General features: G+C 35.9%; 1 protein-coding gene, 1 long non-coding RNA gene and 2 pseudogenes across 3 annotated transcripts; 2 read left to right on the plus strand and 2 right to left on the minus strand.

Annotated features, from left to right (window-relative positions):
* Nucleotides 1-15,974: 15,974 nt before the first annotated feature.
* LOC143617814 (protein PLASTID MOVEMENT IMPAIRED 1 pseudogene) lies at nucleotides 15,975-18,761 on the minus strand (annotated as a pseudogene).
* A 9,280-nt stretch (nucleotides 18,762-28,041) lies between these two features.
* Nucleotides 28,042-29,966, plus strand: LOC143617823 (uncharacterized). The gene is made up of 2 exons (XM_077090260.1): nucleotides 28,042-28,959; nucleotides 29,017-29,966. The coding sequence occupies exons 1-2, from the start codon at nucleotides 28,573-28,575 to the stop codon at nucleotides 29,221-29,223; spliced, it is 594 nt and encodes a 197-aa protein (XP_076946375.1). The 5' UTR covers nucleotides 28,042-28,572; the 3' UTR covers nucleotides 29,224-29,966.
* Nucleotides 29,967-33,379: 3,413 nt separating this feature from the next.
* On the plus strand, nucleotides 33,380-38,250 carry LOC143617508 (uncharacterized). The gene is made up of 2 exons (XR_013150849.1): nucleotides 33,380-35,867; nucleotides 38,056-38,250. It is a non-coding gene; the product is annotated as an uncharacterized LOC143617508 (long non-coding RNA).
* A 4,709-nt stretch (nucleotides 38,251-42,959) lies between these two features.
* LOC143617744 (uncharacterized) lies at nucleotides 42,960-50,506 on the minus strand (annotated as a pseudogene). The gene is made up of 7 exons (XR_013150879.1): nucleotides 50,493-50,506; nucleotides 45,292-45,433; nucleotides 45,131-45,200; nucleotides 44,788-44,809; nucleotides 44,349-44,545; nucleotides 44,167-44,266; nucleotides 42,960-44,078 (listed from the first exon to the last, which is right to left on the minus strand). The product of XR_013150879.1 is annotated as an uncharacterized LOC143617744 (transcript).
* Nucleotides 50,507-72,089: the final 21,583 nt, after the last annotated feature.

Consider the following 72,089-nt stretch of genomic DNA (forward strand, 5'->3'; position numbering starts at 1 on the left):
GGGTAATCGATTTTCTGCCTATCATTCGGAAAGATATATATGGAAACATGCACAACTCTTAAGGAGTTTCCACGTAAAATCGAGGAGATTTAGTTAGTATCACTTCTACTTTTACGCACCATAAAAAGCTACCATGACATACAATGACTGTTCTAAAGTCTTTTAGGCCTAATAACTTCACTAGTTAAGCACACAGAATCAGTATATCTATCACTTTCCAATGTTGGATCAATTTTCTGTTAAACATAGTAAAGGAACTTCTTACGAAGTAGTAGACTTGAAAAATAATTTTATCTCCCAAAAAAATTTTTAACTTCTATCGCCTCGATCAAGTCGAAGTTTTCTGGTAAACGGCTATCCTGAAGATCCAATGGATCAGCTGGACCGACCACATACAAGTATGTGTCCCTCTAACTAAGTATGAACGACTAATTTTCAGCGAAAGAATTAAAAACACTTCATAAACCGCCCCGGTCACTTTCAGTCATCTGGTTAATGGCTATCCTTATATTCTACAAGTAGAAATGAGGACCAAACATATCCGAAGATATGTCCTTCAAACTGAGGCAACCGTCATAATTCTAAGCGATAGTGACGTTTTTTTTTTAAATAAAGACGAAAAACACGGTTACTCGGGATTGATCATCCCATTCAGCTCAACAAGGTTTTGAAAACGAGTTTTGTCAAACGCTTTAGTAAACAAGTCAGCGAAATTATCTAACGTATTAAACTTTTCGAGCACAATCAATTTCTTCTCAGCACAATCCCGTATAAAATGATGACGGATGTCAATGTGTTTAGTTTTGCAATGCTTTACGGGATTGTTAGTTACTGAGATAGCAGCAGTGTTATCTATGCAAATAGGAGTATGAGTGAAATTCAGACCATAATCGCGCAATTGCTGTTGTATCCAAAGAACCTGGGAGCAGCAGTTCGATGCTGCCATGTATTCTGCTTCACAGGTTGAAATGGCGACTGAGGTCTACTTCTTGCAGTGCCATGACACTAATCTGCCTCCAAGAAACTGACATCCACCTGTTGTTGACTTCCGATTCTGATTGCATCCTCCATAATCAGAATCTGTGTAGGCGACCAACTCCAAGTCTCCTCCTCTCGTGTACCACAACCCCAGCTTAGGCTTGCCTTTGAGATACCGCAATATCCTCTTCACACCCTTCAAGTGAGATTCCTTTGGGTTTGCCTGAAAGCGTGCACAAAGATAAACTGCAAACATAATATCAGGTCTAGAAGCAGTTAAGTACATTAAAGAACCTATGATTGCCCAATATTGGATGGGGTCCACGTCTGCATCACTGTCTGAATCAGCACCCAATTTTTGGTTGACGCAAACTGGAGTATCAAATGGAGTGCTGTCCTCCATCTTGAAGCGTTTGAGAACGTCATGGACATACTTAGTCTGATGAATGAACATCCCATCTTTCTTCTGATCAACCTGCAGTCCTAAAAAGAAAGTTTGTTCACCCATAGCACTCATTTCAAACCTCTTTTTCATGACGGCTTCAAATTCCTGTCACATGGCGACTTTTGATGCAGCGAAGATGATGTCGTCCACGTAGACTTGTACCAGAAGAAAGTCGCTTCCTTTTCTCTTAAAGAACAGTGTGCTATCGATCTTTCCCTTTTCAAATTGATTCTCAAGCAAGTAATCGGATAGAGTTGCGTACCAAGCACGAGGGGCCTGATGTAGCCCATACAGTGCTTTACTTATCTTGTACACGTGATCAGGAAAGTCTGGGTCAGGAAAACCCGGAGGTTGCTCAACGTACACAACCTCATCGACTTTACCGTTAAGAAACGCACTCTTCACGTCTAACTGGAAAACCTTCATCTCCTTGTGTGCAGCAAATGCCAAAAACAGTCGAATCGCTTCCAATCTCGCCACAGGAGCAAACACTTCATTGTAGTCGATCCCCTCTTACTGATTAAAACCCTTTACAACCAGCCTCGCCTTGTTCCTGATAATTATCCCTTTTTCATCTCTCTTGCATTTGAAAACCCATTTTGTGCCAATCGCATGCACATTTTTCGGTTTTGCAACCAGATTCCATACCTCCATCTTCTTGAACTGGGCTAACTCTTCTTGCATGGCTTCGACCCACGAACTGTCCTTGAGAGCCATTTGATAGTTCTTTGGTTCAATCTGGTTGATGAAGCAGGTGTACAAGCATTCGTTTATGATGCCTGTATCTTTAATGCTTGTGTAAACACAGGTGTGCTCATTCAAGCTTTGTCTTGTTTGTACACCGTCGGACAGATCACCTATCACGTTCTCCAAAGGGTGATTTTTGTGAACCCTCGTAGTCGGAACCGAACTGACTTGCAGATTGTCTTCCAGGTTCGAAGGTAGCTCATCAATGGGTGATTGTTGTTGAGAGTGAAACGTATTGAAGAATTCCTCTTCTGTAGAGGCACCAGGGGTATCGACAGCATTTGACGAGGAAGGTTGACATTTATCGTACAGCGGTCTTTACACAACATTTTCTTCCTCATCATAAAGCATCTTCGTAGCTATTCTCTCATCAACTTCTGCACAATCCAAGTAAGGCATGTTAAAAGATTTAAAAAGCCTATCATAGTCGAAAGCCCCAGCGGGTCCCGTGCTTGGTTTTGGTGATTTGTAACTTGTGATATCAGTGTTACACACCACCTCAACCTTGCTAGTCGATGTATTAAAGACTCGTCTGTTGGGAGTCCCAACAACATATCCGACCAAAATACCTTCGTCGGCTATTTCACCAAATTTTGAGTTCGTCTTTAATATCGAACACGGGGACCCGAATGGTTCGAGACCACTCAAGTTAGGCTTTCTCCCATGCATAAGTTCATAACATGTTTTATTCAATCTTTTAACAGTTAAAACTCTATTAAGGATATAACAGGCTGTAGCAACAGCTTCAGCCCAGAACACCACAGGAAGTTTCGAATCAGCCAGCATGGTTCTGGCTCCTTCAATTAGCGTTCTGTTCTTTCTCTCAGCCACCCCATTTTGTTGCGGAGTATACGGAACGCTGTACTGGTGGTCTATCCCTTTCTGTAAGCAGAAAATCTCCATCTGATAGTTTTTGAACTCTGTCCCATTGTCACTCCTGATGTGTTTAACCTTTTTCCCCATAATATTCTCAACCTTGGTAATCAAATTTATTACCATCTGTACCGTTTCATCCTTTGTCTTCAGGAAATATACCCAAGAATATCGAGAGAAATCATCAGTGATCACCAAACAGTATGATGTTCCACCTAGGCTTTTTACATTCACGGGACCGAAGAGATCCATGTGAAGTAGGTCTAGGGTACTGACTATTGAATTAACCTTCTTGGTGTGATGGGATTTCTTGTGTTGCTTTCCCTTTTTGCACGATAAGCATTGGTCTTCAAAGTTGAAATTTTTCAAGGGAACACCCAGCACCAGCCCATTCTTGACAATGTAATTCATTTTCCGAAGATGAATATGCCCCATTCTTCGATGCCATAACTCGGACTCCGATTCAGTTGCTTTTGACAGAAGACAAAATTCTTCTGTTGCCATCTCAGTCGACCTCATATCCATAACATACGTATTCTTTTCCCTTGGAGCCTTCATTACTATCCAATCCTCTGGTATCTTGAAACTAGGATACAGTACGATCGCTTCATTCTTGGTAAAGTGCACAGTGTAGTCTTTGTCACAGATCTGCGATACACTCAGCAGATTATGCTTCAGTTCTTCAACGAAATTCACTTTCTCTAACGTCATTTTACCATTAGTCACCGTCCCAATTCCAGTAATCCTTCCACCACTCTCTCCAGCAAAACTTACTCTTCCTCCCTGAACAGGTTTCCATTCGTGTAACAAATTCTTGTTACCCGTCATGTGCCGGGAACAGCCGCTATCCACAACCCATAGATTGTTTGCAGCCCTGTTCAACTGTTCCTGCACGATTAAAGCAGAGGATTAAAATCTGGGGACCCAAGACCTATTGGTCTTGGGTCGATACATCCCGTACTTTGGCTGTCCAAAGTTAGTATTAGAATGATTTCTGTAAGTCCTAAAAGGATACCTTTTTGTAGATTGACTATGAGGCCATCCAAACCATCGTGAATTAAATGATTTATTACTAAAGATTTGGTTGTTAACAGGGAAAAAGTGAGATCGATTTCTTTGAAAACCTGGATTAGTCGAATGTCTGAACTTTGATGAGTTTTCATTTTTACCATTATAGTACTTACTGTTAGTTCTATTCTCAGTTTTCGAAGACCTCATACCTCTGAATCTCTGCTTTAGAGGGCAACCAGCAATCAGGTGTCCTAATTGATTGCATCTGAAACAACTCATGTGTTCAACTTTCGTATCAACAGTTGTTTTAGATGTTGAGGCTGCATTACTGCCCGTTTGTCTAACAAATGGTGGGACATATGGGTTTAGTGGAGAATTCTTTTCATTTGGTTTATGTTCCTCTCCACGTTTTGGTAACACTGCCTCTTGTTTTGTCTCACTCGACTCGGATGACTTGTCCGAATTTGATGAGACAAAACTAGGAACAGAAATCTTAACACTCGAAACAGGTTTACTCGTTTCGCCTTTACTAACTTCTGGATCTTTAATCGTCACCTTAACAGGAACTGTCTGGCCAATTTCAACATCAACAGATTTCTAATTACTAGGATCATAAGTATAGTTATGATTATAAGGTGGTGGAACTTCATTATATCCAATTCCTCCCCTTTTAACTGGGGAACGTTGATCACTTACAAGGTGATCAAGTATAGCAGAGGAATTTCTAAATTGCTCAAGCTTTCTGTTTAGTTCCACCACTTTCACCTGGTGATCAGCTATCTGTTTATCCCTTTCAGCTATTAGTTTGGTTTTCTCTTCTAACACTTCATAGCTAAGATCAATTACTTGTATTTTTTCAGCTAGACTGGCTTTAAGACTTCTGATATCTTTTTCACTAGCTTTTGTTTTTACCTTGTAACTGTTTTCTCTAGTTTTAGTGTAATGATGATCTTCTTTTAATGTTTTAAATTGAGCATCCAAACTAACAAACTGATCAGTTATTGTTGTCAATTGTTCAGACAGATTTTCACATTTCGTGCAAGGGAGTCTAGTAGTTACCTCGGAGAGCTGATCTGTCACCTCTGCCATGTAAGCTTGATTTTCTCCAGTCACTTTCTCACTTCCTGAAGTTTCGATGTTCGCCAAATTGGCCTGTTCGAACACTTCCTCAACATGCAGATTCCAATTGTATTCCCCTTTCTGTCTGGATATCATCACCCTATTCTCACTACTTCCACCACTCTGTTGTGTAGACCTGTTCTGACTGCGTTCTACACGTTCATTTGTGCACTCTTTAGCAAAGTGTCCATTCTGTTGACAGTTATAACATCGCACCTTTGACTTATCAAAGCCTGGTCTTTCACCAACAAACTTTCTAACAGTCTTCTTCATAAACCTTTTAACCCTTCTTACAATCATCGCCATCTGCCACTGCAGATCCATCTCTTCCAGATCATCAGCATCGATCTGTTCATAGTCTTCGTCTAAAGTTGCAGGATCAACAATCTTGCCTTTAATGTAATTTTCATACGAAGCAATGAAAGATGCATAGAGAGCAAACTGCTGTTCAGCAGATTTAACACTCATGGGCATCTGAGAGTAGTTGTTGTTCGGAACACTTGAAGAGAAACTACCCTTGGTTGCTTGAGGTTAGAAGCATTTGTTCCACCAGCTACAAAACACACATCACCATCCATGTTGAGAGTTACATGACCTTCATGTGTTGAGTTAGCGCCCGAGTCTCCCTTAGAGTAGTAAGCAGATGATTCAGACTTCGAACTTGAACTTGATTTAACTTTCGCACCATACATTCCCGGATCCTGAACCCGATCAGTTGGTGTCTCTTTTCGAACCATGTTAAGTTCAAAAGTTCGTAGTTTGTTGACTGCTGTTTCCAAGTCATAGTCGGCAAACTCTTTATCTTCTCTCATCAAGACAGTGTACATCTCCCATTTCGGTGGGAGAGCATCAAGGAGTTTTTCCACGATCTCCTCTTCTTTGTAAGCAATGGAATAATTGCTGAGTTCGGTCATCAGGTGATAATATCTCGTGATGATATCATCAAGTGATTCATTCTTCAAATACTTGAACACCGAGAATTGGGTTTTGAGTAGTTTAATCTTGGATGCACGAATCCCCACATTGCCTTCAAATCGGTTTTCAAGTGCTTCCCATAGTTCTCTAGCAGTTTTATATTTCTTGAAGGTGTGAAGAATCTCTTGTGGAAGAGCCATTGTTATCGCAGCATGAGCTTTGCTTTCAGCCTCATACATCTTCTTTTCTTCCTCTTCCATCTTATTGTATTTCTTAATCTGTTCACGACCCTCATACAAAGCAGTTGGTGGAATGTATCCATCTTGAATGCACACCCACATCTTAGCGTCTTGATATTTAACATACTGCTCAAACCGATCTTTCCACGCCACAAAATCGGTTCCCTTAAGCATCTTCGGTGCCTTAGTAGCTGAACCCGCTTCCACTTCCATCTTTACCAGTTCCGTAATATTTATAGAAGTCATCTTTCACGAAACGAAAACACAATAGAACCCCGAAAAATAAAAATTTTATTCTTAACAGTACTGTAGGCGAAGTTAAAGTTAACTTCGCTTAAGTCTTATCTTCGCTTGAATTTGTAACTTCGCTCTCTTTTTAGATTCGCCTGAATCGGCGAAGTTGTAGATAACTTCGCTTAAGTTAAGCGAACTTGTGAGGTAGGCGAAGTTTTGGATAACTTCTCTTAACCATATATCTACGCCTAAACCCTACAAACAGTAGCGGTAACTTCGCCTGATGAACACGATGATTTTTCAGGTTTGATTTTGACATTTTGCAAGGTATGCGAAGGTGTAATGGGTTGTTTTTGATGGTGGGAGGTGAGTAGGACACAAAAACTAGGTAAACTCGTCCCGCGAATAGTCGAACGGAACGATTTCTACACCCGCGTGATAATCCCGAACCACACAATCACGAGCAAAAGCTCTGATACCAATTGTAGGTTTCCAGCCGGATCTACACGGAATATCTCGTTCTACGTAGGTGCGGAATCCCTAAGTAAGACGATACGAGCGTAGAAGACGATACACGTTAACACGATCAAACACACGTTACAATAAACAAAGACACGTTCTATTGCAACTGGAAACACGTGATTCTCTGATCACCGATTACACAAACTGAATAATTCGTAAACTGAAAACTTGTACAATAATCATAAACCTAGCTGTAACCTAACGTTTATATCAGACGACAACTTCGCCTAACATGTTTAGGCGAAGTTGTCCCTAACTTCACTTGTTCTACAAGTTCGCCCATATCAGGCGAACTTGAGTACCAACTTCGCTTAATACAAAACACAAATCCAACTAACTCGATTACAGACACTATATACTGAACTACTGACATCATGTACCAACAAGTTTATGCTTAGAAAGAATAAGAGAGCAATCGCGGACGACGGAATTGATGGTAAAATAATTTCCATTGGCGACTTCAACAGAGAACGGTCAGGAAAGCTTAGTTCGAGGCATCGCAAGTTTCGACTCAAATTTCAAAGAAATAAAACTTCTATCGGCACCGGTATCAAATAAAATAGAAGCCAAATGATAGTTCACCAAAAACATACCGTTCACAACATCGTTTGCCACTTGAGCTTGATTTGCATTCATCATAAACGCCCGCCCTTGATTACCATGGTTGACTTGATGTGCTTGTTGTGGAGGTGGAGGTGGTGCTTGGATTGTTTGGATGGGTTGGATGAGTGGTGCATTGAGTTGGGGAATTTGGGGTTGGTAAGTTTGAACTTGGTAAGCTTGTGTTTGGTAGTATGGTATGGTTACGGTTTGAGCTTGGTTGGCAAAAGCTAAACGTGGGCAATTTTGGCGGAAATGGTTGGGATCACCACAATTAAAGCAAGCTCGGGGTTGTTGGGGTTGGTTTGATGGGTATGGTGCATAGCGGTTTTGGGCATTTTGGGGAAATTTTCTTGGTTGGGTTGGTGGGTTAGGTTGGTTGGGTTGGTTTCGTTGGGTGGATCGGCATGTGTTGGAGAAGTGACCAAATCGGTTACAAATTGTACAATGGCGACACGGCGAGTTCATTGGGTGGTGAAGTTGGCAAGTGTTACATAGTGGGGAGTTACCAATATAAGGTTTTCGGTTTTGGGGAAAAGTTTGGGCTTGTTGTGGTGGTTGAGGTTGGGTGGTGGCAAAGTTTCGGTAATTAGTCTTGGGTTTCTTCTTGTGGTTGTTGTTGTGTCGGGAGGAGTTGGAGTAGTTTATAGCTTGTGGTGCGGGTTCAATCTTGACTTGGGGAGCGGGCTCGGTTTTGGCTTTCTCGATTGTTTTCTTGAGGGTTAGGGTACCCTCCTTCACGTGATTTTTCGATAGCCAACCGGATAACGTGATGGCTTCCTCAAGGTTCGCGGGTTTGCTACTCATGACTGAGTCCCGGATTTTCATCGGTAAACCCCCAATATATTTGTCAATTTCACGTTCGGTTGGGGTGACCAAGTGAGGTACAAGAACGCTTAGCTCGTGGAAACGAAGCGAGTAAGCGGCGTTATCACCACCTTCTTGTTTTAGGTCCCAAAATTCTACCTCAAGCTTTTGGAGCTCGTGTTTAGGACAGAATTTCTTCTTCATCAGCGCCTTGAGCTCGGCCCATGGAAGAGCCATGGCCACATCCGTACCTTGGAGGTGCATGACACTACCCCACCATGTTAGGGCGGTTCCCCTAAACATGCTTGAAGCGAAGTTTGTCTTTTTCGCTTCGGGGCATTCGTTGTGTAAAAACACATTCTCCACAGATTCGAACCACTGCAACAACGTAGTCGCACAGTTGGTTCCATAGAATTCGGACGGGTTGGCACTAGTAAATTGTTTAAGCAGGTAGGATGCCGGTTTGGGCTCAATAGGTGCAACAACGGGTGCGGGTTGGTTTGCTTGTATTTGGGTTATTAGTTCAGGAATCACAACGGCCATTTGCTTGGCGATGATGGCGGCCATACGTCGAGTGGAGTTCTTGCGCGGTTGGCGTCTTAGCGGAGGCATGCTAAAAAATTATAAAGAAAATGGGATAAGTTTTTGGGTAAAAAGGAAATGAATATAAAGGTGTATAAAATAAAATAAGATTTCGATTTTTGATTTGTGAATCCTAGTGTTAGTATGGAGAAGATGTTAGTGTTAGATAAAATATAAAACTTTGTTTATAAATAACAAAACCGAAAACAATAGTAAATGGTTTTTTTTTTTTTTAGAATTTAAAGCTTTAAAATTTGAGATTTTGAGATTTATAGAGTTGGAAAAATCGTGCATGAACCACCATGACTTGATATTCTAACACTAAAAAGTTTTATAAAACAACATATTGGAGTCTAAACATGTGTACGAACCACCGAAACTTTTTCATGTTTTCGACTCAAATAACGATAATAACAAAATAAATCGAGATACAACGTCATGTCAAAACACTAGTCCACGAAATCACCGCAGTTCTATTGTTTTAACACCGAAAATTAGGATGGCGACCGGAACGCTCGCATTCGACTACTAAAAGCATTGACATTTATAACACGATTTATGGCCTAGAAAACGAGCATTATAACTCAACCATCCCAGGTAAGTAAATCACCTTCGATTCTTAGAATCTTTTTGTCAAATGGTCATTTTATAATTTCTCGTTTCCTTTGATGGCTACAAACCCGAAATAAACGCAACCTTTAAGGGATTTGAAACAACGGGATCCAAGTTAATCTTGTAATCCATAAAACACAATGAAAATCTACTTTTTGCGTTTTAAGGTAAGGATACCTTGGAAATACTATGAAAGTGTGTGTATATGATCATTTAGGATATTGGTGAATTTTAAACAAGTTAATAAATAAACATGCGATATGAACAATTAGATAGAGTAAACACGTATGAACACACGTATATGACCCTAAGCATAACAATTATAGGTCGTTACGTCTAACCACCTATCTTAATTGTCATGGCTCTGATACCAATCTGTCACACCCCGACTAAAGGCGGCGGAACATGTCGGGGTGCAACGATTGCTCATAAGCGCATGACACTATTTAAAGTGACAATATTTAACAAACTCATTTCATTTCACATCATCGAAAATGTCACATAACCAAATATTCAAAACTCAAATACAACAAAATATAACAAAATATAGCAAATCAAATATTGTTCAGTTTTGCTAATATCCTAACGGTATTTGTGACGTTTTCTTCACCGAACTCCATAATCAACCTAGATGCAAACCTGTAACATTTCATAAAATAAAGTTTATCAACACAAAGGTTGGTGAGCAATTCAGAAGTTTGAACAATAGATATATAGTATGAAAAGCCACAAAACTAGTATACAAAACCATAAATAATAGCTATAAACTTGGATAAATAGTTATCGGTAACAAGTTAGCGACACCCAACTATAAGGGGTTGCCAAATAGTTTAGGATTTTATGGTTATCGTTAATTGCATTACGTTAACGACACCTTGCCATGAGGGGTTGCCAAATGGTCTAGGATTTATAGTTCCACAATCCAAAAGCGATAAACACATAGTCAAATAAGCATAGAACACTAAATCGAGCAATTATTCAAGTAAGGTATACAACAACGTTTGTGGTTTAAGACCCAAGTATAAAACATTTAGTTTAGACAAGTTGAAATGTCACCCCCAAAATAAAAGATAGAAAACGGGGTATGAAGTTACTCACATTCAAGTAATAAACTTGAAAGATTGATTATCTGGAGATTTGCCGGAACGACGAGTTTAACATATGAAGCCTAAATAAAAGAAAGTCTTAGATTTAGAAAGGTTGTCTTGAAGATCTTTAAATAAAATAATTGTTGCAAAAACTAATCAATTAAAGTTCAAGGTTTAAAATGTAACTATTTAAGAATTTATAATAATAACCCTTTTAAAAAATGTAAGTTTGCTCAAAACCGGGTTAAAGTATCTAACCTTAATATTTACTTAACCAATGTTAAGTAATAAGGTGGGGAAAATGCTAAAATGCAAGTTCCATTAGGCTAAAGATACTAAAACGGGTTTTTAACGAGTGTTCGGGTTGTCGGTTCGGGTCTTGACAAATGGTCAAACCCAAAGTCAACTTTCCAAAATATTAATTGTTATAACTCATTAAAACATACTAACACTTAACCAAGTATGTAGATCTATTGTTTAGAACTAACAACGCACGTTAAGCGAGTGTTCGGTTTTGTCGGTCCAAGCTATGTTATGAGATCAAGTTGGATCCAACTATTCCAAGTACTTAAGAAAATAATTAAAATCAGTTTGTAAACTATTTTTTAAAGAAATATACAAGTCTTGATAACTAAAAACACACTTGTGTGTCTTAAGCGAGTAAAAGTCGGTATAGTTCGGTCTCCATCTCACAAATAGTTCATAGATGGTTTCTACATGCCCAAGTATCATAGAACTTGTATATTGGTTTATAAATGAAGAAAACTTAAATTTTACAACAAAAAAAGTTAACTACAAGTCTTTTAAGCAAAAGTTTCGGTTTAGTTCGGTTTCCATCTCCCAACGAGTTCATAGATGGATTCCATATGCTTAATATCAAAGAACTTGTAAAAATGATTTTTGAAACTCAAATCTAGCAATAAACATGTTTAAACAACTATTTTAACAAAACTAGTAAACAAAAGTTCGGTTTCCGGTTTGGACTAGTTTCGGTTAAACCGAGGTTAGTCTTATACAAACCCACACCATGGAACTTGTAAATAAGATGAACAAACTAAAGGGTTAGAAGTTAGTCATAAGTGATATGTATAATAAGTTATGTGTGTGTAAATATATATCAAGAACACGAAGTCCTCCATGAAGCCTTGCCTTATGACATTTGAAACTTAACCAACCAAAGTCGGTGAAGTAACAAATAAAGGAAACAAGGGGTGTGTATTATATATATGTTGTACCACCATATTCAAGAGTTAGTAATGTTAGATGAACAAGTTAGAATGAAAGACTATAGTTAGTTTGACTTGAGAAGTCAAAACTTCAAGAATACATAAGAAATAACAACCTTGAATCTATGGAGTTTGAGAGAGTTTTTGGAGATATAGCAAGAGTAAAATGAAGAAAATGGGTGTGTATATATAGGGAAGGAGTGAAGGGTTGGGTATAAAGATTCTTTTATGGTTTGCATAAAAATGGATATGTTTAAATGGTCAAACAATGCATAATAAAAAAATATATTTTATATATTTTATATATTTTAAATGACAAGATCCAATATTTTATATATTTGAAATGTTCAGGTTACAAACGGGTCGGGTTTACATAACAAAAGTGACCCGAAATTGACGAATGTCACAAAATACACAATGATAAGCGAAAATACACAATGGTATGCGAAAAGACACAATGGTGTGCGAAAAGACACAATGACGAAAAAAGACACAATCATCATCATCATCATCATCGTACTCAGTATATCCCACCAATAGCAATGCTATGGTAGGGTCTGAGGAGGGTAAGATGTAGACAACCTTACCTCTACCCCATAGGGATAGAGAGGCTGCTTCCGATGAGACCCCCGGCTCGATAGTAGTTTTGCATCAAGCCTTGGACATAAGGCACATAGCACTCAATCATCGGGACACCGACTGATTGATGCATGTGCCCTTGTCTTTCGGCTATCAACGCCACCACATGATGCCTGATTAACTTTCCCCCACTTTTAACGTTATTTTCACGAGATTAGTAAAATAACGTCAAAATTAGTGCAATTTTACTTTTGCCCACCCGAGAGTTCACACATATATACATTATATGCGTGCACCGCCAGCAGGGCAGAAAAAAGACACAATGATAAGCGAAAAGACACAATGGTGTGCGAAAAGACACAATGACGAAAAAATACAAAATAATAAGTGAAAAGACACAATGGTGTGCGAAAAGACAAAATGACGAAAAAAGACACAATGGTGTGCGAAAAGACACAATGACGTGATTTTTGTTTTAAATTTTATATGACAGAAATTATACTCATATTAAAGATAAAAAAACGCTTGTTATTATGATGATTTTTTTTTTTTAATATCATACGAAAAAGTTATGGACATTCTAAAATGATGGGGGTATTAACATGTGCATTGCATGTGGAGAGAGACAATGTGTACAATTACCTCTATACATTTTTTTCTTTTGGTCTCCATTTAACACATGTCAATTATTTATGGCTTCTCACACTTCTCATTTTTATTACCCTTTATATAATAACTTAAACCTGATATTTAATTACTTAAATGGACCCAACTAAGGGATAATAAAATTATGTGGGGCCTTTTCCTTTCTTTACTCGCACATATATGCAATTTATAAATCTAGCAAAATTCACCGACAGTGTCAGCGTGATGTAGTGGGGTACGCACACACGTTATCGGTGTTAGTATGATAGTAATTTCAAAACGGTATGTGCTTAACATTGCGTCAGACGTGTGACCAATGTGGTAAGTGTGTTACACAACACCTATATGAGAGCAATCCGATACGCATAAACAATGTCATCCGTGTAACAGATGCCTGAACGTGCGTAAATGGTTGCTTAAGGCAAGAAGTAAAGATGAAATGTACGGTAATTTCAAATAAACTTATTTTTATCCCAACCTTTTCTGACCTAACATCGTTTTAACCCGAAGCTCATTTTGGTCTTACCCCTTTCGACCTGAACCCATCCCGGCCTGACCCGAACCAAATTAACTCTTTTTTGTATCGACATATTTAGGCCCTAATCGGTTTGACCCGAACCGTTGTCGGTACTAATTGGTAGTCACGTAACATGTTAATTTTTTTTAATTAATAAATTATAGCAATACCATACTCAAATTAAAAAAAAAATAAGAAGCTTGTTTTTATGGCGTGACTTTTTTTTCAAAAAAAATGTTAACATATGAAAAAATTACAACTGTTTAAAAGTCATGGGGTAGTTTGTTTAGAATACGAGGTAACGTGTAACTATTATATAAATTAACAAAAACTGATTAAAGTTGAAAGAGTAAAGTTGTAACTATTTAAAAAAATTGAAGTTAAGTGTACATGATGTGCCTAAAGACAAAAGTGTCTCTAGAATTTTATAATTTTATGCATTGTGTGTTTTATCTTGTGTTTGTATTATATACAGTATAGATATATACAACTAAATATAAACACTTCCATTTATATTTTGTATTTATGTTTTGGCCTTCCAGACAAGTTCAGAGAGTACAAGCTTGTGGTCTACTAGTTTGGAACGATTACCTTGGTGTTTTCATAATTTGATTAAATTACACATGGATTGTAACTACGTTGAGGATGTTAAGAACGTTATTCCATCCAATGAGTTGCAAAATCTGAAAAACTTGGAGAGCATTAATGTACACCAATGTTCTAATGTAGAAGAGGTATTTGAGGTAGAAGCAATGGAAGGGACAACTAGTGATTCACAAGCTGTTGTTGAAATAGTAAACTTAAAAGAAGTGCAATTAAATTATCTTGAGAGTCTCAAGTGTATATGGAAGGGCAATCATCATGGAACAGTATTGAAGTTTCCAAACCTAACAACACTCTCTATTGAAAGTTGTAGAAGGTTAAAACATGTATTTACTAGTTCCATGGTTGGTAGTCTGTTGCAACTCCAAGGCCTACACATACGTGACTGCCTAGAGTTGGAGGTAATTGTTAATGTAGAAGAAGATGAATCTGAATGTGATGCCGAAGTGAAAGAGGTTGTGTTACCTTGTCTAAAGTCCTTGAAACTTAAAACACTCGAGGGATTTTGCTTAGGGAAGGATTACTATTCATGGCCATCATTAGATACTTTGGAAATCAAGGAATGTCCAGTCCTCAAATAACAGTTTTCACCAATGGGCATTTGGATACTCCAACACTAAACATAATTGATACAAACTTTGGAAGGTGTTACTTGGAGGAAGACCTCAACTCCTTTATAAAAATAAAAAAAAACAAGAGGTAAACTATAGGCTACTTCCTACTTTCAATATTAGTATTAAAATAGCATATCCATCATTCTGAATTTTATTTATTTATATTTTTAATTTTTACAGGGATTTAGTTTTTAGTCTGAATAACAACATCCTTCAACATCTCTATTTTTAAGGTAAACATGAACTCAATTTTATAATTTGTTTTGATATTGTAGTTTAACTTCTGAATAAATGTATATGTATTTTTAAGTTTACTGGGTTGCTGAGGTACTGTTGGGCTTGCTACTGATGGTGTGGGTTGCCAAATTTTTTTATCTTATGGTTTTTGGTTTTATTTGTCTGGATATTCTAGTAGTATGTGTTCTTTTCATAGACTTTATTACTTTTATTCAAAGGATTTGTCTCTGTTTCATTTATATTACGAGTTATGATTATAATTGAATTGTTTTTGGAGTGAATTAATGAATTTGAAGTCTTTTGGTAAAAAAAATCCATCTTCACAGACCAGATGCTATAACCTACCATTATAATGTCACGAGCAAGTTCATTTCATTAATAAACAAATTAACGCAACCAACAAATTTCATTCGCTTAATTATTCGTGAATCGTCCGTTGCTCGATAAAAGCTTAACAGGCGAACATGGACAAGGCATTGTTCGATTCGTTTACAGTCCTACCAAAAACATACAGTTGTTAATGTAATAACATAGATCAGAAAATGGATATATAAGTTGGAAAAAGTGTCAACTTCAATGAAATAATAATGGAATAAACAAACATCATTACAAAGCTACAAATTATAGTTTTAAGTACAAAGAAACTTTAAACAGTATATAATTTATCAAGTCTGAAAAACTTATTAATATCTTGAGTCTTCTGTCTGATCCTTTTTTTCTTACGCAGCTTAATAAGCAACTATATATATATATATATTTACTCAAGCAAAAACTTACAAACTTTTCTTCTTCTTCATGCTGTGAACTTAACATCCGGATTTCGTATCGATTTGAGCCACATGTCGGCCATCACACGCGACGATATACTCCACAGCAGATCCGGACCCTTAACCAAAACCCGCTTCCCTTTCTTCCCTGCCTTCCCCAGCCCGTAAGCCACCAACCATTGCATCGCGGTTAGCCTCTGCTTCTCGGTGTCCCACTCGTTCTTTTTCCCTCCGCTTCTTAGCTTCAGCCCGCCCACGTTTAAACTGTCCGCTTTGAACTTCTTTTCTTGATTCGGTTCCCCTTCAACAGACGTTGCGTGGATCAGTGCAATAAGCGGACCACCAACCGCTTCGTATTGTCTTAAAGGGTCCCGCATTTGGATCACAACCGCTATGGTGATGTGTTCTTCTCCATTATCAGCACCAACCGCGTTATCTTTCATCCAATCTTCTAACGGAACAGCATTCGCAAACGGGCTACTATCATTACTCGGTTGAACATCAAACGGAGCGGTTTCTTGAGTTAAATCAGCTTGAACTTTCAATGCTTCAACCGCCATCTCTTCAATCTTCTGCAACGAGTATGCGAGTATTTCATCCCCAGTAACCGGATCCTCGTTCGTATTCCAAATACCCGACGAAATCCTATCACTCCTTCCGGTAATCATACCCGTGGCCATCGACTTAACCACGGTTATAGCCCGAGCCGCACTAGAACTGGCTCCTTCTTTGTTCCTGCCACTAATAATCGCAGATGCAATGCCTTCAAAAGCTATTTGTTCTGCGGTTTTGCCTACAAGTTCTTCCATGGGCATCAATGATAATATCTCTGAGCTAAGTTTCTCAAACCCGAGTGCCGCCATTTGCTGAAACAGTTCAGTAACCGTTAACAATTCGTTCGATTCTAAAACCATCGGTCTCGATATCTGCATTGTGAGTTTCGGAGTGTCCTTTTTCGCAACCAGATTATCAAACGGGTTCATTGATACTAAATACCCTCCGTTTCGTGTTTGAATCACGCAGCCTAATCCCTTCCCGAGATCCGGGATGTAAACCTTTGATTCGTCTCCGTCTTCACCATCAACAGACGAACCGGTATTCACATCCCGACTGTTAAAGGCGGGTTCTTTCCCGTCTTTGTTCTCTAACATCTGCAAAAACTCCCTTGTCACTTTATCCTCATCTTCATCAAGTCTTTGTGATTCATTCTCTTCATCATTTTCATCATTCTTTTCCTCCCTCATCAAAGATTCAAGCGCTTTAATCTGCTGCGCGATGGAATCGAGCTCGGACAATCTTGTCAAATGAACTTGATCATGCACCACTTCCTTAACCACCTCACTCGTCACTGATCGTTTATCCGAATTAGCTTCCGACTGCGTTCCTTCCGTCCCGTCTTTATCCTCCACCTCAACCCCCTTATCCACAACTTCAAAATCCGGAAGGTCCAACTCCGGCTCCTCCTCAGTCTTCTGAACCGGTGGAGGCGCCTGTGAAGCAGTCAGAGGCGCCTGCACCGGTTCCTGAGGAGGCGCTGGTGCCGGTGCATCAAGATTGAGATCATCAATCCCTTGAAACTCCTCATTCCCTTGAGAAGTGGCATACGCCTCGGCCCGAGCTGGGATTCTCGGGCTGGGAATACTAAACGACGATTTCGACTGTTTTCGCCCAAACGAAGGCGAGAAAGTCTTCGATTTACCCGATTTCATATAAATCCCAGCTCCACCTTCTTTCTCCATAATCTGAAACCCGAGTTTCATAACCAACTCGCCCCCTTTCGCCTTCCCCGTAAGATTAAAACTCATATCCCATTGCCGAATTCGTGTCCCTTCAGTATTCTTCTCCACAGACTCCTGAATCAACTGGCTTAAATCAACCGTATGCCGTCCGAAATGCAGCTCTTGAGCATCGACCGCGAACGCATGGATAACAAACGGTCTAGGCTCGAATTTCGCACGCGAATTCCCGTTCCCAGCCGGAGTACAATACACATGACACCTCACAAACAGAGTCTCTTCAAAGTCTGCAGCCCCTTGAGATACCCTTGAAGGCATTGTTTGCACAGCACCATCTTTAGTTTCTTTTTTTCGAACCGAAACGGATAACCGAAGCCCGTTCATGGATGCAGGCAGTCCTTGAATTGTAACCACTTCTACTGACAACAAACAACTCAGTTTCTGCTTGCCAATGTGGGTAAGAACCCGAATTGGCTTCCAGTTCCATAACCCGCCTTTCTTTTCAGAAGTTGACGTGTTATTATTACTACTACTACTACTACTCTCTTGGAACATATTCCTGGTAACTGCAGGCTGTTGTTTTTGGCTGGTTTGGTCCTCATTTGTACGAGACCGCCAAGGCGATAGCGACATGCGCCTTGCACGCGGTTTCGGGTTGATTTTCGTCGCATCTTCGTCGTCGTCATCGGTTTTAATAGGTGGGATTGAGGTTCGGGTGAGGACGAGCGAGTTGGTTCGTCGGTTTTTGGTGGTGGGGATGGGAATGGGAATGGGAATGGATGAAGTCTTGGTGTTGCTAAGTGTTTGGCTAAGGGCTTCAAGCTCTTCCAACAGTTGTGTGTTGGAGTTTCGTCGGTCGGGTGGGTTGGTTGCTGCCATGACAGAGCGGACAGTATTGATGGTACGAGGGGGTGTGAGAGGTTGGTTAATAATGTGAGGTGAGGAAGGTGACATGGAAGATGAGTTTAGGCCAAGGAAATTGTGTGGGTGTGGCAGGATGGATAAGGTGACATTAGATAATGTGACATAGATTGGTCTGGTGACAGAATTAAATGTTGGCTTTTGTTTCTATGACATATATAAAAGCCAATGTATATATTCACAAGTGGCACTTGGTTTAAATCGGTTTCATTTTCAGTTTTTAAATTAAAAGCATACATACGACTATACGAGTCATGTAATACTATTATATAATACTAGTACTATTGTAGATTTATAATATTACATAAATAAAATATAAAACACATAGTAGTATATATATTAGTTGGGTTGTAATAAGAGAAATACATTAAGAAAATAATAATAATAATAATAATATGGGTTTGGATCAAATACAAATGAAATTAGTGTGCTAAACGTGACAATCAAGTAGAGTAACTATATAATTACATCATAGAGTAATTATCATAAAGTAATTACATAATTACTCTACTTGTATATACAATTACCCTACTTGATTCTCACGTTTAGCACGCTAATTTCATTTGTACATTAACCTTAGTCTGATCCGGTTTGCTAATTCAACTGGTTTGTTTAATTAGTAAACAAACACCTCTTAAATGGGGCAAGGGGTTGGGTCCAATGGTAAAGCCATTAGGAGTTAGAGTAGTGAAGCTACTCTTGTTGGTATGTCCGGTTTATAAATATGGTTTGGTGTAATTTAGTTTGGGATAGATTAGTTCGAGCATAAAGAAGTTCTCACTAAACTTGTTAAGTTGTCATGTAGCATGCTTTGTGACCAAATTGCACTCCGAACACTTCATTTAATATTTTTAACTAACCTAGTATGTGGAGTTAATCATACTTAAAAGATTTGTGGTAAACTACTCGTATTTAAAGTCAAATAAGTTTGTTATTTCACTTGCTGAGCTAGCATATGATTGTAGATTGTGTGAAGGGAGTTTAGGTATTACTTAATTATCATGTCCAATTTTTATGTATTATAATACACATGACAATCAAAAATATTTGGGGCCGGATATCATCATTTTGGTGACCGGAGGGATGGTCAAGGCAATTTTCTCTAAATATGTTTCCTTCTTTTGGAGGTCAGGGGTTTGAGTTTTGGAAGAGAGAATTTTGGCAGTACCTCTTACAAGATTACGACTGTTAGGCTATGCGTAGTGGAGGGGCTACAAATTGGAGCGAGTTGCGGCACGTGACGCCCAGTCAGTAAGGGGTGCGAATTTGTTTTTAGGGTGTAATGGTGTAGGGGCTACAAACTTGACCCAAAATATCTTTTTTTATTATTTTCTTTTTATAAGTAAACTAAACAAATAAAAACCAAAAAAATTAAATAATAAAATAAAAATCTATTAAAATTAAAATGAAAGACAAAAAAATACATAACTAAAAAAAAGATACATAACTAAAAAAAAGTACTAATATCCATAATATTCGCGCATTTTTTTGACTCGTCGTCGTTGCAACAATGCGGCCTCTTCGTGTGACCCGGCCGCTTTGAGGGATTCGTATTCTTTACTCATTTCCTGCAATTACATCATAGCGGCAATCTTTTCGTGTTGTTTGTTGGTTTCTCTCATGGTATCGTTGAGTTCCTCGGCAAACTTTTCGTGTTTTTTGATGATTTATGTCATAGTAGCAGTGAGTTCCACGGGTTTCGGTTGGTTCGGGTTGTTTGTAGGATTCATTTTACTAGATTTTTTTAAAGAATTTGGGTATGAATTGTGTATGAAATGAATATGAAGATGTATGTTTATATATATATATATACACATATATATAAATATATATTGTTTTAATTAATTAATTTATTTTGACCGTTTGATAACGGTTTTTATCATTCTTTCCGGCGACAACTTAACCCCAACCCCCGCCTCTTATCGCCACAATTTCGCGGTGTTCCTCCTCAATTTTGCCCCTTTTTCGCCAACCTCTCGTCCACTACGTGTGGCCTTAGTAACTCTAAAAATAAAAATAATAATAATAATATTTTGGCAAAATGTGTGAAAGTTACCAACCGTAACAGTTTTAACTTATTAACATATAGAAAATAATAAATGTTTTGAAAACTGAGCATGCATGGTTACATTGACCATCCAAACAACGGGAAGGTATATCATAATTTGGTGATTATAAGTTTGAAATTTTAAAAGGTACACATCACTGACATTAATCAATTTGAATAATACCGTTGTCCTTTTTGAAACCAAACATTGCTTTGTCAAGTTGTCATGTAACGTGTTTAGTTAGCTCTCATGTACTATGTTTGGGACCAAATTGCACTCCCAACACTTGAATTAATATTTTTAATTAACCTAACATGTGGTGTTTGTTCATTCTTAATAGCTTTATTGTAAGTTATTATCGCAACTACTATTTAATGTCACATATTTCTATTTTCTACTTTCTAGGGCTAAGTAAAGGTGGGGGTCTTGTCATGACTCATAATGTTTTAAAGTGAGATTTGTGGCCCAAAAGGTTTTTACATCAAAAAAGCTGATATGATCTGGTCCATGGCTTGAACTTAAATATCCCAATTTTATCAAAGGTCAACAATAAATAATTATTCTTTACATCAATTATCAAAAGCAAATTGGTTATGGTTGTAACACCAGTTTTTAACATATAGCATTTCTTGATGTAAATGGTGATACCTATTGATCAGATGGTCTTGCACATATATGTCATACAATGAAGTACCACTTTAGTAGATACATAGGAACACCATTTTTTTTCAATTTCTTTTTGCTTCTTTCACTTTTTTTTAAAAAGGACTCGGGAACATAGTGTTAAGAATGGAAAGTGCTTCCAGAATTAATGAGAGAGTAGGTAAAGTTCTTTTTTTTCTAGCCTAATACTTTGTATTAACTTATAACTACTTTTTAACTATCCACTAGTTTAGTCATTTAACAGCTTTAACCACCATTTCATAGCTAGCACATGCATATCAATTAACATGATCTTTGACCCTTATCCTAATGAAGGGAACCATTTAGTCACCAGTGTTGGTTATTTTAGTGTTATTGGATTAACTTGTCGATCGAGGAAATAATGTTAGAGATTAAACGAGTTAGGTGACGCGGGAGTGCGGGCTCAATTTAATTCTATTGTTATTTGGGCTTTATTATTGGATTTTATACTTGGGTTTAAGTAATTAATTTACTTGGGTTTAAGGTTAATATTAGATGGGCTTATAATTATTTTATTTGGCCTCATGTGGGAATCAATATAACAATATATTGATCGAGATTTTCCCTGGCAGAAAAATCTAATCTCTCGATGACACACATATAGAATTGAACAACGGTTACTGGGTTCTCTCTATGATTTTTATAGAATAATAACAAATTCAATTCATATACAGAAATTCTCTATCTTATCCGATAAATCATTGTGTGTAACCCACAAATAGGTTTATCTGATAGTGATTACACGATTCAGAGAATGATCCAGGTTGCAATTTCTTCATCTACAATCGCATACAAGATTACCAGGTTTGTTTATTTGTTTAATTGATTGAATTTGGGTTATAGACTACACAATATATACAACAAAGATAAACCTATATTGGGTTGTTAGTTTCGATTTCAATTTTCACGATTTCAATTAAACAAATTGACTGATTTATGGTTCTTGAATTAGTTTCATATGGAAGTTATGTTGTATAGGCATATCGAATTAGGTTTTGTATATAAATGTTCTAGAAGGGTTAAAGGAATGAGACTTAAGTTTTATATGGTGTTAGTATATCCATGTATTTGAAATATAATGTGGTTCCGTGGTAGGCATATAATTAAATTGGCCTGCATAATTGATATCTTATTCTGAATTTGTCACTTACATGTGATGTGAATTTTAACACTAATATATTGGGTTTGATATGGTTATTATTTTCAAATTTTGATTATGGTAAAATTTGGTTGAAACCGTAACTTGCAAATTTGTGGTTTAAGGGATTGTTTGATTATGTTTATAATAATTGATTTCTAAAATATAATGTTTATAATCTCTGACCTCATGCTATGTTATTTTGCAATTTCGAGTGTATGATAATGATCCTAGTTTCAGTGGCTTATTAACTCTAATTAAGTTAGAATATATTTAGCCATTTTTGTTTTGGGATTGCTTTGAATTGGGAGGATTGGAATTGGAATAAAAGAATTGATTTGCTAGATTTGACGATAAGTTTCATTTTGTTATATTGTCAATAAAAATTGGGCTTTAAAATTATCCAACGTAGGAAGAATCGATTGGTTGGTGAAAAATTCAGATATTATTATTTTATTTCTTTCTACCCTAATAATTATAAGAAGCAATCATTCAACACCGATGATAGCTATCTTGTTTTATTTGGTTTTCTCAAGATTGATTGTTTTAAGTTGAACATATTTTCTTGGATTTAAACCATTCCTGAATCTGTGTAAAGCTTCTTGTTGTGGCTTGTTATATGATATTATATTAATAATATTTATCTAGAATGTGATTGTTTTGGCTTATTTTCCGAATATAATTTTGTGTATGAAAGCACTAATTGGTGCTTGCTCCATAAGAGGGATGTGCATACTTTGGTGTATGGTTGATGAATAACTTAAATATTTGGAAAGATACTAGTGGTGCTTAAAGTAAATTCATTAGTTTCATGTGCTACCATTATCTGGTTGGTGAACATAGATTAGGTGGAAAAAAGCTTATATCACAAGAATCTGGTGTAGTTTTTCTTTATCTAGATTCCGTATTGATGGGCATATTCTTTTATTCTTGTAATTTGAATGAAATAAAATATTATTAAAATATTTGCCTAGTTAATATGCACATAGTGTTGATATACCACAAGTCAAGTCACGATAAGCTCATCAAAGGTATACAAGTTGGGGAAATCCGTTGGGTGTGAAATAAACAAAACTCGATATTCGGGTTTGTTATTGGACTTAGAAAGTTCAATGGTTTCTAAATATAATTTGGTTAAGAATTATGCATCGTTTAATTTTGAATCCTTTTATGTACAGGATTGCATGGTCTTTGGACTCGGGTGATACGGGTCAAATATGCAAGGATCTAGATCGAATGGTTTAAAGAATTTGAACCAGTTGAAGATGGATCTGTATTTATGATGGGAAATGTAAAAGTTAGACTTGTATATATCATGAAAAACATTTGTTTTAGATTATGTGATTGTATGCTTTAAGAATTTAAAAAGAATCTCTTGTCTCGATTGTTTTAAATAATTATAGTTTTAAAAATGTCAATGAGTCGGATAAGTTTATCATATCCCGACATTAAATTTTGTTAGATTTGAATTTTTGAATCATGACATGTTTAAATTTAATAATTATGTCCTGATTGCTATTGAATTTGTTTGTATGATATCATCTCGAAGCATGGTATATTATGTTTATAAACTTGGCATGCTAGATTAGGTGATGTGAATTATTTGGAATGAAAGATATGTCTTAGATGAATTTAATAGCATCTTTTGATATGCATCAAAATAAATGTCATGCATGTGAATTAACTCATTCATTTAGACTTATGTGATTTTCATAGCATGCCTTCATTAGGTAACAAGAAATTGTTGTCTTCTAATTTTGAAATGAAGGATACAAAGGAGGCATATGTAATCCTTGGAATAAGGATTAAAAGGAGTAACAATGGTAGAACCATGACACAATCTTATTATATTGAGAAATCTAATCATTTCAGTTGTCTATAAGTACTACTATAGATCCAAGTGTCGGGCTTATGGATGCTTGATGTATGCTATGATTAGCACAAGGACTGACAAAGTTTATGATGTGAGTAAGTTGAGAATATTTGCTAGTAATTAATAGTGCTCAAGAATGGGAAGCAGTAAATAAATTGCTTAACTATATGAAAGAAACCATGAATTATGGTTTGTGTTATTAAGGTTACCATCAGTTTTAGAAGAGTATTCTGATGCAAATTGTATAACTAAGTGGATGTGTATTCTCTTTACAAAGGGAAGTTTCATTTCTTAGGTAATTAAGGAATGGATTTGTTTCACTTGATAATGGAATGTGAGTTTCTAGCATTTGCAACAATTGATAAAAGTGGTTGAATGAATTTATGAAATTTCATTTCATTGTGGTTATACCGATATCGCCAAAATCTATCAAGTTGGATAGTGTTGACTAAGGGTAATAGTCAGGTGTATAATGGAAAGTCTAGACAATTATATATTATACATAACATGATTCATGAGCTCATCATGCAATGTGTGATATCAGTTGAGTTTGTAATATGAGTATAATTTGACTGACGATCTAACTAAAGAGTTAGGAAGAGATCTCGTGAACATATCAGTCATGGGGATGGTGGTAAAGTCCATACTTTAATATCCTATGTCAAGACACCCAATTCCCATCTAATACAACGTTAGATGCTGAATTCAATGCGGAAAGCTTGTCATAGAGATGTTGGAACACAATATCATTATAAACATCACAAGGTTTGTGTTCAGACCGCAAGATAAAGAAGGTTGAAGTATAGCTTCTTAATAGTTCATTGATAAATTGCAGTGCGGGTGCGAGAATAATGAACTACCTATAAGAATATGAAGTTTAGCCGCTTCAAGAAGCTTTGGACTTGAGCTTTGATATATTCTTTGAAGGATTAGGACACAGGCTAGTAAAAATATAGTGTCAAGTGGAATTTGGATTTCGAAACGCATGTGTATTTATCTACAAGTATTAAAAATGGATAACTTGGGTTCAATCCATAGTGACACCCAAGATATTCTAATATTTGTAACGCGTAAATTGTCACACCCCGACCAAAGACGGCGGAACTTACCGGGGTGGAACGTGATTGGACAAATGCACAAGACACTATTTAAAGTGACAATATTTATTCAACTCATTTTAGTTCAACAAATTAATAAACAACACATCTCATTCATACAACCAAGTTAAATACAAGTAGCAAATATATTGTTCGTTTTACTAATATCCTAATAGTCTTGGTAACGTTTTTGTCAAGTGCTCGAGTCAACAATAGTCAAACCTGTGACATTTCATAAAATAAAGTTTGTCAACACAAAGGTTGGTGAGCAATTCATAAGTTTGAAAAACAATAGTATATAGTATGAAAAGCCACAAAACTAGTATACAAAACAATAAATAAGAGCTATAAACCTGGATAAAATAGTTATCGCTAAACAAGTTAGCGACACCTAGCTATTGGCAATTAGTCTAGGATTTTATTGACAATTGCTAAAAACTTACATTAGCACCACCTAGCTACAAGGGGTTGCCAAGTAGTCTAGAATTTTATAGTTATCATTAATTGCATTACGTTAACGACACCTTGACATTGCCAAATGGTATAGGATTTATAGTTCCACCATCCAAAAGCTGTAAACACATAGGCAAATAAGCATAGAACACCAAATCGAGCAATTATTCAAGTCAAGTATACAATCACGTTTGTGGGTTTAAGACTCAAGTAAATAAAGCATTTAGTTTGATAAGTATGAAATGTCACCCCAAAATGAAAGATGGAAAAAGGGGTATGAAAGTACTCACCTTGCAATAATAAAGTTAACGAGAAATTTAAGGATGCGGTTAAGCGAGCTGACTGGTCAGAAAATAAATAAACCTGAAACTTTAAGGGAATAATATACAATTAAAAGCGAGAACGTAGCCGCTGGAATCAGGTCTAACGGATGTCCAGAATTTGAGTTATGAAATAAACAATGTTTAAGCGAGCTGGTACTGTTCAGAATCCAAACTGCGAGTCTGGAGTCGGGCTCTGACCACCACACTCAAAATATTATGACGAACAGAAAAGTATTCTGGTCCGAAAGCTAGTTCTAACCAGAAGATAGAGTATTCGAATTATTCCAAAATTGACTAAAATGCCCCTTAACGGGCCGGGATCGATTTGACCACCGAAAGCTCCAAATTTACAGATTTTGATTTAAGGCTTACGTTTATCATGAGAAAATGTACATCTTTTATAAAAACAACTTTACCCAAAAGATGGTGTCGGGTTTAAATAAGTTAGAGTTCGTTATTTATATATTTACGATATATACATACATACATATATATATATACACATATATATACATACATAAACACGAAAACCTTGAAACGAGATCAACAAAAAAGTGTCGGTTCCTATAAGTTTATTAGAAACTATTTTTAATATTTATTATGATTTTTAGTTAATTAAAACGTATTTATTAAACATTGTATAAATATATATTTATACATATATATATATATATACTAGGTTACGTGCCCGTGTTCTACACGGGTTGAAAAAATTTCTTTTCGTAAACATATTAATAACAATATATAATAAAATGTGTGAGATTTATAAAAATCAACTTCAAATATAACAATAAAATTCAATTAAAATATATTGTGTTAATATATATAAATTCTAGTTTTCATTTACTAACTTCTAAAGACATTATTATAGAGGATTTGATGTTTATATCGAGTATCGAATCATCCATTTTTGCTTTTGAATTAATTCACTAAAAATTTTAATAGAGTATCATTTACAAAGTTACATGATAATTAGTACACTTAACTTCTTTATAAATATTAAACTTAAAAAATGAAAGGGATCAACTATACATAAAAACTTCATTAATGTTATTTATGTGAGTAATTTGTAAAATTCATATCAATTTTATAAATAATTATTTTTCTATAAGATTGTAAAAGAAAATTTGAATTAATGTTTATGAAAAAATTAAAAAGTTTGGAATTTTTGTATTATACTGTATTATAAAAAATAATAATATAAAAATTAATGTTTTATTGGAATTTTTGTATTATACTTTTTATGAAAAAACGTCATATTAATTTTTTTATTACACTGTATTATAAAAAATAAAATAATAAAAATTAACAATATAATTATCTATATAACTTTGAATCCCAATAAAACATTGTTTAACCTATTGTCTTTACATTAACTCCTTTTCATCTTCTATCCTCATTCTTCCATCTTCAATCTTCCACCTTCCACATCGAAAGTATATACGAATGAACTCTCAAAGAATCAATTATCGTATTGTTAAGATCTTCTATATTTGGTGAGTTACTTTTCACATACTAAGTATTGTGTTGATTAAGGTTAAAATAAGTGAAACTGTGAAAGTTTTGAGTAAAGACGGTGATGATTAAAATAATCTTTTAAGTTTAATGTTTTAATATAAGTTATCTTTATGTTTATGTAGATTGCATAACAAAATTTAATGAAAATTATTTATGTGTGTTTTGATAAATAAAATTAGGGCTTTTGAAAAGAAATATAATCAGAATGAAATAATGTTTGTATTATTTTTGACATTGTGTTAGTGTTTATTTCTTGATATGTTTGAATTATAACATAAGCTGTAATACAAAATTGACTGTTATAATCATTCACAGGTCAGATGGGTCCAAGGTTTATTAGGATTGTAAAAAACCCTAATGCAACTTCTATGGTAAGCCTTGTAGTTTTTAAATAGTATCAGTAAATAATAAGTATATTAATGTAAAATGGTTTTGAATTTGTATTTATTTCTGAAGTTACCGTTAAACTACGATGAGTTATTTTTAAAATATAATTATCCACTTGGTTCTACTACCATTAGAACAAAAAGTGGATCCAGATGGACAGTGTCAATAAAATATGTGAAGAATGCATATAGGATTACTAAAGGATGGGAAAACGTTGCTTCGGATTTGAAGTTAGCTTCTGGTGATTTTTTGGTCTTTAAGCATGATGGAAATTCATGTTTCACAATTCAACATTTCCATGAAACTCGTGTTACTGCTGACCGCAATTCATTCTACAAAAACCTGTTCCATTTTGACATAGATTATACGGTATGTATTCTTATTGTGAATATAAAGTAATAGTTAGAGTATAGAAAATTTTAAATTAGTTTTTAATGTTTTTGAATATAAAGGTGGTGTCAAATTTGTTTGTTCAACGATTTGAAGATATGGAAAATATCTCTATAAGATATTTTACGATACGTGCTCATGACATGAATGATTGTACAGTCAAAATCCTTCACATTGGAGAAAAGTTTTATTTTAGGAGGGGTTGGCTGAAAGTAGTTGAAGCTTTAAAACTGAAAAAGGGACAGCATCTGGTATTTGATTATGATGGTAGAGATGTTTTCAAGTTGACAGCTTTCAAGGGAGATGGTATGGAATATAGGTTGACACCATTTAAATGTCCGGAAAGGGTTCGAGAAATTATATATGTTGATCTTGAATCTATTGAAGATGAATCTGATGATAATCTTGATGAGAATAATGCTGATTATGAAGTAACTTATGTGGGAATGAATCAAGAGTCTGAAAATAATGTTGATGTTGATGAGCAGCATTTTATGGATGTTGATGTTGATGTTGTTGATGTTGATAACTGTAACAATGGTGATGAAGAAATTATTGGTGGGATTAATGAGGTTCGTGTTGAAGTTGATGATGGTACAAATGGTGATGAAGAAAATGATGATGCAGTTAATGTGGTTGATGATGAAGATCTACAATTCGAGAAAACAATTTTTGATCGTTTGGTAATTCTCTAACAATTGGTGATAGTTTTAAATTTTATACTCCAAATATAGCATTCATAAAATATAATGTTTTCATTTTTTTTCCCAGCGTTTACCAAATCGTTTTGAAGCAAATCAAAGTTGAATCAAGCAAGGAATGTCATTATAAGAAACAACCAAGGTGTGGAATTTAAAAGTGAACTTCGTGTGGAAAGTCCACACAACAATCCGAGATACCGTGTGCATGACTTCAAATGTATGTTAACGACTTTTGAGTTGAATGTTGGAGACAGATGTTTGTTTGTTTTTAACAAAAGCGAGGGGAAATTAATCATAAGTAATGTTGTGAACAATTAAGACAATTTGCTTTTTATGTTTTATGTTTGGTAATCATGATTTTGACCTTTTAATTATGGTTTATTATAGTTTTTAAACAATATTTGAAGCAATGTTTTAACTTAGAATATGTATGGCTTTATTTAATACTTTTTGGTAATTTAGAATGTTTATAACTTTGTACTATAATGATGGACTACTTTAATTATATTGCTTGAAGTAAAGGCTTTTTATTATATTGATTGAATTCAACGATTATGATTGTGGAATATATGTAACATTATGAGATGCCATATAATTGACCATAATTGTTTAAAAACATTAATATTGATAAACTTTTGAAAAGTACTTACAAATTTCGAAATACTTCTTTATATACAACATTTGATGTTTCATTTGAAGTATTACCATCACTATCTAGAATTAGAACTTTAAGTCCGTCTCGTCTTGTAACTCTTGATAATGCAACATACAGTTGACCATGTGTAAAAACGGGCTTTTTCAAATATAATCCAACTCTTGATAGTGATTGCCCTTGACTTTTGTTTATGGTCATTGCGAAACATAAACCAAGCGGATATTGTCTTCTTTGTAGCTTAATGTGAAGTTTTTTGTCGGTAGGTATTAAAGTAATTCTTGGAATATAATGTCTATCTCCAATATTACTACCTGATATAATCTCCACTCGTATAATACGTTTTCCCAATGAGACCACCTTTAACCGAGTACCGTTACACAATCCACTTTTCTGATCAATATTTCTTAGTAGCATAACAGGAACTCCTACCTTTAACACCAACTTGTGGTTTGGCAAACCTGATGCTTTAATTCCATTAAGAATGTCTGGAGAGCATAAACTTTCATCTAAATTCTCATTAATCATGTCGGTAGGACATACACTATCAGAACTTAGATATTCCCTTTCTTCTCCAGGAAATATTGACAGCAAACGATTATTAATTTCTTGAACAATATCATTTTTTGGAGCAAGTATTGCTCTTTGAAGAAAATAATTTTGTTTTTTGAAATTTTGTAAAACGGAGGGATAGACAAAGTCTATTAATTTAGAAACTGGATCAGATGAATGTCTGATAAGAAGATCTTGTGCTATTTCTATTTGTGCTTCACCATCATTGGTACCACCAACATTACCCTCGCCTATATCCAAAAGACATTGTGCAATCAATTTAGTTTGCTCAATTTCAGATGAATGGATTGAGGTACTTAACCTCAGATTTTTTGTCAACTTAAGGACTTTGCAATTTCTCCAAATGTAAGAAGAAGTTAAACATGAATTGACAATTTGTTGTCTACTTCCACCCGGGACAACCGGTAATATTTGTCTAAAGTCTCCTCAAAAAACAGTCACCTTTCCACCAAATAGTAAATTTGAAGAAGCTCCTGATGCGGATGTTAAAACATCTTTTAATGATCTATCCAAAGCTTCAAACCCATGCTTGTGTACCATCGGTGCTTCATCCCATATAATTAGTGAGGTTTCTCTTAATAGATATGCAAGATCGCTATCTGGCTTTATATAACAAAATGAATCCTCAGCCAAATTAATTGGGATGTGAAACCTGGAGTGTGCAGTCCTACCTCCGGATAACAAAAGTGATGCGATTCCACTTGAAGCAACACTTAAAACAATTTTTCCTTGGGATCTTATAGATGCACATAAGGTCTTCCAAAGATAAGTTTTTCCAGTCCCACCATAACCATAAACAAAAAATACCCCACCTTTGTTCTTATCAACCGCTTCAATGATTTCTTCATATACAGAATGCTGCTCTTCAGTAAATGAAGAAAACAGTTGTTCAAACTCTTGAGCTAACATCACATTGTCATAAGCTAGTTCTTCACTAAGTAAAAGATTATTTGCAGAAGAGATGGAATCTTGATTAGGAAAAGGCATGGTAGAAAAAATATTTAGAGTAGAATTATTTCTTAATAGAAACTTTTCTATCTCAAACAATGTAAGGTTTTTGAGTTGTTCTTCATTAAGTTCTAAACCTGTACATTTTAAAAACATGTGTTATACAAAAAATAAATTAAATATAGATTTTTAAATATATATAATAAAACAGCAAATTAAATCATGATATGAATTTTTATACCTGGATTCTTTAAAAGAACGCGCTGTTTGTATAAAATATCATCTGACAAATAAGTCCACGTAGTTTCCAAACAAATTCAGGCCTAGACATGCTCTCCGACATTAGCAATGTGCAAAATAAACTTCATAAGTAATAACCAGTGCCAGTAAAACTTGCTTCTACAATTGCTTCAAAGTATTCATTGTCATCATCCAAAAGGCCACATGCATAACATGCATCTCTAAATGTTGGATATTTAACAGAGTTGACGGTTCGAATTTGAGCAAATGTTGTTGGACCTTTTACCTTGTTCAAAAAAATTCTTAAATAATAAGCTTCACTAAGAGAAGGAGAAACTGCATGAATTCTGCCAATGGAAAATCCTTGTTTCCTTGGTTTCCAATAACGTTTGTCGGCTTTCCAAACAAACTTTGTAGGAAATTCAACATAAGTTAAAGTACGTGCTTCTGGATAACTTTGATTGCATTTGAACCACTCTGAAAACTTGAGGAAGCAACAGATGGTTTATCTAATATATCATCAAGATCATCAAACGACTCATAAATAACTTGCTGTTGACCACGTAGATGAAAAGGAAGCCTAATCACTGAAGGAGTCCTATAATGTATATCATATGAAAAAATCCTCCATGATGCTTCACATGCAGATATATATCTGCAACTATAGTAGTCTTTGATTTCATCAATGTTTTCTTGATTCTGATTTTCTTGATTGGTTGGTACAAAACACCGATGCTCTATCATGACCTTTATTTTGATGGAACCGGCTTGATTGCACCACTCAACATTGATGTGTGCTTGATATCTTTTTAAGAGTTTTGTTATACGGCACAACTCTTGTATTATCCAACATAACACTTGACTTCTCAACAAAAAAACCATTATTTCGTCTTCTGTATACGGGATAACCATCACCGTCAATTGATGTGAATTCATGGACTTTTTTTGGGAATTTTTTTGAACACTTTCCGTCAGTCATGCATGGACAGTTCTTGTTTGCAATGCCACACGGACGATGAATCATGAACTCCCTTACAAGATAATATAATTCTGGATCTAACTTTTTGTCTGGTATTTCGGCTGAAATAAATGGATCAATATGTTCAACTGTTGGAAGTTTGTGATCAGCATGTATAAATAAACACAGATGAGCATGAGGCAACCCACGTTTTTGAAACTCCACTGTATATACAACTATAAAAAAGATAAACAAACATATCAGATTGTTACATCAAAATGAATATCAAAAATAAGTTTATTAAATTAAAGTTTAATACAAAAAAGACATTTAATGTTAATAGAAAGTTTGTAATTAATATAAAATAGGGGAAGATATGGTGGATTACTAAATATGGCATAATATATACTTAACTTAATATGAAATAGGTCAAATCAGAAATGAAAGGTCAGGGGGTATAATAACCTCAGCCGTCAAAAGTAATGATGATGGAAGTTGGAAAACCTAAAGTCTGGTTTACGAATTAAATGTTTAGATTTAGAAGATTTTGTTTTCAAAGTATATTAATATATGTCAAATGATAGATGAACACCACATCTTTTTAGCTTTGTTCTTTAAGTTTTCTGAAAAAAAAAATGGCAGCTCTAGTATCATGGAGGTTTAAACATTTAGAAGGTTGTTTTGTGCTAAGAATGAACGATTGAAGGGTGATAAAAATAAGAACGGTGAGAGGGGTGTTGAATCTAGAAGAGCATGTACTCAGAAAGATGTAACATTTAGAAGGTTGTTTTGTGCTAAGAATGAACGATTGAAGGGTGATAAAAATAAGAACGGTGAGAGGGGTGTTGAATCTAGAAGAGCATGTACTCAGAAAGATGTATGAGTTAGGGATCTGTCCGGGAGAGGATTATGGAAAACCAGTGAGGCTCATGAAAAAGCTTCATCAAATCTTTGATCCAAATCAAGTACAAGCAGAAGTTCCACCACAAATCGTTCAATGGACTTTTTTTGAAACTCATCAGAACATCCAACTATTTTGACAATGATGAAACAAATACCTTGTCATTGGATGAAGTTCTGAGCATGCAAGGGGTTTCTTTTTTTGAAAAAATGCTTTCCATTGAACCGATTTTTGTTGGAATGCATTCATCATCGCTTCTCAGTTTCAAAAAGGCTCTTTCAAGGAGGTTGGAGGTTGAAGAAGAGATTTTTAAAGAGCTTGTTGATGCTGGTTGGATTAGTAATGAAGAAGCTGAAGAAAGTGAAGGCTATTCTCGGATGTGGATCTAGACATCACAAGTGATGATGAATGCTTCTATTGAGGTAAATAAATTAAATATCGAAATTTCTATATTAATCTTTTTAGTTAACTTTGTACCTTAATGTATTTATATTTCTGGATTTAGTAGTCATTTTATAGATTCAGAAAGTTATGAAATGTAACATTTTACACATAGTAAAATAGGTGAAATGTGTTATATGTTTTGTATAAGAGAATTATATTGTTTAACTAAATAGTTGTAATATATTAGTGTTATAATATGATTATCAAGGGTGTGTTAAAACAGCTTATCTAAGTGAAAAGGGAGTTTTTGTTGAAAGGAGTTATAAAATTGTGTATTTTTTATAAATTTGTTTTTGAAAAAAATGTTTGGATTAGGTTATTTGTTTAGAAAAATCAAAATGACCAAAATAGACACTCTTTTTTAAAAGGATTGTAATGGTTTTTGATGGTTAAATGGTGTAATAGGTAATTCAAATCAATGAAGTTAATAAGTTAGAGATTCCTAAGTTTTGAAAACTCATATATTTTGCTTTAACCATAACTTAAAATCCAAAAGGCGTTATGGTTTGCCAAATACCTTATTAACTTTAGCAAAAATTTTATCAGTTATAAGTTATGAAAATAAGGAATTCCAAACACCCAATAAATAAGAAATTTTAATAGATGTTTTTGTTTTCTTATTATTAGAGTTTTATTAGTATAGTTTTAGGTTCAAATTTATAAAGCATTTCAATAAGTTAGTTACGGTTTAATAGTAAGCCTTGAAAATACTTATTATTATAGTGGTTTTAGATTATTTGAGAAAATTATAACAACAATTAAGCATTTAAGTTATAAGGTTTTGAGTTTTGGTTATATTTTGAATATAAGTGGTGGCTGGTGGTGAATGCAGGTGATGGGTGCTGGTGAATGCTGGTGGTGGTGGTGAAAACTTTGTTTTTCATGTGTTTTGATATGTAATGGTAGGGTTATGGTTATGGTAACTCAAGACAATTTTTTTTAAACTGTTTGCCTTATTTTTATAAGGCTTGGTATGTAAATATTATTATGTAGGATGGTTTGCTAATTATATATATTATGTGATATATGATAATATATTTTATATGTATAATTATTTTTCCTTAATATGGTTTGGAAGCATACATATATGTTTGTTGATGATTTGTAGAAATAAGGAGAAAAAAGTACATGCTTGGACCTTTCCAAGTATTGAATTCTCCTTGATGTCTTTAATGATAGAATCCAATTTGATTTTGAATAATCGACATAAAATATAAGGTCTGTCTTCGGCAGTAAGCGTTGTGTCTTCTAAAAATCTTTTAACTTCTGGCCATTTAGGGTTACATGTAATTGTAATGAAAAAAATCTGGATAGCCATACAACTTACAAAGAGACATGGCATCTAAATAATTTTGCAACATCTAACGTGCACTGCCAGTAAAGGAAGAAGGTAGTATAACACGCTGACCAACTGTAGACAGATCGTTGTTGCCTTGATTTTGAAAAGAACGGAGATTCTCATAAGTCTCACATCTCAATTTCTTTTGCTGATTACGTATGAAAAACAGTCTTTCACTTTCGATCATTGTATACGCATCAACTAAAAATTGTTGAAAAAGGCGCCTAGAAAGTAGAATCAATGAATAATGATTCAATCTGTCTTGGATCATGTAACAGAAAAACTCTCTTATTGTGCATAAGCGTGTTTTAGTGGTGTTTGAACCAGAAACATCCCGATGAGGAATGTCAATTCAATAACAATCATCACCATAAATAAAAATAATCGGATACTGAAGTGACACATAAGAGGGATGTAATTCATTAATACGTTGCAGAAAACCCTCTTTGGTCTTGACAATAATATCTCTCGGTTCAAGTGACGTGTCAATGTCTCCAACAACTAAAGCAGCAACCTCGGAAGCAGTTGGCAAGTTATATGTTCTTCCATCTTTATTTCTTTTTGCAATAAGGCGTAACATTATGTAACATCCTAAATATTCTAATAATAAATAAAGAAAGTTGCGTTAAATTGTCGTGCGTTTAATAATATTAACTAACGTCTAATATGGAAAAGATCATGGACTTAGATTAATTAAGATGGGTTAAATGAGAATGGGACTTAGGTCCATGGGCTTTAAGGGATATAAATATCCCCTAAGCCACCATAAAACCCTAAACCTCATTTCATTCCATCTTAATCTCTACACACTCCAAACACACACACACCCCATATACGGCCGGCCGAGAGGGAGAAACGAGCAAGATCCGAGAGAGAGTAAACGTTAGTTGGTATTAGATCTTATTACACGAGATCTAGAGTGCATAAACAAGCTAACCAAGATCGAGCGAGCGCTAAAGGTATGTTCTTGACCTTTAAAGTTTACGTAGTATTGAACGTTTTTACCTTAAAGGTCCAAGCTTTATAGTATATACGGGATATATACGAACGAAAACAGTTAGGGAACGTAGTGGGTGATGTCGAACCATAACAAGGGTATTAAAATCGCCAAAATGCTTGATAAAAACCAAACCCGTAGCTGAACTGGGCAACTTCGCCTGCAAAGCCATAACTTCGCCTGCAAAGCCATAACTTCGCCTGCAAAGCTTAACTTCGCCTGCAAGCAAGTTCGCCTAACTGGACAACTTCGCCTGGCATAAGTTCGCTTAAGGTGTAACTTCGCCAAGTTAACTTCGCCTGGCATAAGTTCGCTTAAGGTGTAACTTCGCCAAGTTAACTTCGCCTGGTTTTAAGTTCGCTTATTGTTAAGTTCCCTTAATGATAAGTTCGCTTAATGATAAGTTCGCTTAACACTAAGTTCGCTTACAGTAAGTTCGCTTAATGTTAAGTTCGCTTATTGTTAAGTTCGCTTAATGATAAGTTTGCTTGAGTTAGCAAATTAGAAAATAAATGAAAAACCTAATGAAAAATGTGTTAAGACAGTTAATGGAAATAAAAAATTTTTCCAAGCTGACCTGGCAGCTCAACCCCAGCCAGGGGCTCTGCCCCTTAGACCCTGCTAGGGGCTGCCGCCCCTAGACCCCGTTGCCAGGGGCGCTGCCCCCGGACCCCCGTTCGTTGGGGTTATATAAAGATAGAAATACAACATGAGTAGTAGTAGTAGTTAATTGATACATGTAAATATTATACAGTTAGCCGTACACAGCTCAAGAAGGGAATAACGATTAACGGAGAACGTAACAGGATTCAGGTGAGTTTCTAGCCCCATTTATGTGTTATGTTTTCCGGGCTGTGTGCATACTCAATATGTTTGTTAATACGCTTATCCTAAGAGATAAGTGTATGCCTTATGCGAATAACGTGAAATGTATGAATGATTGCTTGATGGTACGTGAACGATCTTCGGATATTGCACGTACTGTCAGGTCGTAACGCTATGTATAAGGTAAGTATGATATGTATGCTTATGTGTATGAATGTGATAAAGTTAATAAAAGAAGGAAAGGATGGTTGTATGGTTACGAAGAGGGTACCGGGCCCTAATAATACTCGAGGTATGATGTATGGTTGTATGGTAACGAGGAGGGAATCGAACCCTACTAATATTCGAGAACTAGGGAACAGAACCCTGCTAATATTCGAGGAAAGAGGGTACCGAGCCCTAATAATACTCGAGGAAAGAGGGTACCGAGCCCTAATAATACTCGAGGAAGGAGGGTACCGAGCCCTAATAATACTCGAGGAAGGAGGGTGCCGAGCCCTAATAATACTCGAGGAATGTAGGGCGTAATGCTCTTTATAACGTAAGATATGAAAGCAAGTTAGTACAAAAGAAAGTATGAAAATATGAAAGTATGATTGAAAGAATATAAGTTTATATGTATTGTATAATGTATGATTAACTAGAACTCACTCAGCGTAGCTGACTTTTAGTATGCACGCAGGTGAGTAGGATGAGGCAGCTCGCTTGAGGAGACATGTGGCACTGAATAAGAGGCTGACATCAGAAGATTCAAGACGTTTAAGTTTAATGTTTTGTTCATTTTGAAAGACAAGATGTTGTTTTAAGACAAGATGTGTTTTGCTATGAAATGTTTTACGAAAGTTTTTATATTCCGTGAATGTTTTAATTAACTCTGATATTAGAACTGCGTTTATGAGTAAATCCAACACGAAAGTAGGGCTACCGGTAACGGGGCCTTACACTTTAGATCAGCATGAGGATTGCTTTGAAAACAGTCACGGGCCATTCTGTAAGATTTCACCAACTCATTGTGTGCATCTAACATGTTTTTCAACTCCTGAATAATCTCATCTAAAGTTTCAGATGCTTCTGTCGATGCCTTGTTGGAATTACTAAAAAATATATGTAATGCAAAAATTAGTTAGCTATTGTGAAAAATATAAATCATATAAAATTTAATTCTGTTAAGTAAGTAGAAAACATACCCCATACATTCTTGTCTGTTTGCTACCTCATTTTCAGTATCGTATATATATAACTGAGAAAATTTAGCGCTTGAACCATCTGTTGGTAGAAGACTTCCAATGGAATAGTAATTTTCACCGCTCAATCTAAAAAAAAAGGACCTTTACCTCGGTTTAGGGAGGAATCAACTTTTCCACCCATTGATGTAAAAGCAAACATTGAATTGTATCGATAAATGTTTTTCAAAAAATGTTTGCTTTTTGAATCCAAACCACTAAAAAGACGTTTATAACTGGATGGAGGTTCTTTAAAAGTCGAAAGATGAACTTTGTTGTATCCACAACATAAACTAAAGCTTGATTTATTCTTTCTTTGTCTACTTCGTAACGCTTCATCCTTCCACAATTTTGCATTACATTTTTCACATACATGACTTTGATCTCCATGATCTAAATAATCTGATACAAATTATTTACTACATTAAGTAAAATTTGATATGTTTAAAAAATATAATAAAATAAAGAATATTTTTTACCTTTAGATTTACCAGAGAATATTTGATTCATTAATCTTGACCTTGTTCTATTACATCTGATGTAGATGTATTAGATATATTTTGTTTTTTTGATTTGGATGAAGATGCTTTAATATTCCTTGCGTTAGAAAATTGAGCGGTTGCTTTTTTTGAATTAAGATATTGTTTTCTGATCATCCGAGAGATTTGTGGACTGCTGTTATCATCATTGCTGTAAGACACTATAATATATATACAAAACAATTATAAGTAAGTAGTCACATATAAATTAAAATATGTATCATCATCTAAAGGAAAAGTATAAAAGATAAGTATAGTTATTTACCGTTGGTAACATTAGAAAGTGGTTGTGTAATATTGTAATCCGAAGAAGCAATAACGTTATGACCATTTGTAATTGATTGATAAGAAACATCATTTTCCTTTCCATGGTGCTTTTTTGGTTGTGTTATTGGAAGATTAAAATTGAAATTGATGTCTTCCAAAGATGCTGCAAATTCATGAATGTGTATTGTTATGATGGATGTATTATAAAGGACAATAGATTTAATTATATTACCTTGTAAATTTTGACTTAAATTTGGTGAGTACATCTTTTGTTTTCTGGTTTGTCTTCTTTCTTTAAAAACTATATTTGAATAATATAAATTGTAATTACAAATTGTAATTAAAAAAAATAAAAAAAGAAATTATACCATTTGAGGTGGTAGATTGTGGGCTTATTATCTGTGAATCTGTATGAAAAAAAAATTATAACTGTTGTTAATAAACATGTCTATTTTTATTATTAATAAATAACTATGTTAAAAAAATAACCTTCCAAATTGAAATGGGGGTGAAATTGTTGGGTTTTTTTAATAGCCATTTCGAGTTTTCTTTTCTGTCTCATAAACTTTGCTTCAACAGTTTTTTGATTGTGATCTGTACAAAATGTTATTTTTGAATCTAAAATTAGTAGTTTTATTAAAAAGAAAAGGTAATTTATAACATGCTATTTAAATAATTAAATGAACAAAACATAACATTGGTATTCTATAACAAAAAACTTTATATAACATTTGAAAACATTACATTATAGTTTTAATTAAGATATTTAAATGACAAAAAAACATAAAAGTTTTTAAATGAGTATATAAGTTGAAAATTTAAAACAAAGTAAAGTTTTTGGTAACATGAAAACATGTAATACTTTAAAATATAAACACAAAACAAACATTAAGTTAACTAAAAACCATAACATAGTGATACATTTCCAAATAGTCTTAAACCAAAACGTACACAACAGGAAATACAACAATAAAACCATAAACCTTGGAATGAATCCAAGATCTGATAGTAGTTCTTAAACAACAGAGATAATTAAAAAGTCTTCAAAATAACATAGAGGAACATTAAAAACATAAACATAAATACTTCATTTTTCGAGCTTGGGGATTAGCAGGGCAGGCTTGCCATCAGAAACAGGTTTGGTGGTAGACATATCCCCAAGTTCAACAGCATCGTAAGTGTTCATCAAATTTTTCTTGAAACTTGGATTTTTGGATTTCCTCTTAAAAGTTGCAGTGTCACAAACATCAGGCTTCTCAATTTGTTTGTCATTACTTTGTTTTGCAGCTGGAGTAATGACATTATCATCCATAATTTCAACAACAGCCTATAAATTTATAAAATAAGCTTGTAAGTAAATGTTGCATTTTCTATTAATAAATTGAAATTTTAAAGTTAAATTGATGGTAGTTACCATTGGTTTGAGAGCTTGGCTTGAGTCAATACCACCCAGATTATCAACCTAATATGTATTTACAAACAAAGAATTGTTCAAATATTTAAAATTATATTTATATAAGGTTGAAAAAAATATGTAATACTGTAAAGAATTGACATAATTGTAACTATATAAAGGTCATACATTGGGGTTCAGTGTGTCTTGAGACTGACTATCATCCAAAAAGTTGGTCTAACATGCGGAGTCATTAACCTTTAATTGGAAAAATTTACCATCACACTTTGTTGGTAAAAAAATGTATGTTGAATTTATTTTTATGTAAATGTATTACCTCAGAATTGTTTGACTTCTTTTTAAGCTCAAAGATAATATCAGCATCATCAATGACTTTGGAAACACCAAAATTGTAAGGCCCCGTACCCGGTAGCCCTACTTTAGCGTCGGATTTACTCATATACACAGTTCTTACAATCAGAGTTAATTAAAACTTTCGCGGAAACATCAACTTAAATAATTCATTACAAAACATTAAATCTTTTCTTTGATACTATAGCACAAAACATTATATTTAAAACATCTTTTCTTCCATCTTAAGATGCCAGCCGTTCAATCCATGCCATGTGCCATCCTCATGCTAGTTATTTGGTCTGATCACCTGCGTGCATACTAAAAGTCAGCTACGCTGAGTGAGTTCTAGTTAATCAAGCAACTTATCATACAACCACTACATGCATCATATACGTATCCGAAGACACGTAGTCCACTATCTAACCTGCTCACCTTACCACTTAGCCTCTTATTTACACCTACCACTTTGCCACTTTGCCACTTAAATAACGTATAACGTTATGCCACTTTGCCACTTTAATGACGTAGTCACGTATAGGCTTACCCTACCACGTACTATCGTCATGCCACTAACACTCCTACTAGACTCTTGCCACTTCTAACACACTCTACCTCTACTTGTCTACAACATGCTTCATATCATTTATATAATAAGCAAGTCACATCATAGCATTCATACACACTAATAACCACTTGGCAATCACTATCCTTGGCGATGCGTGCAATATCCGAAGATCGTTCACGCACCGGCAAATATTATATATTAGCTACCTCGTATAACATCTATAGCATACACTTACCACTTAAGGTAAGTGTATTCACACTTCACATCGAGTATGCACACAGCCCCGAAAACATAACAAGGAAATGGGGCTAGAAACTCACCTGAACTCGGTTACTTCTTCTGCTAACGGTTACTCCTTCTCGAGCTGTGCGCGTCTAACTGTTTAATAATTGAATATCAAATACTACTCTAGCCATTCTCATTACTACTTAATTAGTCTTACGTGTCTAAGCCGATTTTACTTCATTGAATCATTACCCGGTTCGTTACTCGTTACTCGTTAATCCTTTAAGGGCATCTTTCATAAATTATCAAAGTCCAAGGGCTACTATGTAATTATCTCATTCCTTTCTAAGTACAGGGACCATTCTGTCATTATGCTAAACTTCTAGTTCGTTACTTTGGTCTTAGCGAATTGGACTTTCTAATTCGTTATCTCTGTTAACGAATGGTCTTAACGAATCAATGGTAAGTCGTTACCCTTTTCCCTTAACGAATCGGATAAAGAATCAAGCCTAGTTCGTTAGGTTTCCTTATGCGAATCAGCTAAAGAATCACCCTCCGATTCGCTAAGTTCCCATAGCGAATCAGCTAAAGAATCACCCTCCGATTCGCTAAGTTCCCATAGCGAACTAGGGTTAGGTCAGGGAATGTCAGAACATTCCCTGACACCTCTATCCTCATATTAACTTTTCCGGCGCCGTCATTGCCGGAAAGCCGCCGGAAACACGCAAACTCACCGGAAAAACGATACGAGTTTTAACTCGTTTTTCACCGTTTTTCGCCCCGTTCGATCCAGATCTGAGCTAGGGTGATCCCTAAGCTCATCATAGGTTCGGTTTATACCCTATTCCACCCGGATCTCATGATTTAAATGGTTTAACGGTGTCGGCTCGTCTTTTCACAACTCTATTCTACGGGTTAAGCTCATACAATATTAAACTATCGTCACCTCGGGTCGGTGCTCGGTTTCCTTCTTGATTTCGGCTAGAGATAAGGAAGAACTAGAGAGAAATATTAAGTGTGTGTTTTGGTGGTGTATAGAATATGTGAGAATGAGGATTAAATGGTGATTAATGGTATTTATATTTAGGGATAATGGGCTCAAACCCATGGACTCTCCTTCCTTCTTTCATAACCCAAGTCCATAACCCATATCCATTACCCAACACTAGCCCGACCCATACCAACTCCTACTCTATTTATTTATTTCTCGATAACCCGAGTAAACTTTCCCTCTATTATTAAATAATATAATTAATATTATTTTGGAAATTTCGGGATGTTACAAAAAACCCAGAAGTTGTTTTTCTGATTAAACTCGGTAATATCAATCCGAAATGCAAACTTTTTCCCCACAAGAACATCGAACTCATCAGGATACAAAGCTTTATCACCATCTTGTTTTAAGTAACATTTTACAACAATATTAACATAAAATAGTTATTAAAATTAAAAATATAAGCTAGAAAAATTATAAAGTAATAATGGTATCTTACAGCAGCGTGTTTGTCAACTAAAGCTTTAGCAGAAGTGTTGAGAATTTTCGAAGCTTCTCTGTCAAAAACTGTCAAAGAAACACTTCCTGTGGAATCCTGAACCACCAATGGGAGTTTCAGCCTGCATAAATAATAAATCATGTAACATACTATGATTATAAGAAAAATATGATGATAAAATTTAAATATAATATTACCTTTCAACAACTTCAATAACAGTATTATTGCAAGTCTCTGTTTTACATTCAAAAACATTTTCTTGATCAACCAAAACACCCACAGTATGTTCATGACTATCACACTTTTTTGTAACCTTATTGTGACAAGTTTTACAAGCAAAATAATACCAGAGCAATTCTTCTTGTATCATCCGAACATTACCAACAATAACAACAGACTTCACCTATATTTATGTTAACTCTATTATAAAATAACATAAATATTAAATATTAAAAAAACTCAAATTAAGTTAACCTCATTCAAAGTTATCTCAGCTATGTTAACAAATTCGCTCCTTACAACATAATTATCATAGAGTGATAAAAACATTCCAGATAACCAAGATGATTGGGTGGAACATGATGAACCAACAGAGTTTTGAAGGAGGCTGATAAAAAATAAAAAATTTAGTGAGTAAAATAAAAAATATGCAAAATCATATTATATTGTAATATGAAACTTGAATAATGAATGTATAAAACCTGTTTCGAAATGAAGTAATTTATGCAATGTCAGAATTCACAATAGCTTTGAAACATTAAAACAGTTGTTTACATAACCGAAACGACCAAAGTACTTCAATGTGCCAAACTGGAGTACAACAACAATAACACCATTTTCATTTCTGTTTTGCCAGTGCTCTAAAACAGAATCAGCATAAGAATCCCACAAAGAAAGGTAAATTGAATTCATCCTTGCAAAACAGAATTAAAGATAATATTTTAACAAAAGTGGTTACAAACTAAATTTATAATTATAAATTATTAACACTGAATACATACTCAAGATCTTGAAGAATGACATTGACTTTCTTTGTGTCTTTACCCTTTGATGTCTTGAATTTCTTCAGATCTTTAACATCAGCAACAAAACCAACAACATCTGGAAAAATAATTTGTAGATTTAAATATAAAAGTTAAAGTACAGAGAAATAAAATAATTGTACAATATAAAATCTGTTTACCTAAAGCTTGATTATCAGGAACAGTTTTTTCAATGATATCCTTAAAATCTGTGAAACAGAATCCATGTACTGGACCAGAGAAATCAAAACATGGGAACACATCACTGTCCACAAAAATACCAAGCTTGTTTTTGTTGTTCACATATTTGTACTTTGAGTCATTCAAACCAATCGTAGGCCTCACATGTAATAACAGTCTACAAAAGTAAAATTAAAGAAGTGTAAATAAGATTTAATCAAAAAATTATTTAGTGATTTTAAAAAACTTAAAGCATAATCTAAAAAAATCAACATATGATATTAATTGTGCAAAGTAAAAGTAATATTAAGTATAAAAAAAGGATAATATTATAAAGTAGCTGATTCATTAATAATATCTAAAATTATTTATTAATTTTAATAATAAATAAAAACAGTTGAAACACAAAATAGGTTATACTCTTTTGAATACAAATGGAAAACTACAAAATACAAATAACTTTAATTCACATACAATTTGACAAATATTCCTAAAATTACTTAAAGATACATACTAATTTTATAACATATGTTCAAATATAATACAAATAAAATGAAGAAAAAAATAGAGTGTAAACAACTATTTAAAAAATTAGTATAAACAATCAAGACAATTATAGTAAATGTTATCAATATTTACTACAAAATTATAATATAAATTCTAAACTAATACAATAACAAATAAGAAATCAACATATGATAACAACTGTGCAAAGTAAAACTAATATTGTTGACTATAAAATAAAGAGAATAGTAAAAATAACCGGATTCATGAAGAAGACTTTCAAATTTGGGAAACCATCTTCTAAGAACATTAGCTTGCATTGTGGTTCCCTGTAAGTAAAAAGTATAGGTCAAAGAGATATGAAAAATAAAACAACATAATTTAAAATAAAATGTATAAATTAAATGGATTAAGGTATACCTGTTCATCCACAACAATCATTTCAATTGAGTAAAACCGATCTAGATTATTATACAAAGGCTGCTTCCATAAATGGATTACACGAACTTTGATAGTGTAATCACGACGAGCCAAATCCAAATCCTTCAAATAAGTGATGTTTCTGTACCAAAATTATATGCAAAAAACAAATTTATTAATTATAAGTTGATATAAATAAAGAATGCATTACAACATAAAGTATTAGAATACACCCGTGCTCCATGACTTCACAAGAAATATACAATACAGAAATTAAAGACAGGTGGGAGGTGAGCGTGTAAAATTGTGAGCATGTGGGGGAGTATTTATAGAGGAAAAACAACAATCTATTTTAGGTTAAATGAAAAATAGAAGGCAAAACTTCTTTCTTGATTTGATAAATTCTTTAACTAAATTGGGAAAGATTTTCTCTAAAGAGAACTTTATTAAGACTAAACAAATATAACTTTGTACCAACTTTTACATAAACCAATACATAAAAACGGTTAAAAACAGAATGCATCAAAATATCTATAAAATATTTATAATATTTTGAAAAGACTAAACACTTTAAAAGTATAAGTTTAGTTAAAAATATAAACTACAGTTTATAATTTTAAAAATATAATTATTACAAATATGTTATTATAAAGTTTCAGATTAAAAATTTATAATTTTCAAAATATAAACTATTGTCCTGTCCCAAATATATACTTTAAGTATTGAGTATTTTTCTTACATTTTTTAAAAATTAAAATTAATATTCGTTATCTATGAAAAGTTTATCAACATATTTAAGTAAGGTCAAGATTAACTTTCTAAGTTCAATACATTAAAACGGATAAAAACAGAAAGCATGAAAATATCCAATGAATATTGACAATGTTTTGAAAAGACAAATCAATTGAAAAGTAAAAGTTTATTTCAAAATATAAAATATGGTTTGTAATTTTAGAAATTTAATTATTGTTAATCCGTGAATGTAAATAAATAACAACAAATATATACTTTTTAAACGAAATTGGAAAATGTACATGAGAATTGTAATTAGCCAGATTCTTGATTGGAATTTTAAACAGGGTCAGTGGATGATAAATTATCTGTTTTATTTCTTATAACATAAAAAAAATTACAAATCTGTGTATAGAAATTATTATCCCAAATATATAGTTTTAAAGGTAAATGGAAAATGTATATGAAAACTGAATTAGCGAGGTTGTTGATTGTAATTTTAAAGGGTGTCAATGCTAATTTATTTCTGTTTTATTTATTATAGCCTTAATTTTATTTTTTTTCATTGTTAATTAATATCTAAAATTAGTTGAAATATATATTGAGTATTATTCTTACAATTTTGAAAATTTAAATATAATATATAATATTCATTATTAATTTATCATTATAAACATATTTATGTAAGGTCAAGATTAACTTTCTAACTATTTGCAACTTTTAAATAAAACAATACATTATCACGGATAAAAACAGAAAGCATAAAAATATCCAATGAATATTGACAATGTTTTGAAAAGACCAATCAATTGAAAAGTAAAAGTTTCTTTCAAAATCTAAAATATAGTTTGTAATTTTTGAATTTTAATTATTGTTAATCCGTGAATGTAAATGAATAACAACAAATATATACTTTTAAACGAAAATAAAAAATGTACATGTGAATTTAATTACCAAAATTCTTGATTGGAATTTTAAACAGTGTCAATGGGTGATAAATTATCTGTTTTATTTCTTATAATATAAAAAAATCAACATTCTATTGTTATATAATCTCTATAAGTAGTTGAAATAGTTGAAATCAACATTTCATTGCTATTTATCTTATGTTTTTAGTTTCATTTGTGTAAATGTTATGTTTTTCTTTCACCTACAAATTGTATAAGTAGTCCAACTAATTTTGACAAATTTTAATCTCTTATATTCTTTCACCTATAATCTATTTTAAGCTATAAGAAACATGGCAGAAAAATATTATTTCTTGGTTAGAAACATTGGTTTCTAAATTGATCAACATTTGAAAACTTTTGAAAAAGATGTCTTCTAATAGTGTTTTATAGATTGAGTGAATATAAAGATCCTAAGTTTTTTTAAAGTTGAAATAAAACAATACATAAAAACGGAAAAAAACATAATGCATTTAAATATCCAACGAATATATTTAATTTTTGAAAAGAAAAAATACTTTTAAAGTGTAAATATCTATATTGGGATTTGAAAATGTCTTATTCAATATCGTAGTTTAGTTTCTTATAGTGTAAATGTTATGTTTTTCTTTCACCTATAATCTGAATAAGTGGTCCAATATCTATTTTGTCACATTTGAATGTTCTAATATACTTTCACCTACAATCTATTTTAAGATATAAGAATCATGGCAAGAAAATATTCTTTCTTGGTTAGAGAAATTGGTTTCTAAATTTGGAAACATTTTTGGAAAGTTGTGAAAAAGATGTCTTCTAATAGTGTTTATAGATTGAGTGAATTTAAAGATCCTAAATTATTGAAAAGTTAGTCCAACACATTCTAACAATATTGAAATGGTCAACTTAACCTCATAGTTGGAAAAATATGGAAATTGTGTATAAGAAATACAGATATTTACGTAAATAGTCATACATATTTTGTAACTGGTTTTAAAGTTGATATACAACAATACATAAAAAACGAAACAAACATAATGTAGTAAGGTTTAAAATATGTAATATGTAATTCAACTTTTAATTTTTTGTAATATAATTTTGTTTGGAAATGAGAAGTCCAACTTTCAAAAGTAGATCTACCTTTTTAAAAATTGAATTTTGTAAAGATCTCCCTTTTTGAAAGTTGGATTTTTTTAATATATTTTAGTTTGAAATGAAAAGTTGATCAAAAGTAGATCTGCCTTTTTTAAAGTGGAGAGAAAATCATATCTTTTGGTTTGAAATGAAAAGTTGATCAAAAATAGATCTACTTTTTTAAAGTTGAAAGAAAATAAAACATTAAAAAGATAACAAAAAGATTGTATTGAGCTTTGTAAAGATTTGAAAAGAAAATTGACGGCTTTTTGAAAAGAGTGAACACTTTAAAAATGGTTTTGTAAGTCAAAATAAAATTTTTTATTTTTAAAATATATGATATGTAAAAATTTGATTACAAATTATAATAACAACAAACATAGACTTTTTAAACTCAAATTCAAAACGTATAACATAATTTATTTAGTCTGAATGTTGCTTGGAATATCAAATACTCAAAATGTTGACAATTTTATGACTTTTTTCATATAGTGTTTTCTAGTTTGTAATGATAAATTTATAAACCTACTTAGGTAGGGAAAATATTAACTTTCTACTGTAACTTTCTACCGTGATGAATTTAAAATATGTCAGTCTTATAAAATATATATTTTTTTTTCATATATTCTAAATATTTCAAATATTTCTTTAACTTATAATCTCTATATGTAGTACAAAAAATAATAACCTTTTTAAACAATAAATGTTGATCTAAATATTTAGCATTTAAAGAAAATTCATCATAAAAAGGATAAAACCAAAAATAATAACATTTTGAAACACTATTAAAATTTATTGTAAATTTAAAATATTGCATATATAAAAAAGTATTCTTTTTTTATAAACACTATTAAAAATTAAAATCAATTTGTTAATTCCTAAAATTATTTATCATTCAAGAACATTTAGATGAAAAACATCATATACATCATAAGAGGATAAAACAAAAAAAATAATAACCTTTTTAAACAATAAATGTTGATCTAATATTTAGTATTTAAAAAAAATTCATCATAAAAAGGATAAAAGCAAAAATAATAAACTTTTTAAACAATATTATAACTTTTAGGAAATTAGAAATATTGCATATATAAAAATTCATCATATACATCATAAGAGGATAAAACAAAAAAAATAACCTTTTTAAACAATTAATGTTGATCTAAATATTTAGTATTTCAAAAAAATTCATCATAAAAAGGATAAAAGCAAAAATAATAACCTTTTTAAACAATATTATAACTTTTAGGAAATTAGAAATTAGAAATATTGTATATATAAAAATGAGAATACAATTCCTAATTCATAAATAATAACCTTTTTAAAAAATAAATGTTGATCTAAATATTTACATCATAAAAGGAAAAATATGTCAGTCTTATAAAATATATATTTTTTTTAATATATTCTAAATATTTCAATGTTTTCTTTAACTTATAATCTTTATATGTAGTACAAAAAAATAATAACATTTTTAAACAATAAATGTTGTTCTAAATATTTAGCATTTAAAAAAGTTCATCATAAATAGGATAAAACATCAAATAATAACCTTTTGAAACACTATTAAAATTTATTGTAAATTTAAAATATTGCATATATAAAAAAGTATTCTTTTTTTATAAACACTATTAAAAATTAAAAATCAATTTGTTAATTCCTAAAATTATTTATCATTCAAGAACATTTAGATGAAAAACATCATATACATCATAAGAGGATAAAACAAAAAAATAATAACCTTTTTAAACAATAAATGTTGATCTAAATGTTTAGTATTTAAAAAAAAGTCATCATAAAAAGGATAAAAGCAAAAATAATAACCTTTTTAAACAATTTTATAATTTTAGGAAATTAGAAATTAGAAATATTGCATATATAAAAATGAGAATACAATTCCTAATTCTTAAATAATAATCTTTTTAAAAAATAAATGTTGATCTAAATATTTACATCATAAAAGGAAAAATTATGAGTTTTTCAAACATATTATTTGATGTTTTTGTTTTTAAAATATGTAATATGTAATTAATTTATTATAAATGAAATACTATCAATTAAACTAAACAAATACATACTTTTAAAGAGAAATGTAAATTTGAGTATACCTTCACACCATAAATCATATGAGAACGAAATTTCCTAATGTGATTCTTGCTTGAAGAAACATACTGTGATCTGTAAACATATGGAAATGAGATTTTATTTAAAATAAGTAACGAATATAATAAATTTAACTTTCATAACACATACTATGATATTGAAGTCCAACAATCCAGAATGCAGCTAAGTTTGATTTGTACTTGCAAAACATTGAAAACAAATTTGGAAATTAATTTGAATTTAATAAATATGTAAAATAAAATATTAAATTATTAAATTAAATATAGAGATTTAAACAGCAAAAAGTACCTGTTGATCGTCATCGTAAATCTTCAATGTTGAGAATACGCCTAAAAAATATGTTACAAATAATGCAAGCCAAAATGATCAATTAAATAAATCTAACTCTTATTTTTCAGAATATAAAGAATTAAATTAATTATAAATTAAACTACACATACCTTGCAAAACATAATATTGATTCCAGCAAAGCCGATGTGTACTTGGAAAACATAATACAATAATTTGAAAAGTAAAATAGAAGTGAGAAATATAGAAAATGGAAAATTAATAAAATAAATTAAATATAATATTTGAACAGGATAACAGTACCTCTTTATGTTTATCTTCATCTTCACTGTTGATAATATGAATCTGAATAGACAGCATATAATTATTTATTAATGAAAAACAAATTAACACTTATTTAACATGAGTTAAGTACACAGTATGAGGCAATTTAATAAAACCTAACATAAAAAATTAATTGCACTCACATTCAACCAAGACAATTTTACGGAGGCTTTAGATGAGCTGACCTTAAATTTTTCCTAAATATTAGAAAAGGTACAAAGAGATAAGATATTATTTTCAGGATTAGAACATAAGAATAAAATATTTAGAGAAAATAAGGAATATATAAACACATTAAAACTCACCTTGAACATTGAAGCTTCATAGCGACGGATAGCAAAAAACGGTAATTAATAAACAAAACAGCAACTGAAGAACTTGATCTGTGACAAGATCTGAAATATAGTGAAGATCTGAAGATCCGGAAAATAGTGAATATCTGAAGATCGGGTATGGAGAAGAGATGTTTGTGGATCTGAAGATCTGAAATATATAGTGAATATAAGAAGATCCAGTGTGGAGAAGAGATGTTTGTGGATCTGGTGCGAAGAAGAGAGAAAGAATGAAACGGCGGATGAATGAATGAAGGAGAGAGAAGGAGAAAATAGATATTAGGGTTATGGTGGTAAACATGGAAAAATCCCGGTTCAAGAAGTAGGGCGACGTGGAAGCTGGAATTTCGAACACAATAGCAAATAGAATGAGGGGCTGACACGTGTCCCAAATGCATGAGAGGTTGACACGTGTCAGAACCTGCTTTCTTTTATTATATATAGAGATATAGATAAAATTAGTTTAACGAGTCGAGCCGAGAAAACAGGTTATAATGATGTTCGGTTTTAATACGAAAAAGTTTATTTAAATTTAATATAAATTTCTATAAGTTTTATAAACTTTAAAATACTTTAAAAAAAATAGTCAGATAGCTCGAAACCATACCAAATGAACTCCGATTAAGGCAAATAAGATATCCACGCATTCGTCTCATTGAACTCCACTATTTATACCTGTTTTAGTCACTGGAAATCACCGTCACCATCGCCGGAAAACCAAACAGTCAGCTGGAGATACGAACCGTCAGCCGGAATACGAACCCCTTCTTGTTTTGCTCATAACTTGGCCATACGAGCTCGAAATCAAGCAAATAATATATCCACGCGACCGCGTCGCTGAGAGCTACCGCCCTAAACCAGCGACGCCGTCTGCTGCCACCGGAACTGTTGCCAGTGATGCAAACAGTGGCCGGATTTTCTGTCGAAAATTAAAGGGGGAGTAGCGATCGGTTGATGGAGAGGGAGAGCACGGCTCGGTTTTTCCGGTCGCCGGAAAAACGAGGGAAAAGGTGTGGTGGTGTCGGGTTGAGGGGGGCTGAAATGGTGGTGATGCAGTACGAGGTGGTGGCCGGAGGTGTTTGGCGTCGCCGGATTCTCGCCGGAAAACGGCTCAAGGTGGTGGTGGCCGGAGGTGTTTGGCGTCGCCGGATTCTCGCCGGAGCTATTACGGTCGCCGGAAAACGGCTCAAGGTGGTGGCGGCTGTGGTTTAATATAAAGATAGGGTTAGGGTTTAATTTCCGATTTATATATATATATACATATTTACATAAAAGCCCCTTAAAGTTCAATCAAAGTTTAAAATGAGTTTAAAGGTTCTTAATACTAATAATAACTTTACGAAAATCAGTTTGGACCCCTTATGTTCTTCTTAACGACACTATATTATGAAAAACACCGATTTATTTAAAATCGAGGTCCATAATAATATTATTTAATAATTTAGTTAGGTTCTAAAAAAAGTTGAGTCGGGTTTACGTATTAAAAGTTTACAAAAACAAATATAATTCGAGATCTGAATTTGATGAATGTCACATAAATACTAAGATGAAAATTCAATCCATAGGACATTTTCATTTATGCATAGTGTTTGTGTTTCTGTGAGGATGGTTAAGATAATCATGGATATCACTAAAATGGGGGAGGATTGTTGGTTATTTTAGTGTTATTGGATTAACTTGTCGATCAAGAAAATAACGTTAGAGATTAAACGAGTTAGGTGACGCGGGAGTGCGGGCTCAATTTAATTATATTGTTATTTGGGCTTTATTATTGGATTTTATACTTGGGTTTAAGTAATTAATTTACTTGGGTTGAAGGTTAATATTAGATGGGCTTATAATTATTTTATTTGGGCTCAAGTGGGAATCAATATAACAATATATTGATCTAGATTTTCCATGGCAGAAAAATCTAATCTCTCGATGACACACATATAGAATTGAACAACGGTTACTGGGTTCTCTCTATGATTTTTATAGAACAATAACAAATTCAATTCATATACAGAAATTCTCTGTCTTATCCGTTAAATCATTGTGTGTAACCTACAAATAGGTTTATCTGATAGTGATTACACGATTCAGATAATGATCCAGGTTGCAATTTCTTCATCTACAATCGCGTAAAAGATTACCAGGTTTGTTTATTTGTTTAATTGATTGATTTTGGGTTATAGACTACACAATATATACAACAACCAGGTCATGTAGCATATACTCTGATAGGATGGAACCATCGGACACATCCTATTATGTATATCTTCAAAGTAGGTTCACTCGGCAGCATCCGATTGTGTATATGAAAAAGAAAGGTCATCACCTTTGAATATCTAACATCCTAAAATTTATAATGTTAAATAAAGAAAGTTACGTTTAGTGATTTCGCGTTATTAATTAATTAATATCGAGTAAAGAACGGATCATGGATTTAGATTAATTGAGATGGGTTAAATGAGAATGGGCCTTAGGTCCATGGGCTTTAAGGGATATAAATATCCCCTAAACCAACCTAAAACCCTAAACCCTCATTTCATTTCCATCATAATCTCTACACACTCCAAACACACACACACCATAAACGAGCAAGACCCGAGAGAGAGTAAACGTTAGTTGGTATTAGATCTTATTACACGAGATCTAGAGTGCATAAACAAGCTAACCAAGATCAAACGAGCGCTAAAGGTATGTTCTTGACCTTTAAAGTTTACGTAGTATTGAACGTTTTTACTTAAAGGTCCAAGCTTTATAGTATATACGGGATATATATACGACCGAAAACGGTTAGGGAACGTAGGGGGTGATGTCGAACCATAACAAGGGTATAAAAATCGCCAAATGCTTGATAAAAACCAAACCCGTAGCTGAACTGGGTAACTTCGCCTGCAAAACCATAACTTCGCCTGCAAAAGCTTAACTTCGCCTTCAAAGCATAACTTCGCCATCAAAGCTTAACTTCGCCTACGGCCAAGTTCGCCTAACTGATAACTTCGCCTACGGCCAAGTTCGCCTAATTGATAACTTCGCCTAAGGCCAAGTTCGCCTAACTGATAACTTCGCCTACGGCCAAGTTCGTCTAACTGATAACTTCGCCTACGGCCAAGTTCGCCTAACTGATAACTTCGCCTAAAGCTAAGTTCGCTTAAGGTTTAACTTCGCCTAAAGTTAAGTTCGCTTAGAAAATAAATTAAAAACCTAATGGAAAATGTGTTAAGACAGTTAATGTAAATAAAATTTTTCCAAGCTGACCTGGCAGCTCGACCCCAGCCAGGGGCTCTGCCCCTTGGACCCTGCTAGGGGCTGCCGCCCCTAGACCCCGCTGCCAGGGGCGCTGCCCCCGGACCCCCGTTCGTTGTGGGTAGTAGTTAAGACTAGAAAGATGATATGAGTAGTGATAGTTAATTGATACGTATACTTGTTATACAGTCAGCCGGGCACAACTGAAGAAAGGGATTACGATTAACGGTGAACGTAACCGTGTTCAGGTGAGTTTCTAGCCCCATTTATGTGTTATCTTTTCGGGGCTGTGTGCATACTCAATATGTTTGTTAATACGCTTATCCTAAGAGATAAGTGTATGCCTTATGTGGATAATGTGAAATGTACGAATGATTGCTTGATGGTACGTGAACGATCTTCGGATATTGCACGTACTGTCAGGTTATAACGCTATGTATAAGGTAAGTATGATATGTATGCTTATGTGTATGAATGTGATAAAGTTAATAAAAGAAGGAAAGGATGGTTGTATGGTTACGAAGAGGGTACCGGGCCCTAATAATACTCGAGGTATGATGTATGGTTGTATGGTAACGAAGAGGGAATCGAACCCTACTAATATTCGAGAACTAGGGAACCGAACCCTGCTAATATTCGAGGAAAGAGGGTACCGAGCCCTAATAACACTCGAGGAAAGAGGGTACCGAGCCCTAATAATACTCGAGGAAGGAGGGTACCGAGCCTAATAATACTCGAGGAATGTAGGGCGTAATGCTCTTTATAACGTAAGATATGAAAGGAAGTTAATACAAAAAAGGAAAGTAAGAAAGTATGAAATTATGAATGAAAAAATATAAGTTTATGTGTATTGTATAATGTATGATTAACTAGAACTCACTCAGCGTAGCTGACTTTTAGTATGCACGCAGGTGAGTAGGATGAGGCAGCTCGCTTGAGGAGACACGTGGCACTGAATAAGAGGCTGGCATCGGAAGACTCAAGACGTTTAAGTTTAATGTTTCGTTTATTTTGAAAGACAAAATGATGTTTTAAGACAAGACGTGTTTTGTTATGAAATGTTTTATGAAAGCTTTTATATTCCGCGAATGTTTTAATTAACTCTGATATTTAAAACTGCGTTTATAAGTAAATCCAACACGAAAGTAGGGCTACCGGTAACGGGGCCTTACAGAATATAGGAAATTCAATCTTCGGGAGTCGAGGAGAGAACTGTAACCATCTTCCTTATTGTGTAGTATTATTACACTTATGATGATGTGAAACAAATTAGCCGATTTGTACTTTATATTGATCATTAACCGTGTTGGCCAAATCCCACAAGCTCAGTATAGATTCCTTGTGTGTCTTAGCAAGTGATCAATCTTGATCTATAATGGACGAGATGATCAAAGGTGACCGAATGAGCTACTGTGACCACCTTCTACTGAATTGGTGAGTTCGCAAGTTTATTGACACGATGTAAATGATATATATTTAATCATATCCTTATATATTTGCATCATCTTTTGTATATCCAACTTCCCAAGTAATTAACCTTGCATTCATTAGGCGTATGTTTATGATCATTTTAGGGTGAGTTTGTTTTAACAACTTTATAGTCTCATTATTGTGTCTCTAGTTTCGTTAACTCATAATTAGTGTGTATTATGTCATTTATATGTGGGAGAACATCATTACTACATATAGTGAGTCGTAAAGAATTGATTAAGGATGAGTTTTGGTCACTTAGTTCTAGGATTTTGTAATAAGAAGACAAAGAGCTTCGTGATACTCGGTTTGACATCTCGACGCTGCTTTTGATTGAAAACTGGTACGGAGTTCCATGCGTTCGGTTTACGTACGGGGAATAGACCGTAGAGGTCTCCCGGGTCTACCGAGTGGTGCGCTGGTGATGAATCGGTGGTGGTGTTGGTTTTTTCTTTGAACCGAAAGAGAGTGTATATAGTTAGTATGTGAATTTGTAAACCAAGAGTGTGTATTTTGAAATGGATAATATTATATACTATTGAAGTTGATGTAGCTTATAGGAGCAAGGAGACATATTGGCTTTACTTGTTGGTTAATCAAGTATGCATGGGAGTTTGAGTGTAATATTGGCCAGGTTTGAACAAATGGAACAAAAGAGATGTGAAGATTTTGATGGATATATATGCCTGATTTGGCTAGGTTCACATAGATACATTTAGTCATTAGTGATAGTCTAGGTTCTAATCTAGGTTATAATATTTATTTAATTATAGCTATACGATCGACTACTAACTACTTTTCAACCACCTAGCTCTTATGTAACAACGATAACCATTTCATACCTAGTTAGCACATATATATCAAAATGGATTTGAAACACTTACCAAGACAAAAGGCTCAAATCTACCCATTTACTTACAAATAAATAAATAAATAGGGTGGTGATGGTGTGTGGTGGTTAGGTTGAGATTTGAGCCAGAATACTTTTTGTCCGTATTTATTTTTATCTTTTTATAGCTAGTTATTATATTTTTTAATAATAATTTATTTTATAGATTTAAAAGATATCCTTATTATAATTAAACTATTTGAGCATTTGTAGTCATAAAGCTCCACTATCAGGTATTATGCGTCACATGGCACACAGTCAGAGTTATGGTTTTTTACAAAAATAGCATGTAGTCATAACTCTCTATCCCCAGACATTATGCGTCATGTGGCGCCCAGTCATTATTAATTTTATTTGTTTTTTTAAATACTAAATCATTTAAATAAATTAACATAAAATTAAAAAATACATTAAACTTCCAAATAAAAACTAAAATTAAAAAAAATACATAAATAATACTAATAAAACTAAAACTAAAACTAAAACTAAAACTTATTTATATTTTTCTAAAATTTTCGCTCGTCGAGTGGCTTTTAGAGATTAGACTATCGGGTCGTCTTCGGATAGCTCGTTTGATAAAACCTCGATGTCTTTGTCCATTTCATTCCTTCTAAGTAGGTCAACGGCGTCCAAATTTATTTGAAGTCGTTGGGTTTCATGTTCGTGTAAATCTAGGAGTCGAGAGTTCATTAATTTGAATTGGCTTTCCAATTCGGGATTCGAACCCGTTGCCGACGAAGCGACCCTTTTCCCCTTTCCTTTGCCTTTGGTTCTTCTACCCCCCGGCCGAGGCTTCTCAGTTTTATTCACGGCATCATTATCGCTTAGATTGAAGTTTCGAGCGTCGGAACGGGGCGTGTCTGGATCAACCGAAGACGATGTTTTAGACTTTTTTTTACGCGAACCACTTTCGGCTTCGGCTTCGGCATCCAACACCATGCCCCATTTTGGGTGAAACCTCAATTGGTCTTTCCAAATGCCAAAGTAGTTGAAGGTCCCGCCGACCGTATGAAACTCAGTCAACGCGTTTTCCATGTCTTCCGCGTCCGAGACACCGCTACTCCTATGTCGATTCATCCGAGAGAAAACCGTATGGAAAGCCTGGCATTTGGTGTTTATGTCGCCCCATTTCGATAGTAACGAATCTTTTTCTCGACGTGAGTCCCCGCCAAGCGCGTGGAACAACTCTATAATTTTGTGCCAAAATACCCCATTTTTTTGATAGTTGGCTAAAAAAATAAAAACATTACAAGTTTAATGTTTGTTATAAGAAATTTAAAAAATACATATATGTATTTTAAAAACCTACCGCATTTGGCATCTTCCGATATCGCGCACCAAGCACGAGCACACAGTACGCACTCGTCGATACTCCACGGTATCACCATCTTTTTAACCCGAGGTTCGCCGGCGGGCTTCTTTCCATGTTTTCTCGGACGTCCGCGTTGGCTCGATCCGCCTACGGTCTCCGGGACGGGTTGTGTCTCCGGCACGAACTCGACCTCCGGTTGGGTCTCCGGGACGGGTTGGGAACCCGAACCGGCAAAAACGTTTGTCGTTGGGTTTTGAAAACCGGGCACCGCATTTGGCATAGAGTTTTGTAGAAATGCAAAGTACGTGGCCATTTGCGGGTCATACATATGCGGGACAGGTACGGTTGGCGTCGGGACGGTGATTGGTTCGGTTGTGGATTTTGGTTGCCTTGACGGGCATATTGACCGAAACCGAGAATATTTTGGTTGTTTGGAAACATTTTGGTAGAAATATTTGTGTAAAAGATATAATTGGTGTAGAAAGTGGAAGGAATTTGTTAAAAAAAATGAATATGTTTTGTTTATATAGTATAAATATAATTAATATAATTTTTTTTTAAAAAAAAAATACCCAACGGCTCCAAGACCCCCAACGGCTCTTTTTTTTTTATTTGTGTGCCATGTATGCGCGTTTTGTATAAAATGCTTGCAAAAAAAACGCATAACGCAGGGGGGGCGGTGTACCCCCGCGTTTTGGTCCATAACGTGGCTGGCAACGTTGCCACTACACTTGGTCTTACCCGTTTGACGTTTAAAGCCCACCCGCCATCAACTCTGTCATAGGTTAATTGGTAGAATTTTCCACCTCTAATTTTTAGCCTAGTAAGTCAAGATACTCAACTTAACTTCAGCATACATCGGGATAAAAGTGCCTAACGAGTGCACAAAGAAAAGTTGGAGCCTGCGTTGAAAACTAAAGCTTGCGCCGCGCTAACTTTCAAGTTGATTAATTTTATATCGTTACAACTTCAAATATTTATTTTCTTTCATTTCTTTGGATTTACCAAATTCTATATACATTAAATTGATTGCAAACTACAACTGAAATAATTTATGTTCTCCTCTATCCTGGGTAGGCTCATCCAAGTTTGATATATTATTATATGCATAACATGACACAGATACCTACCTTCTATATCCAATCCAATGTTAACATCCAAACATTTTCTATCAAAATCCCTAATTTTAATCGTCTTAAATCTTCATATCAAATAGATTAAAATGGACAGAATCACTGGTACACAAAATAAAATCTAGGAGTGCGCATAAAACCAAAAAAAAAAACCTATTCAAATCCAACAGTTTGGTTTTATATATTTGTAAAAACCAAACTAAAAGTTCGGTTTTGGTTTTGAATGAAATAAAAACCAAAAAAACAAAACTTCAACTGTTTGGTTTAAAACTGCCTGCTTTGAACTTCTTTTCTTGATTCGGTTCACTGTCAACAGACGTTGCGTGGATCAGTGCAATCCGGTTTTTACAGTTTTGGTTGAACATTAATATTTTATTCAAAATCCGCAAGGTTCAGATCCTCTACTTTGGACTCCGGCTCCTCCTCAGTCTTCTGAACCAATGGAGGCAGCTGTGACACAGCTGCTCCACCGGTTCTCGAAGTGGTGCATCAAGATTAAGATCATCAATCTCTTGAAAATCAGCATTCCCCTCTTCTTGAGTAGGTGTATACGCCTCGGCCCAAGTCAGGATTCTCAGGCTTGGAATACTAAACAATGATTTTGACTGTTTTCACCCGAACGAAGGTGAAGTGATCAATGGCTCAAGAACGACTAGTTAATCAAAGACAATAAATTGAACCATAGGTTCCAAAGAACAAAGTTCTTATTATATAACCTTCGACCCTAATTTATACTAAAATAAAAGGAGCTAAGATTGAAACAAGTTAAACTTAAAATAATATAAGATATTAAAACAAATATTCAAATTATGAAATAATTCTGCAAAAGAAGGTGAGAAAGTTTTAGATTTACCCGATTTCGGCCCATCAGCTTGATTAAAAATCCCAGCTCCTCCCTCTTTCTCCATAATCTGAAACCCGAGTTTCATAACCAACTCTCCCCCTTTCGCCTTTCCCGAAAGATTAAAACTCATATCCCATTGCCGAATTCGGATTCCTTCAAAGTTCTTTTCAACAGACACCTGAATCAACTGGCTTAAATCAACTGTATGTATGTCGACCGAAATTAAACTCTTGAGCATCAAGTGCAAAAGCATGGATAACAAACGGTCTGGGCTCGAACTTCGGTTTGGGAAATCACGTTCCCTGCAGGAGTACAATACACATGACAGAGTCTCCTCAAAGTCTGCAGCTCCTTGAAACACATTTTTACTGTTTTTTTTTGTTTAACATTCTGGTATAAGTTTTAACAAAGACCATTTTGTTTTCAAAACAAAGATTTTTGGGTCTTGTAAACGGTTTTTACAGTTTTGGTTTTGAACATTAATATTTTATTCATGTTTAGCCTTTTTAATAAGTAACTGTTTAAAAATAACTTGTATTAGTTAAGATTGTAATGAAAGAAAGAAAAGAAATAATAAAAAATATAATAAGAGTTAAATGCAATTTGCATCCCTTTGATTAACACTAAAACATGGCTTGCAACCCCCCAATTCCATTTTTAGGCTTCTGGCAGCCTGACATCTGCACGCCTGCGCAGTTTGTACCCGACCGTTACCTAGGGTAAACTTGAAAACAACACAACATTTAATAAGTCTATCTATAGTTTAGTTTTAGTGTGACCAATGAAAAAACTTAGTACAGTTATATTGGCAGAAAATCGTGTCAGTCGTGCTCCAGAGAGAAAAAAAATACCATCCGACTGTCTATCCATCTATCACTCGGACTTTTTTCAACTTATGTTTGCAGTTTAGGCCTATGTACCCAAAATGTGTTGTCAGTGTGTGCAAAAACTTAAAAACTAACTCCAAATGTAACAAACTCTAAAAAAATGTCATATAACAAAGACCCCTATACTATTCAACAATTACACTAAGGTCCCTACATTATCGCCGTAACAATAACATAGATCAGAATATGGATATATAAGTCGAAAAGTGTCAATTTCAGTGAAATAATATGATAATAATAATGGAATAAACAAACGACATTACAAAGCTACTTATAGTTCCAGTACAAAGAAACTTTAAACAGTATATCAAGTCTGAAAAAACTTATTAATATCCTGAGTTTTCTTTCTGATTTCTTTCTTATATAGCTTAGTAAGCAAAAGCTTACAAACTTATGTTCTTCATGTTGTGAACTTTACACCCGTATTCCATATCGATTTGAGCCACATGTCGGCCATCACATGCTACGATATACTCCACAACAGATTGTTATGAACAAAAATGAATGGTAATCAAGCTTTATGAACGAGAAAGATTAAAGGGAAGAAGAACACAAAAGAAGAAGAGATAACTCTCAAATCAATTCGCTGACCAATTATTCTCATTCATCTTTGTGTTTAAGTACACCTGATTAACTATCGTTATTACAAACAACCCCTATTCTGTTCACAATTCCTTCTATTTTTGTATCGTAAGCCACCAACCATTGCGTCGCTGTCAGCCTCTGATTCTCGGTATCCCACTTATTCTTTATCCCTCCGCTTCAAGTAACACGGAAATATACGCTTACTGCATAAAAGTCATATAAGATGTCAAGTTCGGCCCGTCAAATCTTCTTATGCTTAAAGTGTGTGATTTAAAATGGGAAAACTAACAATGCCGACCTGAAGAAACCACAAGCTAAATACTGTGTCAAGAAACAAGAGCACCGATCCAAGATTGTAAGTGATCTAAAAACAAATAGATTCGATTAGTAGTACAAAACCAAAATAAAACATTTATTTCACACAACAATCACAAATTAGGTGTTTCACTTATTACAACCAACCCATGATGGCGTTGTTAAGACCATAGGCTGGTAGGATACCTCTGATTTAAAAAGAAAATCAAAAGTCAAACATCAAAAGTTTATGCATTTGACTTTTGATTTTCTTTTAAAGCAGAGGTATCATACCAGCCTATGGTCTCGTACGCCACCATAGGTTGGGTGCAGTAAGTGAAATAACTAATTTGTAACTATTGTGTGAAATAAATGTTTTATTTTGGTTTTGTACTACTAACAGAATATATTTGTTTTTAGATCCTTTACCATCTTGGATCGATGCTCTTCTTTCTTGAATCATTAGTTAGCGTGTGGTTTCTTCAAGTCGGCATCGTCACTTTTCCCATTTGAAAACGCACTTTAAACATAAGGTTTGAGTGATTTGACGGGCTGAACTTGACATCTTATATATTTATGCAGGAAGTGTATACATCCACGGTACTTGAATTGGAGGGAAAAAGAACTGAGTGGGATACCAAAAGACTTGTCCACTATAGGCCATACACTAATGTGTGAGGGCTGTATTATGGGTATTCAAACCAAGTTACCATTCTCTTCTAAATCATGGTGTGCCACCAAAAGACTTGAGCTGATACATGCAGACCTGTGTGGTCCAATGCAAACTCCAAGTCTTGGACACAACCTATATTACTTATTATTCATTGATGATCTAACACGAACGTGTTGGATTTATTTTTATTGCTAACAAGTCATATGCTTTTGAAAGGTTCAAATCATTCAGGTGCATGACTGAGAAGGAAAGTGGTCAAAGTATTATAGTGCTAAGAACATACAGAGGTGGAGAGTTTTGTCCAAAAGAATTCAATGCATATTGTGAAGCACATGGGATTAGAAGAGAACTTACCATTCCACACACCCCTGAACAAAATGGTGTAGTGGAAAGAAAGAATAGAACGATCATGGGACTGACTAGAAGTATGCTGAAAGAAATGAAGCTTCCAAACTTCCTCCCATGGGCTGCGCCACAGCCATTCCAACAACTGCCATTGTGGGACAAACAGATATTGAAGCTTGGTCCAATAAGAATCCATCGGCTAAACACCTAAGGACCTTTGGCTGTGTAGCCTCTAGTCTAATCCCCTCTCAAGGAAGAAAGAAGCTTGACAACAAGTCCAAGAAGTGTGTTCATTGGAAATTTTAGCTTATGACAATGCCACCCCTATCATCAGGTATATGATTTTATAAGTCATCATCCAAAATTATAATCAACTATGGTAACGAATGGTGTTACGTTGTGTTTCTAAGTTTCATTAAAGGGAAAAAGAAAAGAGAGGGAAACTAAAGATTTCATACAACAATGAGTTTTGTATAAAGGTAGTTTTTAAGAGTATATATAAAAAAATGAGTGGGGGCCATGGTTTCGTACCGACGGTACCCGTACCGAAAACACTCATCAGTCACCTATTCCCCTTGGCACTGCACACACGCTCATTTTCTTAATAAATAATCACAAACAAGAAAACCCCTTTGTTTAATTGTCTATGTTCAATCGCTTGGTCAGCTAACGTTCAATGGATGAAAATGCCTCGTTCATTGTTTACAAGCCTAATCATTGATGCTAACATGTACTCTTTGTTGAAGGTCTTGAAAAATAGAGAGAGAGAGAGCTACAAGCTAGATAGGCCGGTTTAAAAAGGACTAAAGATGTAAGGGTATGGTACTAAACCCGGTTTTACGACCCTAAATTTATTATGTTTGGCTTATTTTATTATATGGACTAATACAATGTTATTGGGCTGAGGGAGTTTTGTGGAGGTAACCCTAACTGGGCTAGGCCCATTAGGATACCATGATGGTGGCCATGAGGCTCTCTATATAAGGAGGTCTCCACCTCCTTGTTGGAGGGTCATGCTCAATAAGAGCCACCACCCTATTTTTGTGTCTGTAAACAAGAGATCCTCAGGATTTCTTAGCAGTCACCTCCACACCCCCGAAAAGCCATTGCAGGTCTCAAGCCGTCGAAGAAGAACGCCAAGTCGTGGTTCGTTTCATCTCGAAATCCGTGGAAACATCGTCATGGATCAGGTCAGATTCATTTCATGCTTCGACATTGGCGCCATCCGTGGGACGGCAACGAACCACCCTTCGATTTTCATCTCGGCTGTCAGATCTCTCCCAGGAAAAACCCAGATCTGGAAGTTTACAGAAAAAGGCTTCAAGGCTTGCTCTATTAAAGCTCAAAAAGATCCATAGATCTGAAAGAGGCTGCCAGATCTGTGCAAAAAAGAAACTACCTGATTAGGATGATCAAGCCTCCGGATCTGTGATGGTTTTAAATTCTCTCCGCTACGAGCTTCAGATCTATCTAGATCTGATTTACAGATCTAGATCTAGATTACAGACCTGGATTTTAGGTTTAAAATTACAGATCTCTCAAATTGTAGATCCAAAAATTACCAAACTTCCGCCGCCATGCACGCGCGCTCGCGGATTCTCACTCCGCAGCCATGCATGTACCGCCGCGGGAACCACCATGTGGGTTTCGCGCAAAAGACCTCCACCATGTGGGTTTTGCGCAGAAGACTGCCACCACGCATGCTCGCTGGCGGGTCACCATTCCGCCGACATGCGTGAGCGCAACTCTCCGCCACGCCCGCGCGCCCGCGAGTCACCACTCCGTCGTCGTGCATGCGCACATAAGGCCAAGCGCCAAACTTAAAGGTTGGGAATCCTCATAAACCCATAAGGCCACGCGTCAAACTTAAAGGTTGGGAATCCTCATAAACCCATAAGGCCACGCGCCAAACTTAAAGGTTGGGAATCCTCATAAACCCATAAGGCCACGCGCCAAACTTAAAGGTTGGGAATCCTCATAAACCCATAAGGCCACGCGCCAAACTTAAAGGTTGGGAATCCTCATAAACCCATAAGGCCAAGCGCCAAACTTAAAGGTTGGGAATCCTCATAAACCCATAAGGCCAAGCGCCAAACTTAAAGGTTGGGAATCCTCATAAACCCATAAGGCCACGCGCCAAACTTAAAGGTTGGGAATCCTCATAAACCCATAAGGCCAAGCGCCAAACTTAAAGGTTGGGAATCCTCATAAACCCATAAGGCCAAGCGCCAAACTTAAAGGTTGGGAATCCTCATAAACCCATAAGGCCATGCGCCAAACTTAAAGGTTGGGAATCCTCATAAACCCGTAAGGCCACGCGCCAAACTTAAAGGTTGGGAATCCTCAAACCCATAAGGCCATGTGCCAAACTTAAAGGTTGGGAATCCTCATAAACCCATACGGCTTCGCGCCGAATACAAGACCGAACGCGGCCCCGCTCCGATCAACACGCCGTCATAATTAAACCTATTAACACAAGCCACGTCGCATGCGAGCCACCGCGGGTCAACCATTCCGCCATTCTACATGCGCACCGCCATGATGCTTGAGCGCAGTCGCATATCACATGCTCATGCACCACTTATGCTCACGCATCACATATGCTCACGCCTATTACATATGCTTACGCATCACATGCTCACGCATATCACATCAGCGCACGCAACATCTGCGCATGGCGCATGACACAGCCTGTGCGCACGCGCATGCAACATCTGCACGTGGCGCGTGACACACAGTCTACGCGCACGCGCATGCAACATCTCGCGTGGCGCATGACACAAAGCCAAAGCCTATGCGCAAGCGCATGAAACATCTGCGCATGACACAAAGTCTACGCGCACGCGCATGCAACATCTGCACGTGGCGCATGACACACAGTCTACGCGCACGCACATGCAACATCTGCGCGTGGCGCATGACACAAAGCCAAAGCCTATGCGCAAGCGCATGAAACATCTGCGCATGACACAAAGTCTACGCGCACGCGCATGCAACATCTGCGCGCGGCACATGACACAAAGCCAAAACCTCTGCGTAAGCGACACAACAAATGAGAATAGTCTAATCCCAAATCAGGATAAGGACAACTTTATTTAGCAGCAATGAACAAGGGGACTATCGTGGTATACCACCACTACATTATCGCGATGGAAGACATCCGAATCTTAGGGCGGGAGCCTAACAATATCCCAAACGGCCACGCGCTAATTTGATATGTTTTTGCAGGTTCGGCTACGAGTCGCACAAGCACATATGACATTATTATTATCTGGCCGATAGCGCCTCCATTATTATTTTGAAAACAAGCTGGGATAGTCATCCTGCGTAGAAGAGGCCCTTGTGGGCCAGTCATTATCGTCATATTATAGCTCATAAGCCGTAACGTGCGCAAGCTTCATTATTCTTATAGCTCGTAAGCTACCTCGCGCGCAAACTATTAAGCATCATTATCGAGATGCGCGCTCTATCTTTTATCAGGCCTCGCGCCATTATCGTAAGTCGACATTGCGCGCAAGCTTCATTATTTTATAGCTCGTAAGTCGCCTCGCGCGCAAGCTTCATTATTTTATAGCTCGTAAGTCGCCTCGTGCGCAAGCTTCATTATTTTTATAGCTCGTAAGTTGCCTCGCGCGCAAGCTTCATTATTCTTATAGCTTGTAAGCTACCTCGCGCGCAAACTATTAAGCATCATTATCGAGATGCACGCTCTATCTTTTATCAGGCCTCGCGCAACTATTGTTATGATGCGTGCTATATCTTATTCATGCCAGTGCACCATCATTATCATAAAGATCACAACATGTCACCATCATGGAGAAAACCTCCCAAAACTCAAAGACAATAAAGACAAGGCCGAAGAAAAGGGAAAAAAACCGCCTCATGTCCTAACACACCTTATAAAGTCCAGCGCTCCACCTAAACGCTTGCACGCCTAGGAGCAACACTGGACTTGGGGGGCTTGTAGGGGTATGGTACTAAACCCGGTTTTACGACCCTAAATTTATTATATTTGGCTTATTTTATTATATGGACTAATACAATGTTATTGGGCTGAGGGGGTTTTGTGGAGGTAACCCTAACTGGGCTAGGCCCATTAGGGTACCATGATGGTGGCCATGAGGCTCTCTATATAAGGAGGTCTCCACCTCCTTGTTGGAGGGTCATGCTCAATAAGAGCCACCACCCTATTTTTGTGTCTGTAAACAAGAGATCCTCAGGATTTCTTGGCAGTCACCTCCACACCCTCGAAAAGCCATTGCAGGTCTCAAGCCGTCGAAGAAGAACGCCAAGTCGTGGTTCGTTTCATCTCGAAATCCGTGGAAACATCGTCATGGATTAGGTCAGATTCATTTCATGCTTCGACACTTAGGAAATAGATTATATATAAATGCTAACTAACACTTCTTTTCAGATTAAAATTGATACTTAATGAATCACAAAGTAACCTACAACTGAAGAAACACTAATCAGCCCCGGACAGATTACGGATAATCTGGGGGTTAAATAGATGTTTCCCACGAGGGGTTAGATCCGGCAAAGATGGTTCTTCTGATAACCTGCAAAACAGACACCGTGAGCTCGTCACTGAGAAGGGGGGGTACCTCCTTGTGACCACCCTCCGGCGTGAGAATCAGACTAGATTGCTCTTGAATATAAGTGTATATTAAGAGATTGCTAGAGCAGATATCAGGTATAAGATATGAGATACAAGATGAGATTAGATGATCATACCATTTGGGGTATTTATAGCCGAAGGTAGGTTTCCAAGAAGGTATAGCCGGCTGAATAGTATTCCTGTTCTACCAACTTTGGCCTACGCACGTGCCATGCTGGTAGTTGGTGGGTAGGCAGCGGCTGACAGTGACCAGGCCTGCTGTGTACTATTCCTTTTCCACCAACTGCCGGCTATGCACGTGGTATGACAGGAGTTGGTGAGTAGGCAGCGGCTAATAGTGACATACAGTACAAGAGCATGCTGCTCACCATAATGTTGTCAATGAGCTGTCGTATCTCTGGTCAGATCTTTTGCCCATACCTCGTCAGGTACAGTACAAAAGATCCTCCAGTATCGTACGGACTGGCTTATTTGGGCGGGAGTATTCCTCCTCCCGCCTTTGTGCGGGGTTGTTCCCGGCTTTGCTCATTCCTTCAGGTGACTACTGAATTATTGAGAGCTAAGTGCCTTGTGCGTGTAGCTTTGCTGCGCGGGTGGCCTTCCCTGATGGCTTGTATCCGCAGCTGCGGGAACAGGCGGAGTACTTCACCATTGGGAGGCATTTCCTGCGGGAACAGCTTGCGTACTGCGCGTAAGGACGTCACGTCTCTGAGCATGGTGGGTCCTGCGGATCCAGTTGGTTTCTGCGCAGACGTCTCTCTTCAAGGTGAGTCCTGCGGGTCCAACTGGGCTCTGCTGGGACCTACCTCTTCAAGTCCCCCCAGTCCAATGTTCTTCTCATGAATGTTTAATAAAGTGAGGTGAACTTTTGGACTTAAGCAAAGGGTTTTGAAAAGGGTTTAGTTTTAAGGTTTTCCATGGGGATTCTTCCCGCGGAAGTTCTTATGTCACTTGCAGAAATTCCCGACTTTCCTGCTTGATCTTTGGGTATGATGCGGGTAGGTCTGTAACCTCCTCGCAAGTCAGGAGCGTTGAGTCTCACTTGTGTGGATTCTCCATGAGGTTTTGGTAGTTTTGAACATAGTGATCAATTATGTTAAAACCACCAATTCCATCTTGGAGCTTCAAACAATGTAGTTCTCGACGTTCCCGCTATGCGGGGATGTTATTCCCGTTTCCGCAAGCATTGCCCAGAAGATCCTTCTTGGTTTCAATTCCCTGCGGAGCGCTAGGTATGTGAAGGGTTTTGCCTTGACACTGTACCCGCACTCGTCTTACGGTTACTTTACTTCCAAGGTATTCCTGGCGTCAATTCCCTGCGGGTGCTAAGTATGTGAAGGGTTTTGCCTTAACACTGTACCCGCACCCGTCTTATAGTTACTTGGTCGCCGAGGTATTCTTGGCTTCAATTCCCTGCAGGTGCTAAGTATGTGAATGGTTTTGCCTTAACACTGTACTCGCACCTGTCTTACAGTTACTTGGTTGCCAAGGTAAGGGGTATTTTCCCGCTTACTTTTGAATCTTTTTGAATTTTTGAAATTCGAAGAGTTGGTGAAAGGATAAGAACAGTCCAAACTGTTGAAACGTCGTGCGACGGTTTCTTCTGACTGTGTCAGGACGTGCAGGAAGTTATGGTGACGTGACAGTACATGGTCATTCCAGACGCCTTTTCAGGCGCGTGGGCGCGATTTTTCGAGCGCGTGGCGGCGAAATTAATGGCACGCGTCCTTTCAACAGCTGTTGCCAGCTTGCTCTTTGCCACGTGTCATAGTTTCATTGCACCTGCGATTTCTCTCTCTTCCGCATTAAATTCATCGCATTGATTGCGATTAGTATATAAAGGGGAGAGGGTCCTTTGTAATCCACACTTTCACTTTTCTCTTCATCTTCAAAACGATTTCCGGCGAATACTCACCTTTTCAGTCGAGCATTCTCTTGAAATCGTTCTCTTCTTTCATACCTGCAAGATGTCTTCTGCTCACGATCTTGAGGCTACAGCCCAGGAGGCTGGGGTGTACGCCGAGAACCCGTCATCCACGTCCGACAAGGATGACAAGAGTACTGCTGGCGAGTGCCAGTGTGCTCTGCCTGTCGATCTATATCAGTACATCGTCAGGAAGTTCATGCTCGAGTCTTTCGAGCCTGAGTTTCCTGAACCTCATCAGACGGTGTATGATGCCCCCAGAGGCAAGATCGGGGTATATACCGCATTCTTTGTCTATGGGAATCTTAGGTTCCCCCTGACGAAGTTTGTGTACCGTGTTCTGGAGAGGCACGGTGTACACCTGACCGAGGTACACCCGATGGCGATCGCAAAGATTCGCCACTTCGAGTGGCTGTGCCGGATTCTGGGCGTTGAGCCCTTCGTCGACCGCCTGATGACCTTCTACTCTTGGAGGTGCATCCAGGGGTGGTATACTCTGATAACCCGGATCAAGGGTTTGAAGATTTGCGCAACCGAGCGCAGTCTTCGTTCCTGGAAGCGGGAGTTCTTTTATATCTCCGCTCGCGCCATCCCCCTTGCCATGAAGTTTAAGAATGGGCAAGCACTCCCCAGCCTTCACGCCTCCAACTACCAGGAGGCGGAATGGTTCTCAAAGATTTCCCGAGTCCAATCTCCGATTTACCGCTTTGCGGAGTCCGGGATGGTGATGCTCGGGATGAGCCGGGTGTGGAAGGATGCGGAGGCGCAAAAGATCCCGATCGTCCTTGAATACGGTTTGAACTCTGTCCCTTACGGTATGCTCTGTCTTCTTTGTTTTTATAGGTTTGTCTTCTAACTGTTTTTCTTTTATTTCAGAGGGGAACGACTTGCAGTCGCTCTTGCATCCGCGGGAGGCTGATAGTCCCGCTCGGATGGGTACTCGTGCTCTAGATGAGAACGAGTTGCCCATCCTTGAACAGACGGCTGATCGGTTCGTGGAGGTCTACCCGCCAGGCCACGAGATCCTGAGCACCAGGCGGCCAGGTAAGGCGTTATTCAACCCTCGACCCCTCAATGCTGAAACCTCTGCTGGAATTCCTCTAATCTTGTGTTCTGATGAGGAATCCGCAGATGGTCCTCCGTTGGTGCGGAAGAAGAAGGCTGCCGGCGGGAAAGGGAAGGCGAAGGTGGCCTCCACTGCCGATCCGGTGCCTCGGTCTGATTCAGAGACCGAGAGCGAGGAGGTGGCGGGGAACCCTGGTGGTGATAAGACCACTGCTCCGGAGGCTGCGACGACTGTCACCTCCGGAGAGCCCAGGATGACGACGGTGAGCGGCGTAAAGAGGCCGGCTCCATCGGGTTCGTCCCCGCCTGTCCGCACTTTTAGGCTCAAGAAAACCCGTAAGTACAAACTTCCTTTATTTGACTTCATAGCTTTCCATCATTAATACTTATCTTCCTTGTGCAGGCGTGGATGCTACCGCATTCCAGGGTGAAGCGGGGAGGAGCACCTCCGGACCCATGACGGTAGGCTTGGTCAGCCTACCTGAGGCGACGACCCAGGCGGCTGCGCCTGCTTCAGTTGGTTCAGTTGCTCAGCCAGTTGAGCCAACTGTTCCAACTGTGATGACATCACCGACAGCTGTCAGTGCCATATTTACTGAATCTTTCACTGAGCCGGCGGTTACTTTTTCTGCGAACTCCGCAGCGGCGACCACGGTTGTGAGTTCACCTCCGTTGGTTTCTACTACCGCGGCGGCCTTCACCATGCCTCCTCCGACGTCGGCAGCTACGGCCGACCCTTCAGGTATGCTTGGGGCTTCTCGCCAACCTCAGCCTCCTTCCCATCTGCCTGACCTCTTGGATGGATTTCCCTTGGGTTCAGGTGATGGGTTTGGCGGCTATCGGCCTGTTGTCGACCCTACAGGTGCGTAGGGTTCTTTTGGCCATTTTTTTATATATATATATCATCTTTTCCTAACTGCTTTTTGTTTTTTGCAGTGTCGGATTCCAATGAAGTGTATATTCCACGCTGGAACATCCGCCGAGGAACAACCCTTCGCACGCCTGTGGAGTGGGCTCGTCACGCAGCTCCCAGCGGTGCGTTGGGGGAAGCTATGGCTAGCTACCAGGAGGGTAGGCTAACCAATGAGCTTCGGATTCTCCTGGCCCAGATGCAGCCGCGCGTCGAGCTGCTTTGTCGTGAAAACGACAAGTTAAAAGCAGCTCGCATCCAAGAAGTAGCTCAGGCGCGGGCTGTCCGGGAGGAGAACAAGAGGCTTACCGCAGTGGCTGCGGAAAAGGAGAAGGCCTTCAAGGCCCTCGAGGTTGAAGTTCAGGCCCGTCTCGAGGCCCGTTCCAAGGCTGCCCAAGCTGTTAACGAACAGCTTCAGCTGGCTAAGGAAACTGCACGGAACGCAACTGAGAGGGCCACCAAGGCTGAAGCTGTTGCTGAGCCTCTACGCCTCGAGAATGAGGAACTTAAAGCCAAACTAAAGGCGCTCCAACAGGCTCATGATGCCTTGGTGATGGAAGACGCCAAGAAGCTCCAAGAGATCTTGGACCAGAGGGGGGTGCTTGACCATACTGAGCGGAAGCTAAAGGGCGTTGAAGAGGCTGCGGCAAAAGAAGTGTTGCTTGCCAACCTCAACAAAAGTGAAGCCGAACGCGCCCGTAACCAAGCTCAAGCTGCCCTCCAGGAGGCTCTGGTTGCCAAGGAATGGCTTCTTCGAG

The sequence above is a fragment of the Bidens hawaiensis genome, unplaced genomic scaffold, assembly GCF_021521415.1.
Source record: "Bidens hawaiensis isolate Kalapana, Puna unplaced genomic scaffold, B.hawaiensis_p1.1 tig00002323_1, whole genome shotgun sequence".
NCBI classification, from domain to species: domain Eukaryota; kingdom Viridiplantae; phylum Streptophyta; class Magnoliopsida; order Asterales; family Asteraceae; genus Bidens; species Bidens hawaiensis.

Excerpts from the sequence above, each read along its gene's own strand:
- LOC143617823 (XM_077090260.1), top strand. The coding sequence starts at position 28,573 with ATGTTTTTGAATATAAAGGTGGTGTCAAATTTGTTTGTTCAACGATTT. Across the intron at positions 28,960-29,016 it reads AGAATAATGCTGATTATGAA|CATTTTATGGATGTTGATGT; the intron begins GTAACTTATGTG and ends GTTGATGAGCAG.